The sequence below is a fragment of the Narcine bancroftii genome, chromosome 10 (assembly GCF_036971445.1).
Source record: "Narcine bancroftii isolate sNarBan1 chromosome 10, sNarBan1.hap1, whole genome shotgun sequence".
Lineage (NCBI taxonomy): Eukaryota > Metazoa > Chordata > Chondrichthyes > Torpediniformes > Narcinidae > Narcine > Narcine bancroftii.
In genome coordinates, this window is record NC_091478.1 from 63,337,799 (window position 1) to 63,409,887 (window position 72,089).

Consider the following 72,089-nt stretch of genomic DNA (forward strand, 5'->3'; position numbering starts at 1 on the left):
GATGTGACGCTTGCTTCAGTCTTTCCTAGCAGCTGGTCTTTTGATTTTAACCCTTCTTCTGTTGTGGGGGAGACTGTGGTGAATGCCTGCCAAGCTGCCTGTCTCCCCTCTGGTGAGCCTTGCTGTACTAACATTGGCTGTGCATTATCTCTACTGTTAAGGACACTCCCCATTATTGTACCATGAGTTTCTGCTAATAAAAGCCATGATTATTGTTTGACCACATTGTCTTTGTCTACTTCATCAACTGGCACTTCAGTCATTTAGTTTTCATGTCACCTGTCTGAAGAAAACAAGCTCCATGCTTCTATCTTACAATTCACTTTTATAATTGTTGTCTCCATAAGATCCCCCACCCCATCCTTCTGAACTCCATTGAGTTTTGTGCCAGGCTACTCAATCTCCCCTCATACGATAACCCTTTTAATTGCATAATCAGGCTGGTGAGCTCTTCTGCATTGTCTCGAAAGCCAGTCCATGCTTTCACCAGAAATGCACACAGTAATCCAGGTGCGGCTTCACCAGTAATCGGTATAGTTGCAGCAGTACCTCCCTGGTCTTAAATTCAATCTCTTCATTAGCAATGAAGGCCATATTACCATTTACCTTCTCGATGACCTTGACTACCAAACAGACCTTTCTGCAAATCGTTCACAATTACACCCAGGTCTCTCTGCACAACACCATGCTACAATTTTCACCATTTAAGCTGTGGTCCTATCAGCTTTTTTTTTCCAATTTGGACAACCACATTCACTGACATTGTATTCCATCTCAGATATTTACCTATTCATTTAACCTCTGTATTTCTCTCTGCAGACTTTTGTTATCCTCTACACAACTTGCTTTTCTATTCATTTTGTTGTTTCATAACTCTGGGCTACATTCCATCTAGACTAAGGGACACATCGACCTTTAGGAACACTAATCTGCCCAGTCCAACCTCTTTAGTGATAGCCATTGTACAGAGGTCCTCACCTCCCATTGCCTTTAGAACATCAAACTTTGTTGATTTCCCCATGTCTTCTGCTGTTAAGACTCACTCAAAAAAGTTGTTCAGACCATTGAACATTTCCACATCATCCACTATTAACCCTGCCTTCTTATCTTTTTTTTGGTTTTATAAGAAATAAAATAAAATGAAAAGTGAGGGAAAGTGAAAATACAATATCATATATATATATATATAAATATGATATTGTATTTTCACTTTCCCTCGCTTTTCATATATATATATAAAGCTAGAACTTTAAACAGTATAAATGGTCCCCGCTCCACTGCAATGAGTGAAAATATTAAAAATCCAAAGTTTTATATTAAAAAAAAGATAAAACTAACAAAAAACAGCTGAGCACTTTATGCTGAGGATTACATATATTTTGTAGCTTTTGGTTCCTCCTGTAAATCAAAAACCAAGGTAAGACTATATCTCATCTGGAAGAGTAAATGCATCTAATCACATAAGAAACATGTACATCATATGAAAATAAGACATAAAAGATCACCATATATCTTTAAATTTCACTGATGAATCAAATATATGATATCTAATTTATTCTAAGTTTAGACTAAGCATAACGAGGGAAAAGAATATTGAACCAGTTGAGGTAAAGAAAAATAGTGGGGAGGTCATGAAGCATATAAGGATAACCGAGGAGGTAGTGATGGCTATGTTGAAAGAGATAAAGGTGGATAAATCTCCGGGACCGGACAAAATATTCCAAAGGACACTCAGAGAGGCTAGTGGACAGGTAGTGGGGCCATTAACAGAGATATTTAGGATGTCACTGGCCAAGGGGGTAGTGCCAAAGGATTGGAGGGTGGTGCATGTGGTTCCACTGTTTAAGAAAGGGTCTAAATGTAAACCTGGGAATTATAGGCCTCTGAGTCTGACATCTGTGGTGGGCAAGTTGATGGAAAGTGTTCTGAGGGATGGTATTTACAAATATTTGAAGGTACAGGGATTGCTAGGGAGTAATCAGCATGGTTTTGTCAGGGGTAGATCATGCTTGACAAACCTGATTGAGTTTTTTGAGGAGGTTACAAAAAAGGTTGATGAAGGGAAAGCTGTGGATGTTGTCTATTTAGACTTTAGTAAAGCTTTTGACAAAGTTCCCCACAGGAGTTTAGGAAAAAAGGTGGAGGCATTAGGTATAAATGAGGAGGTAGTGAAATGGATTCAGCAATGGTTGGATGGGAGGTGTCAGAGAGTAGTGGTAGAAAATTGTTTGCCTAATTGGAGGCCGGTGACTAGTGGAGTTCCTCAGGGATCAGTCCTTGGTCCACTATTGTTTGTTATATATATTAATGATCTGGAAGTAGGGATGGAGAATTGGATAAGCAAGTTTGCGGATGATACAAAGATTGGTGGTGTTGTGGACAGTGAGGAAGATTACCGTAGATTAAAAGGTTATTTAGGAAGGCTGGAGGTGTGGGCTGAGAAATGGCTGATGGAATTTAATACAGATAAGTGTGAGGTGTTACATTTTGGAAAGGCAAATCTAAATAGGTCATATGCATTAAATGGTAGGCTATTGAGATGTGCAGAGCAACAAAGGGATTTAGGAGTTGTGGTAAATAGTACCTTCAAGGCTGATACTCAGGTAGATGGTGTGGTGAAGAAGGCATTTGGAATGTTGGCCTTCATAAATTGGAGTATTGAATTCAAGAGTAGTGAGGTTATGATGAAATTGTACAAGGCATTGGTGAGGCCAAATTTGGAGTACTGTGTACAGTTTTGGTCACCAAATTATAGGAAAGATATAAACAAAATAGAGAGAGTGCAGAGGAGGTTCACGAGAATGTTGACAGGATTTCATGGTTTGAGTTACAGGGAAAGGTTGTGCAGACTGGGGCTTTTTTCTCTGGAGCGTAGAAGATTGAGAGGGGACTTGATAGAGGTGTTTAAGATTTTAAAAGGGACAGACAGAGTAAACGTGGGGGAGATTCAAACTAGAGGGCATGGTTTAAGATTGAAGGGCGAAAATTATAAGGGGAACATGAGGGGAAATTTCTTTACGCAAAGGGTGGTAGGGATGCGGAATGAGTTTCCGACAGACGTGGTCGAGGCGGGATCATTGGTTACATTTAAGGAAAGACTGGATAGTTACATGGATAGGAGAGGACTGGAGGGGTATGGATCGGGTGCTGATCAGTGGGACTAGGAAGGTGGGGATTTGTTACAGCATGGACTAGTAGGGCCAAACTGGGCTGTTCTGTGCTGTAAGTGGTTATATGGTTATATATGGTCATAAATCTTCGTCCGCGAAGCCAAGCCAAAGATGGTTATAACATGAGAAAACCATTGAAACACTGTTGGAGGTCTCTTTACATTGAATAGGATGGATCTTCTAGCCAACAATGTGGAGAAGGCCACAATCTGTTGAACAGGTACACAAAAACTCCTTATGTCTGGGTCAATAACCCCAAAAAGAATAGTTATTGGATTAGGTCATAGCTCCACCTGGTGCATAGTTGAAAAGATATTAAAACTTTCTTTCCAATAGTTTTCTAAGGATGAACAAAACCAAAACATATATGTCAATGTAGCAATTTCAGATTTGCATCTGTCACAAATAGGATGAATATTAGAAAAAAAATACTAGCCAATTTATCTTTGGGCATGTGAACAGAATCAACCACTTTGAATGTTGGCCACATATTGAAGGTGTATCTACCAGTTTAAAAATCTTGTCCCATAGATCCTCAGAAAAAGGTCTTGCAAGTTCCAGATCCCAAGCCTTTTTAATCTTATGGTGAAGTACTGGATGTAATTTTAATAATCTTATATAATTCCAATTTACCCTTTCTGAGAAGGATTCAATTGAAAAATATTATCAACTAAATCTGATGGATATACAAATGGAAAATACAATAATATGCTATTTAAGAAATTTCTAATCTGTAAATATCTAAAAAAAATGAGTATTTGATGTCATATTTACTTCCAAGATGTTCAAAAGTTATTGAACAACCTTCATTAAATAAATTTTCAAAAGAAAAAATACCTTTGATTTTACATATAGATAGGATTGATCAATTGTTGATAGTTGAAAATAGTAATTATAAGAAATAGCATGAGATAAAACAATGTTTTTTAAATTTAAAAAAATTCCTAAATTGGAGCCAGATTCACAATATTTGTTTGATTATTGGATTAGATGTATTCCTATTAATCTCAGAAAAGCTAATGGAAGAGAGGCCCCAATAAAGAGGCCACTGAATGCTGATGTACAGATCCCAAGTCTAAATCTGTCCAAAATGGATGATCCAAATTATCAGAATTAAAAAATCCAACAACTTAGATAATGAATATTAACAGCCCAATAATAAAAGCTAAAAATAGGTAGGCTCATACCTGCATCTCTTTTTCAATTTTTGTAAATGAAATGTACTAATTCTATGGTTTTTGTTCTTCCAAATAAAGGAAGAAACTTTTAGTCAATATTATTTTTAAAAGATTTCAGGATGAAACCAGGAATCGCTTGAAATAAATATAAGAACTTAGGTAACATTCTCATTTTAATTGTATTAATATGATCTATTAAATATAAAGATAAAGGAGACCATCTGGGAAAAGACAATGTCATGTACTCGAATAGAGATGAAAATTTGAGTTATATAAATATTTAAATATTTTAGCAATTTTAACCTAAAATATGTGAAATTATCTCTAGCAATCTTTAATGGAACTTGCATGTAGATATGAACCTGCATATTAGTCAGGAAAATTTCATTTTTATGAATTTATATCCAGAGAAAGAGCAGAATTTTAGAAAACACAGATAACATAATTGGGATAGATCTTTTGGAATCTGAAATATAAACTATTAAGTTATCTGCAGACAAAGAAATCTTATGAGTTACTCCATCTCTGAGAATCCCTTGAATCTCATGAGAGTCTCTAGGGCTATGGCCAGAGGTTCTAAAGCTAGATCAAATAGCAAGGAACTGAGGGGACATCCCTGTCTCATTCCTCTAAACAACCTCAATGAGGAGGACTTGTTAATATTAATAACTACCATTCCTAAAGGGGTACTATAGATCAATTTAATCCATGATATAAAGTCCATACCAAAATTAAATATCCTTAATGTTTCAAATAAATAATTCCACTCCACTCTATCAAAAACCTTTTCAGCATCTAGAGAAACTACATATTCTGGAATTGTGTCCAAAGGAGGATCTATGGATGTTAAAATGTGAATAGTGACTTTTAATAAATCCAGTCTGATCTTTAGATATAACAGAGAGAAAAATATTTTCCAACCTGCCAGCTAGAATCTTAGAAAGAAATTTAGAATCTACATTCAACAAAGAAATTGGACTATAAGAAGTACATCAGTCAGAACTTTTTTAGAAATCAATGAAATTGACACTTCATAAAAAGTTTCTGGTGAGGTCCCAGAGAAAACTGAATGTTCAAATAATTCACATAGCAGAGGAGAAAGTAAATTAGTAAATAATTTTTAAAATCCCACCATAAAATCATCCCACCATAAAGTCACCTTGAAGGCTCTCATCTCCTCATCAGGGCCTTGCTTGGGAAACTTCCAACTCTGAAATTGGAGCTTCAAACAAGTTTTGATCTTCTGATGATATTTTAGAAATATTCAACCTTTGCAAAAATATATCCATTAAAAGAGAATTGAGATTAGGTTTAAGCAGTTGATTCTCGATGGGGTAAGGAAATAATAAGTCAAGCTGAGTTTAAAATTCTACTCTTTCTTTATAAAAGTCCATACGAGGTGTCATGGAATATAAGCTGTCAATCTCTTTCATTCAATTAGCAAGTAATGTCAGTTCACGTTTGGGACACTTACTAAGTCCAGCAGAAAAAGAAATTATTTATCCTCATAGTAATATTTTAAGTGCATCCCAAATGACCAGATTGGATATTCCTTCAGTGGTATTTGTCTGAATAAAGAAAGAAATCTTATCTTTAGTAAAGCCAATGAATTTCTCATCCTGAAGCAGATAACCAGAGATTTCAACAGAAAGCTTTAAAGGTGCATGATTAGAAACAGCGATTGCATCATATTCACATTTCCCTATCGACAGCACCAATCATGTATCAATTTAAAAAAAAATCTTTTCTAGAGTATTTATGGCATACATGAGAAAAGAAAGAAAATTCCTTTTCCTTCAGGTGTAAAAATCTCCATATATCGACTAAACTATAGTCTAACAGAAAAGAGTTAATGTAACTAGCTGATTTATTTGGAAGCATGCGAATGGTGGAGGACCATCAATCAAAGGATTTAAGCAACGATTAAAATCTCCACCCATAATCAGCACGTGTTCATTCAAATTAGGTAGGGAATTAAAAACCTTTTGAAAAAATTCAAGACAGTCAATATTAGGAGTGTAGTGGCAGCTATACCTGCTCCTGCAATAACACACACAGCCAGACAGGTTGAGCTCAGTGAGCACACTAGTTTATTGCAGACTGCTGGGCTGCACTTATACTCCCCTCCCGGAACTGGATGAGAACCTCGCTGGAGGGCGTTGATGTCACCCGGGCATCACGTTGTCCCCCAGTGCGGGCTTCTGAGCCCTGTGCTGGAGTGAAGGGAAAACCCCCGACAGCGCCAATTTGGCCGGCTGCCCCGCAGAGTGGCTTACAAATGGGGCTGATTCGCCTGCCTAGTGGTGAGCTGCCACACAGACCCTCCCCCACCAGAACTGGCACCAATGACCTTTTTCACTGGGCTGCCCCATTTCTTGGGCTGGGCAATGACCACGGGCTCGGTGGGATCAAGGTACACTGGCTTCAGCCTGTCCATGGTAAACAGTTCCCACCTGCCGCAAATGTCCAGCGTGAATTTAGAGCCAGAATGCTGTACAACCCTGTATGGCCCCTCGTACGGTCGCTGCAGAGTTTCTGTGGTCGGGCCCCGCTTAACGAAAATGTACTCCTCAGAAAGCAGTTTGCCGGGAACGTGGGAGGGGTGGGTGCCATGCCTGGGCAGTGGTGGGGTTTCGAACAAGTCCAAGTGTGCCCTGAGGTGAGGAAGTAGTTCATGTGGCAACTCCTGGGGATTGTGAGGTGCATTGAATAACTCACCAGATTGTGCCAGCGGTGCACTGTAGACCAGCTCAGCTGATGACGCCTGCAGACCTTCCTTTGGAGTGGATCGGATGCCCAGGAGCACCCAAGGCAGTTCATCTGTCCAGTCGGCACCAGTGAAGCCATGAGTACCGACTTAAGGTGGTGGTGCAGACATTCGACCAGTCCATTTGCCTGCGGGTGGTAGGCCGTGGTACGGTGTCACTGTATCCCCATCCTGTTGGCGAGCTGTGCCCAGAGCACAAATGTGAACTGGGCGCCCAAATTGTTGGTGAGGTGACCCGGGGTGCCGAACAAGTGACCCAACCATGCAACAGTGCTCGGAAGCAGGAGTTGGTGTAGGTGTCTGGCACCAGCGATTGGTGTGCCCCACCATCATAAACAGATAACGGTTGCCTTGGAAAATGGGTAAGGGCCTGACAATGTCCACTTGAATGTGGCTGAACCATTCCCGGACGTGTTCGAACTCCTGTAAGGGCATCCTGCTGTGCGTGTGCACCTTGAATGTTTGGCAATGGGTGCATGTTCTAGCCCAGCCCGCGATCTGCTTCCGCAGCCCATGCCATACGAACCATTCTGCCATCATCCGGACCATGGACCTGATGGATGGATGTGAAAGGTCATGGATGTGACAAAAAACTTGCCTGCACCACTGCTGGGGAACCACTGGTCGTGGAGTGCCCATGGAGATATTGCACAGGATGGTACCTTCGCCGCTCTGACTCAGGAGGTCTTGGAACTGCAGGCCGGTGTTGGTGGTCTTGAAGGCTCTCATCTCTGCATCAGACTTCTGGTCCCAGGTGAGCTGGTCGAAGTTGAGGCTGGGCGTCAGCGCACAGATAGCCTGGAGAGTGCATCAGCAACCATATTGTCCTTTCCCACCTTGTGCCTAATGTCAGTGGTAAACTCCGACATGAAGTAGAGGTGATGCTGCTGGTGGGCCGACCAGGGATCCTTTGCCATCACGAGTGCCTGAATGAGGGGTTTGTGGATGGTGAAAATGGTAAAGGTCCTCCCCTCCAAAAAATAGTGGAAATGCCGCACCTTGAGGTACATGCCCAGTAACTCGCGGATGAAGGCACCATACTTGCGTTCCGGCGGGCAGAGCAGGTGGCTGAAGAATGCCAGCGGCTTCCAATGTCCATTCACCTGCTGCTCCAGGATAGCACCGATGGCTGTGGCAGAGGCATCGACAGAGAGTGCCATATGCAGGTTGGTGTGCGGGTGGGTGAGCATGGTGGCCTTTGCGAGGGCATCCTTGATGGTCTCAAATGCGGTGCAGGATTCTGGGTTCCACGTGAGCGTTTTGTGATTGGTTGCGATGAGGGTGAATATCGGCTGCATGATGCATGCATCTCCCGGGATGAAGTGGTTGTAAAAGTTGACTATACCCACAAACTCCTGCAGCCCCTTTTGAGCCTGTCCAGGCGTGGGAACTCCCTGATAGCAGCGACCCTCGCAGTGGCAGGTATGGCTCCTTTGGCCATGATGGTATGGCCCAGAAACTGCATGGACTCTTTCTTAAACTGGCACTTGGCCGGGTTGATGGTAAGGCCGAAATCAGCCAGCCAGGAGAAAAGGGCGCATAGGTGGGCCTTGCTGGTGATGAGGATGTCGTCCAAATGAATAAAGACAAAAACCAAGTCCCTGCCCACAGAGTCCATGAGGCGCTGGAAGGTCTGAGTGGCATTCTTGAACGTGCACGGCATGCGCAGGAATTCGAACAAGCCAAAAGAGGTGATGATGGCTATCTTGGGTATGTCTCATGGGGGCACCAGGATCTGGTGATAATTGCGCACCAGGTCAACTTTGGAGAAAACCCTCGCATGTGCAGCTTGGCCATAAAGTCTTGGATGTGAGGGATGGGGTAACAGTCAAGAACTGTTGCCTCGTCAAGCCATTGATAGTCTCCGCAGGGACGCTAGCTGCTGGAGGATTTTGGGACCAGGTAGAGTGGTGAGGCCCATGGACTGTCAGACCACTGAATGAACCCCAGTTCTAACAGGTGCAAAAACTCCTCCTTCACCATCTGGAGCTTGTCAGGTGGGAGCCAGCGTGTCTTGGCTTGAACTGGTGGGCCTTGGGTGGGGATGTGGTGGAACAACCCATGGCGTGTCGGGAACTCATCCAGGATTCGCTGGAACTCGTCTCTGGGCATGCTGATCGTAGCCATCTGCGGTTGCTCCAAGTGGGAGGCATCGAGGAAAACAGCCTGGAAGCTACAGGCTTCCACCAGGTGCCTACCTCAAATGTCCACCAGAAGCCCGTGCGCGAGGAGGAAGTCTGCACCCAGGAAGGCAGTCGGGAGGGATGAGACGGTGAACCTCCATATGTAATTTCATTGGTTGATCTGGAAATGGACTGTCTTGTCTCCATACATCTGGATTACTGTTGCGTTGGCCGCACGGAGGGGAGGTCCATGAGGTCAGTTCCTGGACTCAATGGCCGTGGCTGGGATGACACTGATCTGGGTACCTGAGTCAATGAGGAACCGCCGGCTGCTGTCTGCGTCCTGCAGGTAGAGGAGACTGTGTCCTTGGCCAGCCACTGCAGCCATTAACAGCGGCTGGCCTGGTTTTTTTCCTGGAACGAGCAGGGCTGATGACACTTCTGAGCCATGGCTCCCCAGCACTGATGGTAGAAGCAGAGGCCTGGAGCGAATGCTGTGGCCTTGGTTATGCTCTTGAGGGCCCCTGCAGGGGTCAGATGTTCTACCGCAGCACAAGGGGCAAGCTTGGCATTGTCGTGCCCATGCCTTGTGACCTGCTGGACTGCTGAGAACTCTGGGAATCATGCGAACCATAGCTCTTGGGTCTTCTGGGTGGCCTTCCTCAGGTCAGTGAAGCTCTTCTGGAACAGCAGCGGCCGGATGTCCCCGGGCATATGGTTGAGGAAAATGTGCTCGAAAAATGGGCAGTTGGTGTGCTCACCCATGAGCATGAGCATCTTGTCCATCAGTTCCATCTGGGACCTGTTCCCCAGGGCGTTGAGGTGTAGCATCCGAGCGGCATGCTGGTATCTGGATAGTCATAGCAATCCGGTAAGCACTTGCTTGATGGTCTCATATTTGTCTTCAGCGGGTGGGTGCTGAATGAGGTGCAGCACAAGTCTGGTGGTGGCCTGGTCCAGGGCAGCGACCACATGGCAGAATTTGGGCATGTCGGACAAAATCTGGCAGAGGTGAAACTGAGACTCCTCATGGCTGAACCAGGTCTCCGGCTCCTGAACCCAGAATTCAGGCAGTTTCACGGCTATAGTGCTGATCCCAGGCTCTCTCATGATGAGTTCAAAGATGTTTGAATGAGTCGGGGTCACCAATTGTAGTGGCAGCTACACTGCTCCTGCAATATCACACACAACCAGATGGATTGAGCTCAGTGAGCAGACTAGTTTATTGCAGGCTAATGGGCTGCACTTATACTCTCAGCCCAGACCTGGCTGAGAACTGCACTGGAGGGCGCAGATGTCACGCAGACATCACATGGTCCACCAGCACGGGCTTCTGAGCCCCATGCTGGAAGGAAGGGAAACCTCCGATGGTGCCATTTTGTCTGGCTGTCCCGCTGCATGGCTCACAATCGGGGCCGGTTCACCTGCCTAGTGGTGAGCCCCCACAGGAGCATATATATTAACCACTACTACCTTCTTATTTCCCAATGAACCAGTAACTATTAAAAATCTTCCTGCTGCATCAGATGGTGTATTAAAATGTACAAATGGAACCTTAGAATCAATAAAAATTGAGACATTTGCAAATTTAGCTTGAGAAAGGTAGTGGAATTGTAAACCCTTCCAAAATGTTTTAAAATGATACTCATCCTTCTTACAGATGTACATCTCCTGCGCAAAGATAATATCAACTCGAAACCTTTCAATCATATTAAACACCTTTTTTCCATTTAATAGGATGTTTAAGGCCATTCACGTGCCAAGAAATAAAATTAAATGTATTTGTAGCCATTTTAAGATTAATAAAATTAAAAGGAAAGCTTATCGTGCATGTGCAAGCACATTCAAAACAGGACGATAGAACACAGCATGAACCATAACAAAGATAAATGTGACAAATTGCAAAACTACTCAAACCTACTCAGGATAAAAAAAATCTTTTACTAATTAACCCCACCCCATTCCCCAAAGCCCTAAAACTACCCAATAGGAGGGCTGGAAGCTAAAACTACTCATCCCTTAACCTTTATCTCCAGCTGGGAGCACTCCAAACAAGAATTACAAAGTTATGATCATTTCCACACATTATAGACAAAGCAAACAGAGTTCTGCACAACAAGCCATTACACAACAAGATTAACTGTCTAGAAATTACAAAGCTGAAAAAGAAATGATCCCCATTTAAAAAAAAAACAGTACAATATTGACCATTAATTAATTAATAAGAAAAATAACCAAAGGTAACAATCTGTAAAGTTAAACTACATGTATAAAAAAGGGAGAAATCCCTATTACTTTTTATTTAAGCAAAAACATATATAAAAAGAAAGAAAACAAAAAGAAAGGAGTGAATCCAAAAATATCTTCAGCCATGACATCTCATAACCAGGAAATAGTTCATGTAGATTGCTATGGACAGGATGCACCATCTTTCGAATACTTCCAAAGTTGATCTGTAGTAGTAAACCATTTAGTGGGACCGTTCTTAGGTAAAAATCTCAGACATGCAAGGAAACAAAGAGAATGGCAAAGTTGTTTTTGATAGAGTTCAGACATCTGTAAATGTCATTCTTTCTGCCAAGACTACAGGGCAGTAATCTTTCACAATACGAATAAAGATATCAGCAAATTTCAGCATTCTCATCTATGAGCCTCACTGATTATAGCTTCCTTTGTTTGAAAATATTGAAGGTAGAGTATAACAGGTTGAGGTTTAATTTTGGGTGAAGGTTTTGACCTCAGAGCATGATGAGCCTGATCCAAAATTGGAGGTTGGCTTAATACTCCTTTAAACAACTCAAACAGCATGCCTGTAAAAAATTTAATAGAGTCAGAAGCCTCAATGTCTTCAGGAAGTCCAAATATATGTAAATTCTGTCTCTGGTTTCTGCTATCTAAGTTGATAGCTTTGTGCTTATATTTTTACATTTCAGCTGCAGTCTCTCAAAAATGTTCTTTACAGGCATCAACTATTTTTATCCAAAGCGTCAATAGGCTCTGATTGATCTTGATAATCCGTTGAATGCTTGTTATATTGTTTTGCTAAATTTGTCAAAATATATTGAAACTTTGTAATTTTCTGAACCAGTGTCTCATTACACAATTTCAAATGATCAATTTTAGCTTCCAATCTTGTGTGAATTTCTTCAACAGATTGTGAAGCTTCTGTTTTAAAACATTTTCTTCTATTTTCCCCTTGTATTGTATCAAGAATGGTCCTTCTTATTTTGGTTAATATAGTTCATGGTGTGAAAAATTAAAAATTTATAAAAAAGAATGGTCCTTCCACTTCTTAACCCTGCCAATATGGACGAATATTTTTTAAACTCCCAGAAAGAGCTGCTTTTACAGATAGAAGAGCCACACCAAAAATGTATTAATCCATCTGCCAGCAGCTGGAGTCAGCGCCTTCTCATCTTTTTTTCTTTTGCAATTTTTTTATTGGATTTTGTAAGAAATATAGTAAAATGAATAAAAGAGAATGAAACTGAAAATACAATATATATATATATATTTATAGATATAGCTTTGGCTTGGCTTCGCGGACGAAGATTTATGGAGGGGTAATGTCCACGTCAGCTGCAGGCTCGTTTGTGGCTGACAAGTCCGATGCGGGACAGGCAGACACGGTTACAAGGGAAAATTGGTTGGTTGGGGTTGGGTGTTGGGTTTTTCCTCCTTTGTCTTTTGTCAGTGAGGTGGGCTCTGCGGTCTTCTTCAAAGGAGGTTGCTGCCTGCTGAACTGTGAGGCGCCAAGATGCACGATTTGAGGTGATATCAGCCCACTGGCGGTGGTCAATATGGCAGGCACCAAGAGATTTCTTTAGGCAGTCCTTGTACCTCTTCTTTGGTGCATCTCTGTCACGGTGGCCAGTGGAGAGCTCACCATATAACACGATCTTGGGAAGGCGATGGTCCTCCATTCTGGAGACGTGACTTACCCGAACTTATAGATATATATATATATCAAGATAAAACTACAAACAGTATAAACTCAGACACCCACCCCTTTCGACTGCACTAGATGAAGACAGAAGAGACATCAAAAATGTTTTATACATTTTTTTTAATACCCACATAACTTACTCTCATCAAAAAAAGAAAACTAACCATACAAAAATATCTGAGCAGCTTATGCTGAGGGTTACATATATTTTGTAGCTTTTGATTCATACTGTGAATCAAAATAAAATAACAGTAAATTTTAAAAACAGAGGTAAGTTCTCATCTTCTTAGGGACCGGTTTATTTACCGTACGCCATTCTTTTCCACCTCACACATTTATATTTACATTCCCCTTAGTCACATTTGAAACTTCAACACCTCAGAACATCAGGCTGCCTGTTCAGCCCATCCCTCAGCCAGGTGTCTGTGATTGCAGTAACAGTGTTTATTCCAAATCTAATAAATGCTCTTAATTAAACTGACATACAATTGAACCTGCCAACCCTCCCTTCTGTAACCTGCATCTGTTTCCACTGGATTTAATTGATTTATTCTCTTCAGATTTGTTCACCACCCTATACCTGCCCAGAACTACCCAACAGTTAGATTAAATTAACTAATAATGGGTCACACATCTTCATGCACATTTTGACCCCCCCTTCCACTCGGGGGGGGGGGGGGGGGGTGGGGGGGTGGAACATATCTTTCTTCCATAAGTCACACATGCCCAAGAAGAGGCAAAAATATTTAAGGGCATAAATCCCTCCATCCTGCATCAGCTCTTCAGTCATGCATTCATTTGTCCTTTTCTCCTATGGAGAGAGCTATCCTAAATAAAACAACCAGAAGGTTCCACTTTTTAAACTTTGACCTCACTCATACCTAATTATGGAACTTATGATGAAGAAACCATCACACAGACTTTGACAGTAAGTTGGGGGAGAAAGAGAGTAACCAAGGACATTCCAGACATGAATCAATTCTCACCTCTTCTACTGAGCCATATCCTGCCTGATCAGATCCAGAGGTCCAATAAGCCCTGAATGGCATTGTTTCTGCTTTGAAGTTTTGGTCACATTGTCAACTTCAAGAACCTAAGATCACTATGTATTTATTTACATGTGTAAAAATTGGAAACCACAAATCGGGCAGCCAGAGAATGTGTACTGTGAGCAACCCTTCCAGACTTCTGTTGAATGTTTATATCCCAGAAGGATGTTCTTATAACTGGTACATGGCCAACAACAAACCATTTCCCTCTCTTTAGAAAGAGGATATGCAAAATGTAAAACATAACCTGTAGTAATGCCTTCAAAGAAATGTTATCCAATCTGTATGCAGGAAAATGCCTTAAATATTGTACCCTGTGACTGTGTTCTTTGAATGAGACCAAACAGTGACCTTGTCTACCCAACCCAACAGACTGCTCATTCCCACTAGCGTTATTCGAATAAAGTCTGTTTGAATTATACTGTGTGGCTTGGTTGTACTTTTTGTATCTTGACAGGAGCTCAATTTTAACAAATCCTTCCATGTGACTTTATAGCACAATTTGGAGAATTGTGGAAGTGCAAATGAATAGTTTCTGTGCCTGTGAGAAACAGTAGTGTGAATGAATTTCAGTGGGTGTGTGTGTGTGTGTGGTGTGTGTGTGTGTGTGTGTGTGTGTGTGTGTGTGTGTGTGTCTGTGTGTGTGTGTGTGTCTGTGTGTGTGTGTATGAGGAGAGAGAGGGAGAATGTCTGTGTGTGTGTGTCTGTGTGTACGTCTGTGTGTATGCATGCTTATGTGTGTGTGTGTGTGTGAGAGAGAGTGTGTGTCCCTGTGTGTGTGTGTTTGTGTAAGTCTGTGGGATATGTGTATGTGTGTGTTTGTGAGAGAGAGGGGGTGTGTAACTGTGTGTGTGTGTGTGTGTGTGTGTGTATTTGTGTATGTGTGTGTGTGTTTGTGAGGGTGTGTGTGTATGAGAAGGAGAGAGAGGGAGAATGTCTGTGTGTGTGTGTGTCTGTGTGTACGTCTGTGTGTATGCATGCTTATGTGTGTGTGTGAGAGAGAGAGTCTGTGTCCCTGTGTGTGTGTGTGTTTGTGTACGTCTGTGGGATATGTGTATGTGTGTGTTTGTGAGAGAGAGGGGGGTGTGTGACTCTGTGTGTGTGTGTGTGTGTGTGTGTGTGTGTGTGTGTGTGTGTGTGTGTGTGAGAGAGAGAGAGAGAGAGAGAGAGAGAGCATGTACGGGAGTTGTTCTAGTCTTTGTTTTCCATTTATCCAATGCCTTTAGCAATGCCTTTGAATTTTGATCTGTTATATTGGAGAAGGTCACATCCTCTCGAAGGAGACAAACAAACCTTTTGTGTTATTTTCTTCATACTTCGCGATTAAGTTGCTTGAGTGCAAAAGTTTGCAATTGTCCTGCAAAGAAAAACACATGGTGGACTGATTTATTTTTAAGCTAATGTCTCACCACAATAAATTGATAGCTCGAGCTAATGGAACAATACACGAATGGAGAATAGAACTCCGCCCTGAGCCTGCTGGTGACATCATGGAAACACTATGGTTCAAGATCTGCCTGAGTGAAAGTAACATTTCATCGCTTCAGTGGAAGAATTTTAATTTTAGTGATTATTTGAAGTTCTGCTACTGACAACTCAATATTTAGAACATACAACATTATACGACGATGTAGGCGCTGCTGCACACGATATTGTGCTGACCTATGGAAACCTACTCCCATAGCCTTGCACTTTTCTAACATACATGTGGCTATCAAAGGTTCTTTTAAATGTCCCTATTGTACCAGAGTCTGCAGGATTTATGATTTGTGATTCCATGCAAACTTTACTACGACAAGGTCGTATGATGAATCATTTAAATTGTCAGCAGTTGTCATTATCAAATCAACATCTAGATATATATCTTTCTTTATTCTGTCCATCCAGAGTGATCCTACTGTCAAATGAGCGGGGCAATATTTTCAGCAGAGAAAGAGATCGGAAACTCTAACATTGGCCATGATGCTTAAAGGGAGAGGTGCCTAATGGAAGAAAATAACTTGTTTGAACAACCGCTTCTGCCCCGAGTGCTTTATGGACATTTAAGGGCCTCAAGCGTGTTGTCAATTCTGTGCTCAGAAGACACTTGGGTTCTCAATTTTGTGAAGCTGCATCCAAAAAAATCAAATGAATTGGTAAAAAAACCTAACCCACCTCATCCCAGACTAAGACATAATGAAAATTATATTTGAGAGCTATCACAAAGCCAAATGCTGGCTTTTGGCTCATACCTTGAAGGAGAGCTCAGGCCTGAAATATTGATTATGTGTCTTGATCTTTGCTACATAAAGAACACTGCGTGACTTCCTTAGTTTCTCCATCACCTTTGTATAAATCTAACCTTTTACTGAGAATTGAGAGGTGGCATACATTTAACTTGAATGGAACTTTTTCAGATGAAAATTGGTTCTCCACTCAGTTTGATTAATGATTCTTCATTTTCTGCAAGACATTGCTTATTACAATTTAAGATGGTGCACAGAATTCATATGTCTAAACATAAATTATCCAGTTTTATGCCCAAATTTAGAGAGGTTTTGGAAAGAGATTTTTCAAACTCTACCAACAATAGATTAACTTAGAACCCCGTCCGATAATTGCTCTGTTTGGTTTTTCTCGTGAGATAAAATCAGATATAATATTAAAGATAGAAAGTTTCAATTTATGAAATTATGGGACCCATTCTGAGAATTGTTTATAATTGCAAGTCAATAATTATTATACATTTCAGGAATTCTTTGTCTGTTCTCCAGGGGTCACCAGGGATTCCACATCATTGTTGATTTCCTTTTCTTGTTTAAAATGGTTAACCTTGATTAGAGGGGATTAGATTTGTTTTGTTTAGTCCTTTAGGTTTTTTCTTTTTTTTTTGTCCTTAATATTTTAATATATCACTGTAATAGTGGGTCTGACATGGTTGAATTCATTAATGTTTATTACTAGATGGAGTTATTACAAGTAATTATTAATGCACATTATCTTACTCATTTTTCCTCTCCCTTTGGTATGTTTTGCTTGTGTACAATTGATTCATTAGCAATCTATATTTATTATGTATGCTTTTTATGCTAAGCTCAATAAAAATATATTAAAAAATTTTAAATTAGAAAAGGAATAAAATACGTTGCCTGACTGATGCACCCAAACCCCTACCATGTTTAATTTGTTTGTGTTGGAATTGTTCTCAACACACAGAATGCAAAAGGATAAATTTAAATGCATTCACTTGCCCAGAGAAAATCATCCGCGATACAAAACATAAAAAGTGTTCAGATTATCCTCGTTCATCCCTTCCCCTTTTCATTCTGCATAGAAAAATATAGCATATGGGTGAATCCGAGTTGTTAAACAAGAACGTGGAGAGCAAGAGATCAGGATTGGTTTCTCCACCCTGGTCACACTTCTATAACTTGGATTTGAGGTTAATCATTCTCCAGCTATTTTTAAAACTAATATAAGCAGTAATCGCTGATTGATTTCCCAGTCTATGAAAGTGGAAAAGGTCCGCAAGTGCCGTTGATCCGAGTTGTAGAATGTGGACCCACCCCGCCACCTTCCCTTCGCCCTTCAGGTTCCAGGTTCGAGGGCACCAGGTTCAAGGGCAGTTACTTTCCCATCGTTAGTAGACTCCTGAGCGAACCGCGCTCGAGTAAAAAGATGGTGCCTTTTTCTGTGTTCTAATTGATTGTCGCTCTTTAACTATGCACTTCTACACTCTGTTTTACTTGCTCTGAATGGAGTGACTCGCTGGACTGTTGGCAAAACAAATTTTATCATTAAACCTGGATACATGTGACAACAAATTGGAACCCGTCAACGAGTTCCTATTGTACAGGATTTAATGGAGATCTGTCAAGTGGGGTATAATATTTCAATCTGCCCATCACATTTTAGGCAGGTTAAAGAGGGCGAAGAAAATATGACCAGAAAAGAAGTGAAGACTTTCCATTAATTAAAGGGATTAGAGAATCTGGTTTTATTCGTTTAGAGGGTGTCTGATGCCGAGATTCGGGAGGATAACCCAATATGTATTAGTAAAGAAGACATTGACTGAGTGGTCGGCAACATTTGATGTAAGCTGGTTGGTAAAGCCACCGGAGGTGACTATTATTCGGGACTGACGAGCAATCTCTCGCAGTCGTGCTTTGACGAAGTTATACAGGTCATCAGATGGCCGGCGAGAGCGGATTTTCAAGTTCTAATTCAGATAAACGAATCTGGCGTGGAGGGAGCGTACAGATGAATTGGTGTCACTTTTATTGACATCTAATTTACCTTGTAGTATAAAGTCCATCATTCTAGTTCGTTTTTGTCAATTGTGTTTCTTAAGAAATAAATCGATGAAGCTGAGTAAATGACTAACACGAAAACGTGCAGATATCGTTGTTTACCCTGAACTTAAACTAAATTTTCAACAGATCAGAGTAAAAGAGAAAGAAATGTGTGGGTGTATAAATCTTTATTGTTATTTCGGTGTCTTTAAAAATCCGCAGACGTGGAAGGTGAGAGAGAATAGACGGATGAGTGCAAAGGCCATGAGATGCTGGTCCAACTGTTCAGGGTGAATTATTTGAACGCAATGTCTAGGAGAATCTGGAAAGCTATTTGACTCAGATCGGAATTGTTAATTTGCGAGATGGGAAGGGAAATCGCTCCTACTTGGCATTTCCACAAAACATCTCAATGTAAACGCACCGAAAGGCTGGAGGAACTCGGCTGGTCTTTTCACTATCTGCAGGAGACGTTTCGGGCCTGAGCCCTTCTTCAAGAAGAAAAAAAAATCAGAAAAGGAATATATCAGAAAGTCTTAGAATTCAAACAATGGGGGAGGAATCTGATACACCCTGTTTCTGCCTTTTCTGAGTTTTCCTCAGGTCCGAAACGTCGCCAGGAAAGGCAACAAAGACACAAAAAGTACAAAACAATGTCGGCAATATAATCCTTGTTTCCGAGAGATGCTGAAAAGACCAGCCGAACTCCTCCAGCATTTCGGTGTGTTGACTCCAATCACAGTGTCTGCAACCTCTCGGAAACCTGTCCCACTGACATGGGGTGTCCGACGTCATGGTCACAAGCATCGAACACCTATTGGTAAAGAATTGTTTCTTACATCTGGGGACACCTCTCATTGGCAGCAGGTGGGAAGGAAACTCGGTTCCACAATATGTCACTTAAAGTGTCAATTCGGGACATAAATCTTCTGGCTACAGTTTGGCTGGGTACGTTCGTTAAATGTGCTGTGTCCAAACATCAAATCCTGTTTCAGATTATTTCACGTTAGTTACGCAGTGCTTCTCCAAGTGGCTTGATGCTGTTTCAACATTGTTTTGTACTTTTTGTGTCTTTGTTGCCTTTCCTTGGCTGTGCCACCATTTTAACGGTTCTTGCTTATTTTCTGACAGTCGCCGAAGTCACTTCGAGCAAAGTGGGCCAATTCCCTAAAGCGCAAAACGTCCTCAGAGGAGACAATGTTTCAATGTTCTGCACATTCCCCGTGTCACGCGTTACTGCCGAAGTATATTGGTGGAGATGGAGCGAGAAGGCATTTATAGAACCAGACAGCAGAAAGAGGTTTACTGGTAAAAAGAGCAGTGAATTATTTCAGCTCTTGAACGCGACGGTCGCAGATTCCGGTACCTACTTCTGTAAAGTGAAGCGTCAAGAAAAAACTGTCGGAGTTGGAAGTGGCTCCAGGCTCACTGTGTTCGGTAAGTTTTGAGTCAGTGAGAGAATTTAAGCTCCGTGCGGTATGGCCAAGGCTGGGTGATGGGGATAATTAACTGGACACACAGGAGACGGTAGGTGCTGGAGCCCGAAGGTAAACACAATCTGCTGGAGAAGCAGGGGGTCAAACTAAGTCACGGGTGAAAAAAAAACGATGCCTGTATCCACCATGTTTCAGTATTCCCACATGGGGACATTGTTTCGCCCTTCCCACCCTCTCCTTTTTTCGCTAGATTCTTTTCTACATTTCCCCGGTCTCAGTAAAGGCATTCAGCTCGAAACGTCGGCAATTCTTTTACATCCAATGGTGCTGTTTGACGCACAGAACTCCTTCAGCAGATTCTGTTTAGCGCAATGCTAACTAACTACTCTTTATGCTATCAAATCAAAGGACTCACAGATTGAATGTAACAATTCTGGAAAGCGTCAGCACATTATCCAGCGTCTGTGGAGCAAGAAAGTTTGTTCTGTTCTCAATTTTCTCCAAAGAACCTTTAAGTGAAGAATCACTTTGTTCTTTTTTTTGTGCTATTATCCAGCTTTCAGATTCGACCTTAATTTTTCACATGATGGTGTGACAGAGTATATAGAGGTGTTTGGGAGATAAATTGGGAAAGGTTTGTTAGAGCAGGTCACACACCAACACTTTTAAACACAGCATTTTTGCAGGAGCTTTTGCAAGAGTGCAGGCGGAGAGGAGAAAAAAAATAGGCTTTGCTCTCAGAGTTGGAGGGAGTGAGAGTGAGAGAGAGAGAGAGAGAGAGAAACACAGACATCATTTCTAGAGGGAAAAGCTTTGGAGGCACACCTGGTCAAAGGAGAGGGGTTGCTGTCTCGTGTTTCCCTTGGAATAGGTGAAACAGAAAGGAACTCTGTAATGTCCTGGGACAGGTTTCGTCAGCAAGACTGGAGTGGCTGATGAAAAAGGAATCAGTTGTGGATGTCCAGGAACAAGAACAACTCTCTCTCTGAAAGCCAACAAGAACCTTTCTGAGTGGTATCCATTTACCTGTTAAGCACCAACGCCTGGTGAACTTTATTAACGTTAACCTCTGTGTACAGCGGAAGAATTGCCTGCAACCAGTGAGATTGGACTGTGAACCAAAGAACTCACACATGCGCTTAGCATTAGAGGGGGGGGGGGGGGGGTTAAGTCTAAGTGAGTCAATAGATATAAGTTAAAGTTTGATTCTATTTTCATGTTCAAAGATAATTAAAAGCAACTTTTGTTTAAGTAACCCTTTGTCGTGATGCATATCTATTGCTGCTGGGTTTTTGGGTCCTCTGGACTAGTAACAATATGTTAGGGTGTTTTAAATCTAATGACTTGAATAGAAGTTTTGTTCGAATTCTTTTGCAGGGAAGTTGCTGAGAGGATTGGGTGTTTAAATCTTGGTTGTGACAGGAAGGGAAGCTGCCTCCTCTCCGAAATCACGAGAACAATTTTAGCTCCACGGTTCTTTTAGGCGCACATCCAGGCCAACCACAATCTCCGAAGAAAGGCCCTCCCGCAGCTGATATTAATTCACGCACCAGGAGTCTTTTATTTTTGGCGTCATCCCTTCAGGGCTATTATGCGAATTTTCCGAAAGGTATAAATCTATTCCGTCATTTGGCAACAGAAGGTGTTACGGTCCTCTCAGGATAGGGGGCTGTACACGTTTAGAGTTGGGGATTAGAAGCTATACGACAGCGGACAAAGGGAACTGAGTCACGACATCCATAAAAGAACAAAGGAACAGCCCCGGGGTTAAATATTCCTGTTTCGCGGTCTGAAACCGGATTCAGACCACCGTGATAATTTAACAAAGGAATATCATTTACTATTCAAAGGCGTGGTGTATTCTTACCCTTGATGTATCCGAGTTTTGGAACCGAATATCTCTGTCCCACCGCCAGCCTCAGTCCAAAATGACATGATTGCAGCCGCTCCATATCTGTAAAACCGTTACATGATTCTGTAGCAAAACCAAAGTTTGAAAAGGACAAATGGAACCGGGCTTTGCAGTCACAATGCAAATTTGATACGGTGATGTAAAGATATATTGGGGAACGCCTGGAATCTTATCCTTGATGATCTTATCATCATTTCCCTTGACAGGACGCAAACCCTGGCCTCTTTCCAAATATTAATTCTCCACTAAATACATGTGTTCGTGGCGTGGGGGAATTCTACGTTTTAGTTGGCAATTCATTAGGAGTATAACGACTGAAATCTCTTCCGAAGCTAACAACACGCCTGTAGTACAAAAACGAAAAACAGATTCAGAACATTGATGTTAAACAGATTGCTTGTAATTAACCCTTCAACGAGCGAAACTATACATAGTATTCCAGGTAAGTAATGACTGTAGACCTAACGGAGGCAAATCAGCGTTCGCAAGCGAAAACTATAGCGCTGGTGTAAGTAGAATCTTATTCAGAAAATTAACTTAACAAAGCGGGTGCGTCTATTTCGAAACGGCAAACGAATAGAAGACGTGTATTGATGTTCCATTTCCACATCGGTAACTAATATTAAATATCATTCGACCGTGCCATACAAAATGCTCAGCGCTCCAACACATCATGTTCTGGAGAATGCTCTCGTTGTGAGAGTTCCATCATGTGAACTCTCCCATCTAGACACCGAAACAATTGCGAGGACCAAGCTCTAATCGATATTTGTAGCTTCGCCCTGGCCCTAGATATTGGTGATATCAGGATGTCTACTGCGCTGTGTTCGTTAACAATGCTTAAAGCTTCTCCGGTCCAGGCTCGGTTCTGATTTAGTCTGTGCGCAGATGCACAGTCTCCTTGGAATTTCTTCAAGGGCTCCAGTTACTTCCGCCTGCCAAAGATGGGCTGGTGTCTAGGGAAACAAGTAACAGTAAATTGTCCCCGGTAGATGAGCAATGATGAAGAAGGAATGAGGTTAGTTATTAGGGATGTTGAAAGAGAACGGGATTTGTGGGCTTATGCACTTAATGGTCGGCGCGAGCGCGGGAGGCGGTGGGGGTTGTTTTCGTGCCGTGAATCACGATGACATGCAATGATACACATCTGAATCGCTACAATACCTAACATTAGAAGCAGGAAGATTTGAAGTGGTTGCTACCAACTTCTACCGCGCGCTAAATCTGTCATTTCCATTCCAAACAGTGGTGCAAACGTGCATTTTACCTCCATCAAGTTCCACATTCCTTGTGCACTGCTTAAAACCATTTATTTTACAAAATAATTGATAACCCCAACAGTTTAAAAGCGATCGAGTTGATACCTAATATGTTGGCAGCATTGTAATATAGCCAGGGGAATGAAGCAAACGTTCATTAACATGCAAAGCACACATTCAAAACAACTCTTTTCTTCTGTTAAAGTTCCGCCAACACCCCTGAAAATTGTTCCTGTTGAAGGGATTTCGCCACCTTCTCGAAAACTCGTGTGTAAAACGGTTCCTTTTTATCCTGAGACGACATTGGAATTCTCCTGGTTAAAAAATAGTGCAACAATTCCGACTGCAAAAGGAGACGTGGAAAATAGCAGCGTGGAGGGACTGTTTGAGGCTTCCAGTTGTCTGAATATTACGCCGCCTTTCTGGGGCAAAGATGTTTACATCTGCCTGGTGTCTCACGTCTCCCTCTCTGGGCCCGCCAGCGCCAATTACACCGTCCAGCAAGGTAAGACGCTGGACATTTAAGGTAAGACGCTGGCATTTAAACCGTGAACAGAGGGTGAATTCTGGAGAAACAGAAGCACTGCAAATGCTGCAATCTGGAGCAAACAATGAAAAGATGAAGGGATAAATGGTCAGGCTAAGTTTCGGGTTGGGACCTTTATCGAGAATAAAATAGGATGATAACTCTCACCCGGTATAGAAATGCAACTGGACATTAGTCCGAACACGAGGACGAGGGGTAACTATTAACGATCTTTATTCGGAATGGAAGATCGGTGTACATATATGGAATTAGATCCGCATAGGAGAAATTGGCAACTGATATTTGAAAAGCAATTAAAAAGCTTAAGTCTGAGACGGTCTGCCACAAAACATAATAAAACGTTGGCTTTTTACATGTGGAATGAGGAGCAATTAGTGGGATGGAGATGTTAATCTTAATAATTGGAAATCTAGAAACATTTCAATGCTTCATCATTGAGCATTTTCTGCATAGATTGTTTTTGGAAAATAAAATCGCCATGAAAGGGGTCCAGTGAATGTTTACCAGACAGATTCCTAGAACGGTAAGACGTATGACTGGATAAATTAGAATTATACTTGCGTGATTTAGAATATTGAGAGATCTAAATTTCTGACAGGAACAGACAGTTTGGATTCAGAAAGAATATTCCCGATGTTGTGCAAGTCTGGAACAAAGATAAGGGGCATGACTGTCTATAAGAGGTAAACCATTAGGACCGAGATGAGGAGAAACTTACATATTCAGAGAGTTGTGAACTTGTGGAACTTCCGACAACCAAACATTGTTGAGGCCAATTTATTTATTTTTTTAAAGTTGAATGTGGCCCTATTGGCTAAAGGGACCAAGGGGCATGGAGAGAAAGCACGAATAGGCTCCTGAAGTTGCATTAGTCATGATGGTGTTGAATGCTGATGGTGGTGCGGGCTGACAATCCTTCTCCAGCATCTATTTTCTTTGTTTCTAAAATCTGTTGGTAAATATGCCAGTGAAGTTCCTTGGAATATTTAAATAGTTAAAGGCATTCTTGTCACATTTCAAAATCTGTAGAAGCTAAAATTAGGTGCCATTCTGGGGTATGTGAATCATTTTGAATCTGCAATTCTTCATGTTATATGCTAAGAGAAAAAAAAAACATTTATTTTTACCCTTCATAAGTAACTCTGGGCCCTTTCAAACTGCTGTGTAAAATGGGGTTAACTGGGCACTATTCCCTTTATGTTATATTGTACACCTGGGATTGAATGACAGGTTTGAAATGCTCTGCCTTTATGACTCCCAATCCTCAAGGATTTTGTGTGTGTGTGTGTGTGTGTGTGTGTGTGTACATTTTATAGTTTCTAATGAATCTGTTTCTCTGGTAGAATCTGATTATGCACTGATTCTTGGATGTGCAGCAGGTGGAATGGCATTTTTAATTCTGGTTACAATTCTGGCATTAGTCCGATTAAAGGCATCACGTGGTAAGTTTGTGTGGTACTTCACCAAACGCTTAAATGTCCCAATAGTATTTTTAGAAAAGAGGAAGAGTGAGTTAATGGTAATCAATGGCAGAAGAATAAAGATAATGTACTCCATTAATATGATGAATCTGCATAACAAATGTATTATGTGGTAAAAAAAAAATATCTATGGAAGCACGAAGTGGGTCTGGAAATATTTTTTTCCCATTCGAATTCCTTTCTCACCTTATACACTCCTATATTTTGGCCATTTTCAATTGTTCATGCATGGCATTTAAACATATATCTTTAATTGCAAGCAACTCTTTTCTTTGTTTTGGGGCAACCTGATCTAAATCTCTGAGCTGTTAATGTCCATTATAAAGTTGAGTTCTGAAACAGCCATTGACACCAACCATTATTTTACAATATAATTCAAAGTAAACTTCCATAACATTTGGTATGCATTATTAACGAGTATGAGAAGCTAATGCGCAAACATAAAATTGTAACAACTTTCATTGTGAAATGGTTTGAAATACATCCACAGCATCAGGAATCCTTATTCTCGGCAATACATTTGATTAGCTTCAGAGTGGTGATGTTTGTTTTATGGTCACAAATTTTGTTAATCAAATTGTTTTCTTTTTAGATGTGAATAGAAATTTAATGGAAGAAAGAGAAAATGCAGAATTGGTAGGATGACAGAGACTTTTTTATTTTAATAATAATTTCATTGAGTTAAATACGAATATTGTGCCACGGAGGAAACTATTCTGTCTATGTCAACTCTTTATTTTCTCTATTAAAATCTTTATTTATTAAAATCCCCAAAATGGATTCCAGGTCAAAAAGTTTAAGAGGCAGATAGATTTAAATACAAGCTACTATTTATTGTCATGTAGTAAAACAGAAAAGTAACATCTTATTAAATCTTGGTTGTGACAGGAAGGGAAGCTGCCTCCTATCTGCACATCCAGGCCAATCACAATCTCCGAAGAAAGGTCCTCCCGCAGCTGATATTAATTCACACACCAGGTGTCTTTTATTTTTGGCATCATCCCTTCAGGGCTGTTATGCGAATTTTCCGAAAGGTAGAAATCTATTCCATCATTTGGCAACAGAAGGTGTTACAGTCCTCTAAGGATAGGGAGTGTACACATTTAGAGCTGGGGATTAGAAGCTATGCTACAGTGGACAAAGGGAACTGACTTCAACATCTGCCTTTATATTTGTTCCACCATATCCCCACCCATGGCCCACCGGTTCACTCCAAGGCACGCCGGCTCCCACCTGTCAAGCTCCAGGTAGCAAAGGAGGGGTTTTCGCACCTGTTTGAGCTGAGGATCATTCAGCAGTACAACAGCCCATGGGCCTCGCTACTCCACCTTGTCCCGAAAGCCTCTGGTGGCTGGAATACCTGTGGAGACTATCGATGGCTTGACGAAGCAGCCATTCCTGACCATTACCCCATCCCTCACATCCAGGACTTTACAGCCAACCTACATGGCACGAGGGTCCTCTCCAAGGTTGAACTGGTGCACGGATATCACCAGATCCCGGTGCACCCCGATGACATACCCAAGACGGCCATCATCACCCACTTTGGCTTGTTTGAATTCCTGAGCATGCCGTTCAGGCTCAAGAACGCCGCTCAGAGCTTCCAGCACCTCATGGACTCTGTGGGCAGGGACTTGGATTTCATCTTTATTTATTTAGATGATATCCTTATCGCCAGCAAGGACCAGGTGCAACACAAGGCCCACCTACGTGCCCTTTCCTCCTGGCTGACCGACTTCAGCCTCACCATCAACCTGGCTAAGTGCCAATTCGGGAAAGAGTCCATGCAGTTCCTGGGCCACAACATCATGGCTGAAGGAGCCACACCCGCTGCTGCGAAGGTTGTCACCATCAGGGAGTTTCCACACCCAAACAGCCTCAAGGGGCTGCAGGAGTTCACACGTATGGTCAACCTTTACAACTGCTTCATCCTGGGAGCTGCACGCATCATGCAGTTGCTGTAAGCTCTCATTGCAGCCAAGCACAAGATGCTCGCTTGGAGCCCAGAAGCCTGCACTGCATTCGAGGCCAAGAAGGATGCCCTCACGAAGGCCACCATACCCGCACACTGACCTGCATTTCAACCTCTGTCGATGTCTCTGCCACAGCTGTCGGTGCCATCCTGGAGCAGCAGGTGAATGGGCATTGGAAGCCCCTGGCATTCTTCAGCTGCTTGCTCCGCCCACCGAAACGCAAGTATAGTGCCTTCGACCGCATGTTACTGGGCATGTACCTTGCGGTGCAGCATTTCCAATATTTTTTGGAGGGGAGGACTTTTACCATCTTCACCAACCACAAAACCCTGACTCAGGTGCTCGCGATGGCAAAGGATCCCTGATCAGCCCGCCAGCAGCGTAACCTCTCCTTTGTGTCGGAGTTTACCATCGACATTTGGCACAAGGCAGGGAAGGACAATATGATTGCCGATGCACTCTCGCGACTGGTCATCTGCTCGTTGACGCCCGGTCTCAACTTCAACCAGCTCACCCGGGACCAGGAAGCTGATGAGGAGACAAGGGCCTTCAAGACTGTCATCACTGGCCTGCAGTTCCAAGACCTCCTGACTCCAAGTGGCGAAGGCACCATCCTGTGCAATATCTCCTTGGGCACCCTGCAGCCAGTGGTTCCGCAGCAGTGGTACAGGCAGGTCTTCTGTCATATCCACGACCTTTCATATCCGTCCATCAGGCCCACAGTCTGGATGGTGGCAGAACGGTTCATATGGCATGGGCTGCGGAAGCAGATCACGGGCTGGGCCAGAACATGCACCCATTGCTAGGTGACCAAGGTGCACATGCACACCACAGTGCCTGTACAGGAGTTCAAGCACATCCGGGAACGGTGCAGCCACATTCACATGGACATCGTCAGTCCCTTACCCATTTCCCAAGGCAAGTGTTACCTGTTTACAATGGTGGACCACAACACTCACTAGCCCAAGGCCCTCCACCGACTCCTGCTCCCGAGCACTGTTGCATGGTTGGGTCACCCAGTTCGGCATCCTGGTTCACCTCACCAGTGATCGGAGTGCCTAGTTCACTTCTGCGCTCTGGGCACAGCTTGCCAATAGGTTGGGGATACAGCTACACCGCACCACAGCCTACCACCTACAGGCCAATGGACTGGTCAAACGTCTGCACCATCACCTAAGTCGGCGTTCATGGCCCACCTCACTGGTCCTGACTGGATGGATGAACTGCCTTGGGTGCTCCTGGGCATTCGCTCCACTCCCAAGGAAGATCTGCAGGTGTCATCAGCTGAGCTTGTCTACGGTGCACTGCTGGCACTACCTGGTGAGTTCATCAACGCACCTCACAATCCCCAGCGGTCGCCGCATGAACTACTTCCTCACCTCAGGGCACGCTTGGACTCCTTCGAACCCCCACTGCCACCCAGGCATGGCACCCGCCCAACTCACAGTCCTGGCAAACAGCTTTCTGTGGAGTTCATTTTCGTTCGGCGGGACCCGACCGTGGCACCTCTGCAGCGACCATACAAGGGGCCATACAGGGTTATACAGCGTTCTGGCTCAACGTTCACGCTGGATTTGGGCAGCAGCCATGAGCTGTTTACCATGGACAGGCTGAAGCCAGTGCACCTTGATCCCACCAAGCCTGTGGGCATTGCCCAGCCCAAGAAGCGAGGCTGCCTGGCAAAAAAGGATATTGGTGCTGGTTCTGTGGGAGGGGGTCTGTGTGGTGGCTCACCACAAGGCAGACGAACCGGCCAAAATGGTGTCATTGGGGGTTTCCCTTCCTTCCAGCTCAGGGCTCAGAAACCCGCACATGGGGACCACGTGATGCCCGGGTGACGTCAGTGCCCTCCAGTGTGGTTCTCAGCCAGGTCCGGGCTGGAAGTATAAGTGCAGCCCAGCAGCCTGCAATAAACTTGTCTGCTCACTGAGCTCAACCCGTCTGGTTGCCTGTGTTTTTGCAGGAGCAGTGCAGCCGCCACTACAGGACCATCAATTCATTTCACAGGCCATTTAAAGCCTCTACAGAGCTGCTGGCAATAGGACTAGGTGGCAGGACCCTTCAGGAAACCGCTCCATGCTCTTGGATGAGTTACCATTACACACACTCTGGCCAGCAGGAAATTTTTAAAAATAATAATTTATGTCCTTAATGGTGTGAAAATAACATAATTAATAGCAGATGGATCCTTGTACATGAGTTGGGAAATGTACCAACCAATTAACAAGGTACATAATATGTTGCAATATATTTCAAGGTAGATACAAAAATAAGTCTTGCTGAGGTTGTGTGAGCTAAGGTGAAATTTCATGTGAAATCTCATTCTCCATATTTCATGGATAGCTTTACAGAAGAGCCTTGGGTCTGATTACCATTGGAGCAAATTCTCACTCTGTCAAAATCATTTGCTAGCTAGCTGATGTGTAACAGCCATCTCCATGAAAAAGAAACCACACAAAGTCATCTTCCACTGCATGGAACTGGACTGGCAGCAACATATCCTCGGACCTGAGGAACTATCTGAGAAAAATAAAATCATTTTCACATCTTTCTTCAAATTAGTTTGGCAATTATCTTCAACTGTATCATTTCTATACCTTCTCACTTACCAGTGGAAGCCATTCTTCCAGGGGCAGGCAGTGATGAGGAAACAGAGAGGCTGCAGAGAGACTTAGATAGATTAGAATGAGCAAAGTAGTGGCAAATGAAATATAATGTTGGAAAGTGAATGGTCATGCACTTTGGTAGAAGGAATAAAAGAGCAGATTATTATTTGGATGATGAGAACATTCAAAATTCAGAAGTGGAAAAGGTCTTGGGAGCCCTGTTCACCTCCAGGTCGAGTCGGTGGTGAAGAAGGCAGATGCAATATTTGGATTCATATCTATGGAATAGGATATGAGAGCAGAGATTTCAAGTTGAGGCTTCATATGTCACATAGTATAGAATACAGTTTTGGGCTCCTTATTCAGGAAAGGATGTGGTGGCATTGGAGAGGGTCAGAGAAGAATAACAAGAATGATTTCTGGAATGAAGGGACCAGCATATGACGAACATTTAACTGCTCATGGTCTGTAGTCCTTGAAATTCAGAAGAACTGTGGGGGTGGGGTAGGGGAAGAGATTACAGAAGAACTACAAATGTTGAAAGGCTTGGACAGAGTAGATATGGGGGTGGGGGGGGGGGGTGGCGGTGTCAAAGACAAAGGACACAGTTTCAGAATTCAAGATCATCCTTTTAAAAGCGATGCGTTGCAATTTCTTTAGCCATAGTGTGGCGAACCTTTGGAATTTGCTAGTACTAGCAGCTGTGGATACTAAATCGTTGGGTGTATTTAAGGCATAGATTGATAGGTATATGAATAGTCAGGTTACCGAGGATTATAAGAAGGCAGGGGAGTGAGGCTGAGTGGGACAATGATGGAATGGCAGAGTAGACTCGATGGGTCAAATAGCCTAATAATCTTAAACAATTACATCGTTAATCCTAGTAGAATGACAACACGTGCTTTCAGTTTCCTTAGAACAATTTACTTCATCACCATTGGCATTATATTTCTTTTCCAACCTTGCCCAGAGTTCTAATATGTTGTTGTTGCTGCAACTTGTCCGTCAAATCCCTTTTCCCGTTTTAATCATAAATTATTCTCCAGATACTAACACCTTCAATTGCAACATTGGCAATGCAACAGTAGACGAAAACAGCTGGAAGAGAGCCCTTATGCCTGCAGCCTTTGCTCTTTCAGGCTGGAACGGAGCTTCAGGTTTCCCGTGTCTCGAGGTTGGAAAATGGGAAAGGGAGAATGGGAGCAGTCATAACTCTGAATGCTACATAGATTTGAGAGTACCGGGAAATAGGTGAGACAAATGACAGTGTCTGGCTACGCTCTTGGGAACTTTTGAGGAAGAAGACGAGGGAAGCGATTCTTGTGCTTTAAAGAAGTGCGGGAATTGCGAGATGCGTGTCATTCATGAGCTCAATTTTAAGTAGTTACTTGAAATACATTCTGTATTAAAGGCCAACGTCTTTATAATTATAAAATTGTGCTCTCTCGTTGGTGAGATTGAAGCATTTTATCGTGTCCGATTTTTAAAATCTCTGTTCAAAAATTAAGATTCTGTTCTACTTTAAGTCGTTATTAAATATTTTATTTGAACAGGCCAGACATTCAGCAACTTACGCTCAACTAAACTGGCGAGCGGTCAAACGGTTTCCCAAAACTCGGTGCAAGGAGGAAAACGTCGTCTATGCCCAGGTATACATCGGGTTATACAGCATAGAAATATGCCCTTCATTTCAATCAGTCATTGCGACCTAGATGCCGATCTATACATTTATCTTTTGCGTGCGTTTGACCCCTATCCATGTACCTGTCTACATAGTTTTTTTAAATGCGAGTTCGTAACAAGAGCCACTGCGTGAAAAACGTGCCCCTTTAAATCTTTCCCCTCATCTTAAAAACTGCTCTTTTGGGGTAAGTTGTGAATATCGACACCAATATAATTTCACGCCGCAGCCTTCACATCGGTAGCTTTTCAAACTCAGCCCATTCCAGTCCATGTAACAATTCATGTGAAATTACGAGGCTAAGATTTAATATTAGGCAAGATAATTTTACGAATTATCCAGAGCCGCGAGTTTAAGCATGACCTTGTGCGAGTGTATGACCTACATTCTTGCGATTAACCCCATTTGAACAATCAATCGCCGACTCTTTCACCTACTTGACACGACCCACTGCCGAAACCACCTTCTCCCCCACCCATCCTGTATCCTTCCCTTTACCCCACCCCTACCATTTTTCTTATGAAGCGTGAACCTGCCTATTGTTTTTCACGGACGCTGCATGACCTGCTGAGTTCCTCCATCAAGTTTATGAACTGCTTTTATTGTTCTCCCTGCGATCAGCCCCAAGGACTGAGGGTGTTGGTTGAAGTCAAGTAAAACCAGATGTCAGATACCTCAAATAGGCGCTTTTCCTACACACTGTTGCTTTAGCGCTGTTCTAATTCGTCAAGCAATCTAGATCCCGGTGTCTGAAAACTCACAGACGTGTACGCCCCTCTCCCGAAAGAAGGGCTCGGGCTGCGCGCTGCTGTGCAGGGAAACTGACTAAACTTCGATCTGAGCGCTACACACCTGGGCGTGGAGCAAGGAGAGGCTGTCATGGAAACTGCTCCATCCCTTATTTGGCCACATTACTCTCACTTTCCCCGACCCTGAGATTTCCGCATTGTAACCTCAGGGTGATTCCCCGTGGTCGGAGAGAAATGCCTGGGCTGAAGGGAAATCAGCGACTCCCGTCAGGTCCAGCAGAAGGCGATGGGGGGGAAGAATTGAGAATCCGGGCACTCTGTTTGTGCGTGGCCATGGGCTGCGGCATGCCTGTGTGTTGGACCTTCATCACAGAGGCTTGGCTCATTCCACGACAGGCCAGGGGGCCTCTCAATCGCCGACTTGCATTTACGAAAAGATTCGTCCTTAAACGGTGCTGTCCCTCCAGAACTGAAGGTCGAGCGCTCTCGTTTCCAGGAAGCGCACCCCTAACCCTGAGCAATTTCTCAACGATGTAGGATTACAAAATTATAGTTTTATAAATGCTACTTTATTTTGCATTTACCAGTTTCCTTAAATACACTATTAACAACCATTTAATATGATCATTAAACATATATACTTTATTTATGGATCTTATCAGACTACAATAAAATCTTAAACTGGCGACCATTTGACATTCATTACCGGTCACTTGCTTCCTGTATTCACTAACAACTCATCCATATTGAATTACTTTGACAGACGAAAGGAGGTGACGTTGACAAGGTGACTTACGACTCGGTGCAATTTCCCAAGTCCAACGAAACACCAGCAGGAAAACAACGCCGAGTGCACAGAGTAGCAGATGTGAATATTTCGAAAATTGCAAGGAAATAAACGGGACTACGAAGGAATTCAAGGCGCCAACAACAGCACTGGCTTGACATTCGAAACCTGCCCTTGCCCATTTACCTTGGCCTTAAAGAGTGTTAAATTTAGTACAATGTCATTAAAAGTTCGCAATGTCAGCTTGCAAAAACCAACGTTTTGTAAGAAAATATTCATGAATTCAACTTTATAAAAATAATTTTATTTTCATTTAACTAAAATGTCTTTTCAAATCCCCCCCCCACCCCCACGGTTTGACATCAGTTCCTGTGACTGGCATCAAAAACCATACAAAAGAGAAGGGATTGCCAACTAGCGACCCAGCACCATTCCCTAACGTTCACAGACAGATGAGCCTCACTGAATGCTCCTCCCCTCCCAGGTTTAAATGTATGACCCAAGATACTTGGAAAGGCAGAGAGATTTGAAGGCATATTAAAATTGCAATGCTAATGACCAAGAATATTTGGGTTTGGTGAGTGGGCTCTCAATAAAGTAACTGCTCCAGTTAAGAACTGTTGTTAAATCTGACCAGCACTTACAAACTGCTGGGAGAAAGAAGCTCAGTATTGTCTGCTTGTAGTACTTGCTTATGACCAAGCCACATCCATGCCAGCCCTCAGCACTCCCATTTCCCCTCATTTGCAACCTTAACCAATCTACATTAATTTTTATATCATTTAGAGATGCAGCATGGTAACAAGCTCTTCCAGCCACAAGGCTGCACCTCCCAAATACACCCAATTAATTTACCAACCCTTTAGGACTTTGAAATGTAGGGAAAACACAGGTAGATACTGGGGAGAACATACAAACTCCTTACAGGCAGATTAGAACCCTGGCTGCTGACCTAGTGTTGAGCTAATGGGTATGTAACTGTCCCACCTACACGAACCTCATCGACTGTTAACACCAACATTGGGGGAAAGTTATAGTAGCCAACCATGTTTTTAAAATGCAGGGGGAAAAAACTGAAGCATCCATAATCAACACTCAGGCCCAGTAAGAATGCTCAAACTCCATGCACGAGATGAGGGTCAAACAGCGGGTCAGAAACTTGAGATACCCACATTTAAGGAAGCAGAGCCTTTTTTTTGTAGTGGTATCAGCTATTAAAAAAGACAAACAGGCAGAAGTTTGTAACATCTCCCAAACAGAGGTCTTGTGGAATGAAGGGGCTTTCCCCATATCTCACTCAGCAATACTTTCACCTCAACATTACTTCCACCCTTTTGCTTAATTTGACAGATCAGATTAAGCAAAACAAAATAATGAGTGAACATTAAGCAGGTTGTACAGGCAAATGTAATAAATCTGCAGCAAAAAAATCATCTCTGTTTCCAGCATGTCACAAAACCGATACACTAATGATAGAATGAAGAACACTCCCATAAATACATGGCAAGGTCTCCATTAAGTTTTAACTCTGAACATTTCCTGTCAAAGGCACATTTCTTGCCACAGTCAGGATATGCCTTCTCAAAATTACTACCTTTCAATTCTTGGAAGAGCTGAAAAGAAACTCAAAGCATTTGGAATGAACAGATATAGAAAGGAATTAAGAAAATGTTCCAAACTACAGTAGTAAGTCAGCAGAACTAAACCATTTCCTGATGGATCTTCCAAAGTAGGGCTGAAGTTAAATTTTGTCTAAACCAAACAATTCATCTTGGGGGAAAATATCCTAGGTCCTAGTCACAAAACTTGAGAGCAAGTCAAACTTGCAAGCAAAATTTGAGACCCTCACAGAATAATTTTCATCCAATTCAGGGTTTTTTGCTCTTGTGATTGCAAATATAGCCAGACAATCTGTAATTAGAATGCATGACAAAACGACACGATTCACATATTACAGGAATCACCAATTTGCAGATTGATCAATCATATCCTAAGTTGCTCAAGTTATGCTCACTTTATTTTTGTAGAAAAACAATCACTCATATGTTATACACCTCAAATTGTGCCATGCAAATGGCTTAATATGTGTAAAATAGGTTTTAACCAATATTCCAAATGTGTCAGATTATGAAACAATTCCCAAGAGTGAAATTGGTCAAATTGCTTCTACTATAGAAACCAAAAGCAGAATAAATCAGGTCAGTTTACTTTAATTAAGTTTCTGTCATTCCTAATTACAAAATAAAGTAAATGGTGAAACAAAAGGCACAAACTATGGCTAACTAAAATCCTCAAAAATAAACATTTGTCCTTTTAATAAAGTAGAAAATGCAAATTACAGAAACAGAAAACAGATCTTTAAAAAAAAAAATCAGTTAAAGCACCTTGGCTTCAACATTGGTGTAGAGTTGAACAAAATCCCATTTGAGCATCAGCTGAGGCAAGTCAGGTGTTGCATATGCCCTTGGATTTGGTTTGAAAAACTGATGCAAGCCTCTGGCTAAAAAGCCGTACTAACTGGCTTGGAAAAGGTTCACAAAAAAAATATCTTGAGTTACACAGCTGTCAGGATCTTCAGCAAGATGCCCACATAATTCAGTTATAAATAAAATTAAACCTAAAATTTGAAAGAACAAACATTAGCTACATCTAAAAGCAGAAGCTTAGATATGAACAGAGACAGAACACTACAAATAAAGTTGCACTGGATAAATTAGGCCGCAGAGCTTGAAGCTGAACAACCCAGTGATTTCAGTCTCACATTTATGTAATATTTAGAACTATCCCCAGTTATTACTAAGCAATTGATGATGACAGCAGTGCCTTTTGAGAGATTTCTACAACATTTAGTATCCATAATCAATACAAGTTATGCAAAAACAAAAATTCTTTATTCAACGGGATAATTAACTTTAGAGTCGAAATGTTACAAGAGGATTACATAAACTAGGACCCTCCCTGGAATTTTGGAGGGATTTTTTTTTAAATAAAAAAACTATTGGGTTAAAATGGTAGACTGAGAAATTATTTTCCTGATTAAAATCTCAGGCACCTGATAATGGCAATAAAGGGGCAAGCCAAATGGTGAAAATTAGTGTGCATTCCAAAAATCAAAACTAGGCACTTCAGCAATAAAAGAAAATGAATGTTACAGGCTGTCAGGTGACAAGAGTTGTATCAAATTATATAATCAGCACAAGTGTTTTGAGGAATAAAACACTTTTCCTTTTGTTTTATTGATGTTCTGTTTGGTGCTTTAATAATTAGCCCTGCCTTGTAATTATTGAGATAATTAGTAGCATTGCATTTTTCACACAAAATGCATATTAAACAAGCTGTTCTCCTAAAAAACAAACATATAAACATTCACATTCTAATTCTCATTGTACTTCCCTGATTAAAATCTTAAAGTGCATGATCTGATGTACCCACCAATTTACTTCATCCTTTTAATCCTTCAACCTCATTAAAGGTGAGCTTTGTTTGATATTCAAGCTCTTTGAGGAGCTAGGAACCAAATAAAAAAGCAGAACAAAAAAAATGGTAATTTGGATACCTGAGCCACATGCAAATTGGCAAAGGATCGAAAAAATTAGAGAGTTAAATGCATGGCTCAGGGAATCATGGCGAATCACATAACAAGGACAGTGGACAGAACTTTAAACTAAATAATGGAAGGTGGGGAGAGGTTCAAAAGATTTGAGAGGAATGGGTAAAATAAAAAAATGTGGATAAAGTAAAAGTTAAAAAAACAGCAAAATAAGAGTAGAGGGTATAAAATTCTAATGCAAAAGAGGCAAAGATTACCAGATTTTAAAAGCACAAGGAGTATGAGCACTTTATCTGAACGCCCATAGTATTCAAAACAAGGTTAGTGAACTTGTGGCACAAATCAGTACAAAGAGGCATGATTTAATGGTCATCACAGAAACATGGTTGCAGCGTGGAGAGGATTGTGAATTAAATTTCCAAGGATATCAGGTAAAACAGAAGGATAGGCAGGGAGGTAAGGGAGGTGGGGTAGCACTCAGTTACAGATGAGATCAGCACAATGGGGAGAGATGATGCAAGATCAAAGGAGCAAAATGTTGAATCCATAAATTAGGAACACAGTATCATGGGGGACGTTAATATGTACATAGAATCAGGTTGGTTGAGGCAACCTTAAGGAGGACTTCATAGAATGCATGGATTATGGCTTTCTTGAACAACACATTACTGAACCTGCAAAAGTACATGCTATCTTGGATCTGGTCCTGTGTGATGAGACATGCAAAATTGTCATTCAGGATCCCCTTGAAAAGAGTGATCACAGTATGACTGAGTTTCTCCTACAAATGGAGTGTACAATAGTTTGGATGAAAACCAATGATTTAGGCCTAAGCAAGGTATCTACAAGGGGTTGAGGGAAGAGTTGGCCAGGATAGACTGGGAACGCAGGCTTTATGGAGGAAAGGTTGAAGAACAGTGGAAGACTTTCAAAGAGAGTTTTCACAGTGCTCAACAGAAGTACTGTATATTCCACTTCAAAGCAAGGACAGCAAGGGTGGGGACAGCCACCCTTGGATAACTAAGGAAATAAAGGAAGACATCAAACTAAAAGCTTGTACGTACAAAGTCGCCAAGAGCAGTGGTAAACTAGAAGACTGGGAAAACTTTAAAAAGCAACAAAGAGTCACCAAGTGAGAAATAAAGAGAGAGAGGGAAAGCAGATTCTGAAAAAAAAATTAGCCTAAATGATAAAAATGACAGTAAAAGTTTTTATAATTATATGAAGCAGAAATGGATGACGAAACTGAAGGTTGATCCCTTGGAAGATGAGAAGGAGGAATTTACCTTGGATAATGAGGAAATAGCTGAGGCTTTAAATGACTATTTTGTGTTAGGCTTCACGGTGGAGAACATGTCTATCATGCCAAAGACGGATGTTATTGATGTGATGGGAGGTGAGGACCTGGATCCAAAAGCTATCACTAAAGAGGTAGCACTGAGCATACTTGCAAGTCTAAAGATAGCAAGCCCACTGGTCCTAATGGAATGCATCCCAGGGTACCAAAAGAAATGGCAGAGATTACAGTAGAGGCTTTGCTGATTATTTACCAAAATTCTTTGGACCCTTTGTAGGTCCCGGCAGATTGGATAATGGCAAATATCCCACCAGTATTTAAAAAAAGAATATAATCAAAATGAGGGAACTATCAGCCAGTTAAACATTTGTGGTTGGGAAAATGTTTGAAGTATTCACTGAAGAATAAATAGCGAGGCATCTGGAGCAAAATGGATCCATCCAGCAGACACAGCCTGGATTTAACAAAAGCAGGCCCCATTTGACTGAATTTACTGGAGTTCTTCCAGGATATAATGAGCACGGTAGATACAGGGGAGCACTTGGATGTTGTTGACTTTGATTTCCAGATGCGTTTGGAAAGGAGCTGCATAAAAAATTTCTACACAAGATAAGGATGCATAGAGTTGAGGGTGACATTTTAGCATGGATAGAGAATTGGTTAACCAATAGAAAGCAGAGAGTTGAGATACAGGGGTATTTTTCTGGTTGGTAATCAGTGGTGAACATGGTGCCACAGGGGTCAGTGCTGGGCCTGAAACTATTCACGATATACATTAATGATCTGGAAGAGGGGACAGATTGCAGTGTATCCAAGTTTGCTGATTACAAAATTGAGTGGAAAAGCAAACTGGGCAGAGGATGCAAAGAGATAAAGTGAGTGGGCAAGGGTCTGGTAGATGGAGTACAATGTTAGTAAATATGAGGTTAGCCACTTTGGAAGGAAAAAAAATGGAAGATCAGATTATTATTTAAACAGCAAGCAATTGCAGCATGTTCCCATGCCGAAGAACTTGGGACTGCTTGTGCATGAACCACAAAGAGTTGGTTTGCAGGCCATCAAGAAGGCAAATGAATGTTGGCCTTCAATGCTGGAGGGATTGAATTTAGAAGCAGGGAGGTTATGCTGCAACTGTACAGAGTACTGGTTGGCTATATCTAGAGTACAGCGTACAGTTCTGGTCTCCTTACTTTAGGAGGGATGTACTGGCTTTGGAGGCGGTCCAGAGGAGGTTAATGGAGGTTTATTCCAGAGTTGAGGGGGGTTAGCCTATGAGGAAAGATAGTCATCTGGGCTGTACTTGCTTGAATTTAGAAGAATGAGAAGGTATCATAGATATTTATAAAATTATGAAAGACATTGATAATATAGAAGTAGGTAGATTGTTCCCATTGGTGGGGGAGACTAGAACTATAGGCATAGGCCCAAATACCAGGGTAGTAGATTTAGGACAGAGATGAGGAGAAACTGCTTTTTCTCTCGGGTGGCAAATTTATAGAATTTGCTGCCCATTGGAGGCTATTTCAGTGAATATATCTAACATAAGGTTGGATAGATTTATACCAAGATGGGGAATTAAGGGATGTGGGGGAAAAGGGAAGTAGGTGGAGATGAGCCCATCATCAGATCAGTTATGATCTCATTGAATGGCAGAGCAGATTCAACGGGCCGGATGGCCTACACTTGCTCCCATTTCTTGTGTTTTTCATGTTTGTGGTTTTATCAGTTTGGGAAAAAAAAGCAAAGTGTGTCTGAAGGGTTCAGAGAAAGCACCAGTAATCAAGCATGCAACTAGATGTACCATGCACCATCTACATGTGGTGTCTGGAGGATCCATGGAGAAAGGAAAGGTTGCTACAAAAAAATGGACCTTCAATTTGTACTGAATTTGAGCTCATTGATAATTAAGTGCCCAAGATGTAAATGGAAAATAGGCATCATCATGTAATTTAAAAAAGGCAAATACTTTATCTGGATTATTTGGTTGACCATAAAATATTAGTAACTGCACTTAATTTCTTTTGTATAAAAGGAGGATAAAACATTGCAATAATAACTCCAAGATACAATATAGATGCATTGCTTGAACAATAAAAAACTAAAAAAGATGTGATTGGATATCTCAAATACCTGCTCAAAAGCTGAGGAAGGCTGGAGATGATAGGTCCATAACCAGGAGCATTGTCATAAAGCTCAAATAATGGTGCAGCAACCAGCTTGTAATTCTTCGGAACTGCAAAAAGGGCTGCGACCAAACAAAGATGATTAGAGATCACCAGAAACTTTGCCAAGCTCAGGAAATTAAAACTAATTCCAAAAAAACCCCAGCAAACTTTATTTCCCTGTCTTTTCCCCACTGTCCTGCAAGCTTTCCAGTTGCCTTCTGCACAATCATGCCTATGCCATTTCCCACACTGTGCTTCAGATCAAAACCCCTGGCTGTTTTAAATTTTTGCTCCTCACTTTTGCACCTATGAGTTCTTTAGAGCCATTCTTTAAAATACCTCAGTCTGATCCTCATTCAACCTCCTGTTTGAAGAACAATCCCAGCCTCTCCAGTGTATTCACCATTAAAAATCTTCATTTAGTAAATCTCTTCCACATCCTTTGAAGATCATACATCTTTACCCAAGTCTGAAGCCCAAAACTAAACACATCAGTTTTGACCAAATTAAGATCTCGAACTTCGGCTGCCACTTGAAACAAACTGTGTACATAATACCCATTCCTCAAAAATAACTACTCCTGGACCCTTTTAGAATCATGGATTCCAGTTTAAATGTTCTTACCTGAACAAAACACTAATCTAGATTTCATTTGCTCTTACTAGCAGTATTCCTATACATCCTTGAAAAACCATCCTCTTCACAGTTCACTTGCCAATGGTTTTTACAACAGTACATCAAAACGACAACTGCCATCCAGGACAAGGTCATGTGTATGGAAATGCTATGAATGCAATTCCTGGGTTGAAGTCAAGTCAACTTCTGGGAACTCCACCTAATCATCTGTGCCACTTGCAATTGAACAAAGCAGCTCTAATAATGTTACAGTATATGTCCGATAATGTGTTGAACTTGACAGCAAAACTAAATTCTATTATTAAACAAGTTCAAACTGGAAATAACAAAAGGACCAACATCTTATTTGTGCTGTAAGGGAAGAGGGAGAGAAGGAGTGCTGCAGCAGCAATAGAATAGATAGTCAACTTTGTAGACTTTGATTACACCATAAACAACAGCCATCACTTTGTGCCACATCTCCCTCAGTTGAATATTGATGAAATCCAAGTCCTTTAAGTAATGAGGTAGTATGACAGGAATTTCCTGTCATAAGACGCTAATGACCCAAGCTTTTGCTAAATAAATGCAAAAGATCCAATGTTACTATTCTGAAGGATAGAAGAAATATGCCAACCAATGTAATCCTCAAGCAACAGCAAAACATATGAAGCACATATCCAGCCCATTTTGAATCTTGCAGGAGGGAAATTGGATACTGTGCTAGCTTTTTCAATCATGTATCAAAGTGCTCGAAACATGAAGCAGAAACAAGCGGCAGTTTCAATTTGGTTAATATCATGGAATTTGGTCTTTATAGCTCAATGTTTATCTGAGCACCACAAATGTTAAATGCAGTCATAGTTACACAACTGTCCTCTGCACCATACCTTTTTCTTGAAGTTGTACCAAAAATAGCTTCTTATGCTCTTTGGGCTTAGTGATGTGAGCTGGAATGTAGGGATACTGGATGAGGGAAAACAACACATTATCAATAAAAGGGATACAACAGATCAGATGTATTAGTCACCAGCTGCATGAAAGGACATTTGAAATATGGAAGAAAATATAACAAATGTCAAAATACCCAGGTACAGTCACATTTTAATTCAGACCTTTGAAATACAGATTTTTTTTTATATAAACTTGGGAGTGGTATTTGAAACTATTTTGTTGGAGATGGCAGAAATACTCAAATACTCTGGAAATTCTTTGGCTCTTCATCAAATGACCAACCATAACATGGAATATATCAAACAGCAAGACTAAAAACCTTAGCCATAAAATTACTGATTCAACAATGATTGCCAGGAGTTGGGGAGCAGAATTGGAACAAATATAATCTTCTAATAAGAGTGACAAACATTAGGCCTTTTTATGGTGAAACCTCGTATTAAAGCTGGCTCAAGAAAAAGGTGATTTTACCTTTTACGGAGATGACCTACAAGGCAGATCCCGCGTTCCCTTTATGCACAGCTGAGGTGGGAGTCGGCTTCCGAGGTGGGCGAGTCGTGCAGTAGAGATGTCCGCTACTGTGAGTTGAAACATACGTGCCAAGAAGGAAAAGCGGCCTATGGCAAGCACTGAAATTGCGGCCCCCATACCTGTTAAAAACTTATTTACTTCCAGGGCTGCAATGTTGCCAGAGCTCACAGGAGTGCCACTCAGGCACCTTACCAGGTTGCTTCGGGGCTGCTCCAGTACCTCATGGGGGCTCAATGTGAGAGCAATGTCTGTCTTTGTTACTTATAATCCCCCAAGCAGTTGGAGCCACTCTGTCAGTGCCAGGGAAACGCAGAGCGATTCCAGCTGCGTGGGGGATTATGGGTAACGAAGAGGGCCATTGATCCCACATTAAAACAAAAAGAGGTTCTTGTTATAAATCCTGAGGCTATTTCTTCCAGCTCTTCTGCCCGGCGCTACCCCTGTGGCATGCCAAGCCCAGCTCTTTCTTCCATCAGATTCTTCAGCTCTGCTCCTCCGTGTCCACTCCTCAGCAGCCCGAGGCTCACCCCGCTGGGGTACACCGCACCCTTATCTGCCTCCTTCTGGCACAGCTCAGCTGCCATTGGGCTGCTTCCCATCATTTGGTCCCTCTGCAACGGCTCGGCTGATGGTGGCTTCCCATCACCTGCTCCTCACTCCGACCTGGTTCTTGCTGCTGATCAGGCTCAGCCGTTCCATGGCATCCCCTCAGCTTCTCTCTCTTTGGCATCACCTCCTTGGTGCCAGCTTCTCTCCTCCTTCCTTCTGGGCCGTGGAACTCAGCACCCAGGTCTCTTCATCCTCTGGCCTGGCGGCTTGGCAGGCTCTAACTCTCCTTGTCCCTGCTGGGCCTCAACGCTCCTTGGGCCAGACTCCTGCCACTCTCCCTACCTAGCACTTCCATTCCTGCACTCTCTGGCTTCTTGCTGCCTTCCTGCTCCTCAGTCTCGACGGCATTGGTGAAGGAGGGGCGGGGGGGGGGGGGGGGGGGAAACAGGAAAAGGACATTTCCAGGTGGCAGGAGGCATAATCCTGGGGGAAAAGAACAACTGGAAACTCCTCAGGACAGAATCACACCAAAATGGTGCTGGGAGCTTTAAATTCTGACAAATTCTTCAGAAACAAGCGATTCAGAATAGGAGAAAAATAGATCAACTCTCTAGTGTGGCATTTATTCTTGAATAACAGCATTTTTTTAATGATCACCATTAGCACATTTTTAAAAAATTTTTTACTTGAAATTAGTATTGATTTCACTTTTGTAATCGATCTGATTTTCTGCTGGTTGTTCGTCAGTATTTTAATAAAACGCGACCAACACTGGAACTAAGGCCGAGCTCCTTGGTGGGACACATGCGATGGCCCTTGGCCTCCCCCATAATCAGCAGCACACTGGGCGGCTGCACTCTTAACTATCCCCTGGGTGGCGGCTCCTGGGTCATGGGCTGACATCATCAGCCCTCCCCTTTGTAACCACGTTCAGCTGCATTCATTTTATGAAGAGGTGGAGCTACACTCCACCTTTAAGTGAACCTCCCCCAAGGTGGATGGAAGCTGGAGCATATTCGAGCAGTCAATCTGCCTTCAGACCTTTTAAGGAGGCAAATGCAGCAATGTCTGTCTTTACATATGCCTTTTTTTCCTCTATAAAAGGGCCTATTGATAAGAGGGCTATGAATCACATGATTAAACAGACCTAAAAATGAAATTCAAATTTTAATGATCCAGCTGATAATTTGCCAGGTATTTATTCTCCTCTGCAGTCTCAAGTCCCTTAGTTGCTAAGAAGCTGTAAACTTCCTTATTTTTTAAAAAATGTCTAGCCAAGCAAAGCAATTTTTCCTTTTTGGCTTCCAGTACCAATAGCACTCAAAGAACTACGTGGTGGAAATTAAAATCTTGGATTCACTACGTAATGCATTGACTCAAGGAATGAACTACTAAAAATGCTTTAAAAAGTTTAACGATGATATTATCCAAGTTCAATTGGTAACTAATGAATTAAGCAGCTAGCACATTTTAAGATCACAAACAATTATCACAATGGCTACAAACTATACTATTCACCATACATTAAAATAGAATAAATAACATTTAGCACAACTCACTTGAGGGGGTTCAAAATTTGGCCTCCACCAGTTTCCAATGCAGTCATCAATTACCCAGTCTTGCTGCACACCATCTTGACGACCCAAAATCTGTTTCAAAAGTGAATTCACACATGAATCCAAGTTTCCCCTCCACACTGAACAAGGAAACAATGCAGCAGCTCTTAAGGCTACACTGAAAGATGCTGTCTTTAATCAGGTTATTACTCCCACTTGGAGGATTCAATGCCCTCCCTCCAATCCAAAACAATTTATTGATGATGACATTGAAATTTTGTACAAATTCATCCCCTAATTCAAGTAGTTATACAAATGAAATACTTCTTTTAAACAGAAAAGAGTAATGGATGTCTTACTTGGCAAACGTTTGCAGCTCATTCAAAAGATAGCAAAATCAAAGTGAACAATATGGACCACTGAGCACAAACAATGAATAATTTTGAAATAGAACAGACTAATAAGCCAAAATTTTGGGAAATGCTGAGAAGTAAGATTGATCTTTGGAGCAATACTATTGAATTTCTTTTGCAAAATGGCCACATTTTCTCCTCTTTTATGATTTCATCAGTTTTCACGTCGCCATCACTGGTATCTAGTCTTCATCAAATTAAATAATTTAAAAACATCAAAACTCCTACAAGTCATGCACAGCAATTAATGACAAAATGTTTGAAAATGAAATCCACTCAGAATCCAACCAACTGATCTTTTAGCAAGATTGAACTGTTTCCATATGAACAGGTTACGTACCTCAGTCATAAGACGCTTTAAACCTTCCACTTCATCTTCTCCAGGATTTAGCTCTCCACCAGGCCTGCATTAAAGAATCAAAACAGTTACAATACTAAAGGAACACAAATAAGGAAACTAAATGTGCCCCAGTTCACTCAAACCCTTTTGTAGATATTATATAGTTTCCTTCACATATTGTTAACACTCATTTCATAGTTCACAAGTCGCAAATCTAACCATACCCATCATGCACTCAGCTCTTGGATTTGATAAAATTAGCCCCACTATCCTTTGGGTATGGGCAAAAATGAAACTCTCAAATCATAAATTAACTCCTGATTTGGGCATTGCAAAGACTAAGTTTTGAATTCTGTGACAATCCTGTGTTCTGAAATAGCCTTGTTTTTCAACAATTACTTTAATGTATCAATGAACTGGAAATCAATAGCCCAGGGTACAGGAAGGTGCAAGAAACCAGTTCCTTAGCATAGAAGCATTCATTACCATACTGAAATAACCCAATGACATGAGGTCCATTCATTCCTCTCAATCCAATACTCTACAGTACATTTTTACTACACAGTATCTCATTCTCTCACAAAGCATCCTCAGTTAATATGGAGAGTAATTTATTGTGAATTAAAAACAGGCAAATATTAAACTTTGGAAAAGACCCTTGCAAATCACATGCTCTTCCCATGGAAGACACCAAAATTAATTTTCTACATTCTCAAAAAGTTCCATTTAAATAAAAATACAGCTGTGATGGATCTTTAAATATAATAGTTTGATGTTTATGTTACATCCCCATGTGATGGAACTGTTGTGGACAGATGTAAAGCAGACCTCTCCCTATTGAGAAATTGACTTCACAGTAGCATATTTTTATATTTTATTTGAAAAACAATCACCTTTACCCCTCCATCTCCAGTCCACCACATGGAAAAATGTGCAAAACTTTTAACTTTAGACCTTATCTCAAGTGTGACACTTGGTAAGATGGCTGGAAAACTAAAACAAAACATTCCAACTGCATGACCACTCCACAGTGGAACACACTGTACAAACATTTTTACCAAGTGCACACCTGAAATTTTCCTTAAGAGCTTGATGATTCTTTACTTTTTTTAAGATCCTATTACACCTCAAGCCAATACACTTACAGTTTAAAGAAGGTTGTCCCCAATTGGAGCAATAATACATGAGGCAGCCTGTGCTCATGCACAATCAGGACACCCTCCACTGTGCGCCTCATGCCTATCTTCTCAAATTCTTCTCGCATACGCTGAAACCGAGCAGCAACAGAGCAATCTTTTTCATACAAAGGTTCCTTGGTACCAAATGTGTAGTTGGTCAATGGATACCTGAAAAATTTCAACAAAAGATTAATCTTAGCAAATATTTTCTGGACAGAAAGTGTCAGATCAAGAACTCATTGGTCGAGGTTAAGATCACATAAAATGAAAGAAAATTATTGTTGGAGCCAGAATGCTGTCGTCAATTAAGAAGAAGCCATTGAGAAACCCAAATTTAGTTACAAAAACCAAAATTATACAACCTGAAAAGAAGAAAATTCTAAAAGTTAGACACAAAAGAAACAATCAAGAAAGCGCACCAACAGGTCTACTTTCTTAAAAGATTCAGGAAGTTCAGTACATCCCATCGCTCAACCTCTACAGGTGCACCATCAAAAGCATACTGACTGGATGCATCAAGACTGAAAGAAACCTCAGAAGATGGTGAATGCAGTTCAGAACATAACTAGAGCTTTCCTCCCTAAACTTCATCAACATCCCCTGCTACCTAAAAAAGACAACCAATATACTGAAAGACTCAGCACATCCTAGACAATTCTCTCCAATGAGAGGTCAGGGAAGGGAGTACAAATGTGAAAACACGCACTGACAGGTTTAAAGACAGTTTCTTCCCTGCGGCCATTGGGCTCATGAATGAACCCCAAACAATGCTTTCATACTGCCCTTGCTTGATCTTCCTCCAAATTGTAATCCTACATTCTGTAAGATGTGCTTTGCATTGCTCTATGCCATTCAAGAGATAGCCTCTTGTTCTGTTTGCAGAAGAATCCTTCTAACTGTACTCTGTATTTGTGACACCTTAAAATTCTCAAAAGACAATATTCAATTTGGCATCCAAGGAAAATAGGACAGTATCCACAATATTTAACTTGTGTATTCCCTTGATACTTTTGAACCTGCTAAGCCTCAAACATTTCTAGGATGTTATTTCTTTTCCAGGGTGGCCCGGTAGAAGTTAGCGCATCATCCTTTCAGCACCAGCAATTGGGACCGGACCAGAGTTCAAATCTCGTGCTGTCTGTAAGGAATTTGTATGTTCTCCCTGTGTCTTCATGGGTGTTCCCAGTGGGCTCCGGTTTCACGCCACCAGTACATGTTGAAGGGTGGGAGAAGGTAATGGGGTGTAAATTAGGCGGCACGGAGACAAGGAAAAAATGGGAGGGTAAAGCAACCATTTTTGACAAGAGAAGTGGTACAGTTAGACAAGAGGAAGGAAACATTCACAGGATTTAGGAAACAAAGTTCAGGATGGGCTCAGGAAAATTATATGGTAGCCAGGAAGGAACTTACAAAAGGACTTAGAAGAACTAGAAGGGGGTACAAGAATGTAGAAATGCTGAAAACCACAAGATACTTTACACGTAAATGATGTAAAGACGAATGACAAGAGTGAAGGTAAGGCAGTTTAGGGATAAAGGGAAAATAAGTGCCTGGAAGCAGAGGAGGGAGGGGAGGTTCTAAATGAATATTCTGCTTCATTATTCAGCAGGGAGAGGGACTGGTAAATGAGAAGTAAAAGTAGTACAGGACAATGTTGAAGTTAATAGAGGAACTAGACATTATAGATCTCAGGTTACTATGGGAAGCAAGAGGATTTCTGGGGTGTTGGCAATCACCTTTGCATCTTCCCTAGATGTTCCAGAGATTTGGATAATAGTCATCTTGCTTAAGAAAGGTAAAAAGAATTCTGGGAATTATAGACCAGAGAGTCTTGTCTCTGTGGCTTGTCTAGTAATGGAGAGGATTCTTAAGGACAATTTACAACTATTCAGAGAACCATTTTTCTCATGGCTGGGCATTAGGCTTTGTGAAAGGGAGGTTGTACCTCACCCCATTTTACTGACACCATCCAACATCCAGTGCACTTTAAAGATTATAAATGCAGGGGCAGTCACATGATGGAGCAGTGGCCGGTCGGGGAACTCCTGCCCTCTCTGGAAAAGTAAAAAAAAAGACAGTGAAAAAACAAAGGCACAAACACAAAAAGCAAAATAAAGTGTAAGTAAAGGTGTGGAGAAAATGGCAGCGAAGAAAGAAAAGCCAAAAGCAACGGAAAGAAGAGAAGAAAAGACATCGGAAGAAGAAGATGAAGGCCTTATCTGTACGAGGAGGCCCGCCGTGGAGAGAGAAGCCCGCTCCCCAAGGTCAGTCGAAGCCCCAAACTCGGGACTACAAAAATGGCTCACTGAGCCAAACAAAAGAGCGCGACCGCGCCTGCATGAGGAGTCACGCATGCGCAACGCGCAAGACAAAAATAACACTGACGGGAGGGGGGACCAGCTGAGGAGTCGATCTCCAAAGCTGAAACTGACAACCACAACAAAGCAGCAAGAGGAAAACATAGAAAATAACAAGAACAAGAAAGAAGAGTAAAAAGAAATCAAAGAAACAACAGATGACGAACCCAGAGGAAGAAGATCAGCATCAAGACACTTCTAGTAAAAATAAGAAGACCAAAAATACCCAACAAAATAAAACAAACAACCCAACAAGAAAACCAGAAGAGACAGAGGTAAAGGACACAGATCCTGGAGTGGACTCAGAAGAAGAGGAAGAACACAGAGAAATGGAAGATGAAGGGAAGGGCAAGTACTTGGATATATTTTTTTTTAAAGAATATATGGAATCAGTAAAAGAATGGCAATTACAAGAATTCGGTGAAATAAAAAGAAGAATTAAAAGTACAGAAGAAAAAGTGAATCGATTAGAGATGATCATGTCAGATATAGGAAAAAGAGTAGATAAGGTGGAAGAATGAGAAACAGCCATAGAAATGGAAGTAGATGACTTAAAAAAGAAATTAGAAGAATCTGATAAAAAAGTTAAAGAGACACAAGAGCTGTTAGCTCAGAAGATAAATATAATGGAAAATTATAATAGAAGAAACAATATAAAGATAGTGGGCCTTAAGGAAGATGAAGAAAGCAAGAATATGAGAGAATTTATAAAAGAATGGATCCCCAGGGTCCTAGGAAGACCAGAACTACAGGAAGAAATGGAAATAGAAAGGGCACACAGAACATTAGCCCCTAAACCACAACCACAACAAAAACGAAGATCCATTCTAGTAAAATTCCTAAGATATACAACAAGAGAAAACATATTGGAGAAAGCAATGAGGAAAATAAGAGAAGACAAAAAAACCACTGGAATACAAAGGTCAAAAATTTTTTTTTATATCCAGATATAAGTTTTGAACTCCTGAAGAAGAGGAAGGAGTTTAATACAGCAAAAACAATCCTATGGAAAAAAGGATATAAATTTATGCTAAAGTACCCAGCGGTACTTAAAATAGTTATTCCACGGCAGCAAAACAGATTATTCTTGGATCCGAAGGAAGCACGAAAACTTGCAGAACTACAAAACCGACAGAGAGATGAAGACATGTAACGAAAACAAAAATGACCACAAACTATATGTATGTGTGTACACACACACACACACACACACACACACACACACACACACACACACACACACACACACACACACACACACACACCTACCTTTCTTTGGCTTGGCTTCGCGGACGAAGATTTATGGAGGGGGAAAAAGTCCACGTCAGCTGCAGGCTCGTTTGTGGCTGACAAGTCCGATGCGGGACAGGCAGACACGGTTGCAGCGGCTGCAGGGGAAAATTGGTTGGTTGGGGTTGGGTGTTGGGTTTTTCCTCCTTTGCCTTTTGTCAGTGAGGTGGGCTCTGCGGTCTTCTTCAAAGAAGGTTGCTGCCCGCCAAACTGTGAGGCGCCAAGATGTACGGTTTGAGGCGTTATCAGCCCACTGGCGGTGGTCAATGTGGCAGGCACCAAGAGATTTCTTTAGGCAGTCCTTGTACCTTTTCTTTGGTGCACCTCTGTCACGGTGGCCAGTGGAGAGCTCGCCATATAACACGATCTTGGGAAGGCGATGGTCCTCCATTCTGGAGACGTGACCCATCCAGCGCAGCTGGATCTTCAGCAGCGTGGACTCGATGCTGTCGACCTCTGCCATCTCGAGTACTTCGACGTTAGGGAAGAAAGCGCTCCAATGGATGTTGAGGATGGAGCGGAGACAACGCTGGTGGAAGCGTTCTAGGAGCCGTAGGTGATGCCGGTAGAGGACCCATGATTCGGAGCCAAACAGGAGTGTGGGTATGACAACGTCTCTGTATACGCTTATCTTTGTGAGGTTTTTCAGTTGGTTGTTTTTCCAGACTCTTTTGTGTAGTCTTCCAAAGGCGCTATATATATATATATATATATATATATATATACACACACATATATATATATAAAAAGAGTATAGGTAAAAACTAAGGGAAAGAAAGGGAAGAAAGGAATTATGGGGGGGAATTAAGAGAGTGATCTTTGTTATATGTGAAGATTAAAATCTTTTCTGGGTGGGGAAGAATTACGGTCACTGCGAAATCATTTGACGCTTGCGAGTGAATTCGCAAATCCAAATGGAGGGGGGAGATGTGGTTGCCCGACAAGGCACAAAGGGCAACTTAGGAAGGGGAGAGGATAGTGGGGTTAAAGGAATTTTAGATAGGAGAATAATGGAAATATTTTATGTTTTAGAAATGTTGTCTTATAATGTGTTCAAAAAAAGAAAGCAGAAATGGATAAGAAGGGAAGGTGGTGATGAGGAAACGGAAAGGAAAGATAAACAAAGTATGAAATGGGTATGTTGAACTATATGACTTTAAATATTAATGGAATACATAACCAAATCAAAAGGAAGAAACTGTTAAATTTACTGAAAAAAGAAAAAATTGATATAGCATTCGTACAAGAAACACACTTAACTGAAGTGGAACACAAGAAATTAAAGAGACATTGGATAGGACATGTAACAGCAGCATCATATAATTCAAAAGTTAGAGGAGCAGCTATATTAATCAGTAAAAAAGTACCAATCAAAATAGAAGAGGAAATAATAGATCCAGCAGGGAGATTTTAATGATAAAATGTCAGATATATTCAGAATTTTGGAATTTACTCAATGTATATTCACCTAATGAAGAAGATGAAAAATTTATGCAAGATATCTTTTTGAAGATAGCAGACACGCAAGGGAACATACTAATAGGAGGGGATTTCAACCTTAATTTGGATTCAAACATGGATAAAACTGGAAAAAAAATTAACAGAAAGAACAAAGTAACCAAATTTATAATTAAATCAATGCAAGAAATGCAACTTTTGGATATATGGAGGAAACAACACCCAAAGGAAAAGGAATAATCATATTATTCGGGTAGACATAAAACATACTCAAGAATAGACCTATTCCTGTTATCAGCTCGTATGCAAGAGAGAGTAAGGAAAATGGAATATCTCTTTCTCTTTGGCTTGGCTTCGCGGACGAAGATTTATGGAGGGGGTAAATGTCCACATCAGCTGCAGGCTCGTTTGTGGCTGACAAGTCCGATGTGGGATAGGCAGACACGGTTGCAGCGGTTGCAGGGGAAAATTGGTTGGTTGGGGTTGGGTTTTTCCTCCTTTGCCTTTTGTCAGTGAGGTGGGCTCTGCGGTCTTCTTCAAAGGAGGTTGCTGCCCGCCAAACTGTGAGGCGCCAAGATGCACGGTTTGAGGCGATATCAGCCCACTGGCGGTGGTCAATGTGGCAGGCACCAAGAGATTTCTTTAGGCAGTCCATGTACCTTTTCTTTGGTGCACCTCTGTCATGGTGGCCAGTGGAGAGTTCGCCATATAACACGATCTTGGGAAGGCGATGGTCCTCCATTCTGGAGACGTGACCCACCCAGCGCAGCTGGATCTTCAGCAGCGTGGACTTGATGCTGTCGACCTCTGCCATCTCGAGTACTTCGACGTTAGGGATGAAAGCGCTCCAATGAATGTTGAGGATGGAGCGGAGACAACGCTGGTGGAAGCGTTCTAGGAGAGTTAGAGGACATCCCTCCAAGAATGTATAGATGGAGATTAAACTCCATGCTACTTAAAAGGCAGGATTTTAGAGAATTCATTGAAAGACAAATTAAAATGTACTTTGAAATAAATACGGAATCAGTGAAAGATAAGTTTATACTATGGGACGCAATGAAAGCGTTCATCAGAGGGCAAATAGTAAATTATGTAACCAAGATGAAGGACTACAATCAGGAAACAGAGCAGTTGGAAAGGGAAATAGCAGATATAGAAAAAGAATTAGCAATGAAGGAAGACACAGCTAAAAGAAGAGAATTGGCAGATTAAAAAAATAAAATATGAAACTCTACAAACATATAAGGTGGAGAACAACATAATGAAGACAAAACATAAATATTATGAACTAGGAGAAAAAACGCACAAAATTCTAGCGTGGCAGCTTAAGACAGAATAAACTATGAGAATGGTATTGGCATTAAGGAAAAAAGACAAGAAAATCACATATAATCCAACGGAGATTAATGAAAACTTCAGAGAATTCTACGAACAACTATATCAAACTGAAAATGAAGGGAAAGAAGACAAAATAGATGAATTTTTAACTAAAATTGAAATACCGAAATTACAAACAGAGGAACAAAATAAATTAACAAAACCATTTGAAATAGAAGAAATACAGGATATAATAAAAAAAACTACCGAACAATAAAACACCAGGAGAGGATGGATTCCCAATAGAATTCTATAAAACATTTAAAGATTTATTAATTCCTCCACTCCTGGAAGTAATCAACACGATTGATAAAACACAAAGCTTACCAGATTCATGCAAAACAGCAATAATTACAGTAATACCAAAGACAGGGAAAGATCCACTCGCACCAGCGTCATATAGACCAATATCTTTACTTAACACAGATTATAAGATAATGGCTAAACTATTAGCAAACAGATTAGCCGACTATGTACCAAAAATAGTAAATCTAGACCAAACTGGATTTATTAAAAAAAAGATGAACAACAGACAATAATTGTAAATTTATTAACTTAATTCATGCAGTAGAAGGAAATAAAACTCCAACAGTAGCGGTTGCTTGAGACGCAGAGAAGGCCTTTGACAGAGTAGAATGGATTTATTTATTCAAAGTACTACAAAAATTCATCTTACCGGAGAAATATATTAATTGGATTAAAGCGTTATATAAGGGGCCATTGGCGAAAGTGACAGTAAATGGATATATATCAAAACAATTTAACTTAAGCAGATCAACAAGGCAGGGATGCCCACTATCTCCCTTATTGTTCACATTAGCCATAGAACCACTAGCAGAACTGATAAGAGCAGAAAATAAAATAAAAGGGATAAAAATAAAAGAGAAGGAATATAAAATCAGTCTATTTTCAGGTGACGTTATAATATACTTAACAGAACGAGAAATATCAATAAAAGAATTACATAGGAAATTGAAGGAATATGGAGAAGTGTCAGGGTACAAGATTAACGCAAATAAAAGTGAAGCAATGCCAATGAATAATGCGGATTTCTCCAAATTTAAGAAGGAATCACCATTCAGATGGCAAACGCAAGCAATGCGATACCTAGGCATACAAATAAATAAAAACCTCGGCCATCTATATAAATTCAATTATTATCAACTAATGAAAAAGTTACAAGACGACTTAGGGCATTGGAAAGACTTACCACTAACACTGATAGGAAGGATAAACTGTATTAAAATGAACATTTTCCCAAGGTTACAATACCTATTTCAGTCATTATCAATATGCTTAACAGAGAAATTCTTCAAGGAGTTAAATAAAATAAAAAGGAAATTTTTAAGGAAAGGGGGGAAACCGAGGATAGCACTCGATAAATTAACAGAATGGTATAAACAAGGAGGCTTACAACTACCAAACTTTAAAAATTATTATAGAGCCGAACAATTAAGATAACTATCAGATTTTTATCAAACAAGGGAAAAGCCAGATTGGACTAGATTAGAACTAGATAAAATAGGGGAGAAGATACCTGAACATATATTATATAAATGGGATGAAAAATTGGTACAATGTAGGAATTCCCCAGTATTGCATCATCTGCTCAACATTTGGAAGAAGATTCATGTAGAAAGGAATAAAACAAATTACCAACTACCAAAACTAATAATGACGCAAAATCAGCTAATCCCTTTTACAATAGATAACCTTTCCTTTAGAGAATGGGAGAAAAAAAAGGGATCAAAAGAATAGAAAATTGTTTTTCGGGAAATAAATTATTATCCTTTGAACAAATGAAGGATAAATATAATATAACTCACAATACAATGTTGGCATACTACCAACTGAAATCCTACTTGAAGGACAAATTGGGTAACAGTTTGAGGTTACCGGAAGGAAGTAATTTTGAATATGTGATTACATACACAATGATCATCAAAAATTTGTAACAAACATGTATATTAAACTACAAGAAAAGGAGAACGAGGAAATAAATGGTAAAACTAAGCAAAAATGGGAACAAGATCTAAACATAAAGATAAAGAATGAAACATGGGAGAAGTTATGCTCCGGAACTATGAGAAATACAATAATCACGAGGTTACGTATGATACAATATAACTGGATACACAGGCTATACATCACACCTCAAAAGTTAAATAAATGGGACACAACAGTATCTGACAGATGTTTTCGCTGTAAAAAGGAAATGGGAACAACAATTCATGCAATCTGGACATGTGAGAAAGTGAAAAAATTTTGGGAAGATCTAAACCAGATATTAAATAAAATCACAAAAAGCAATATACCAAAAAAACCAGAGATCTTCCTCCTAAGTAATATAAATAACAAAGAATTTGGATTCAATTTGGATGGAGCACAAAAAAGATTTGTTAGGATAGCCCTAGCTGTAGCAAAAAAATGTATTATGTCAACCTGGAAATTAGAAGATAACTTGAAAATACAACAATGGTATATAGAAATGAATAAATGTATTCCATTAGAAAAAATAACATATAATTTAAGAAATATTACAATATTTGAACAAATATGGGAGCCATACATGAAACACAATAGAGAATACCTACCGGGTAGGTCATCTACCACCTAAAATGACAGAAGGAGAAGATAATGAAAAGAACTGACTCAGTGGAATTTCTTGTTTATTTTTATTGAGTGACAACATTGTTTGACGGGTTTAATGTATCTTATATTCTGAATTTTAAATAAATGGGAGGGGAGGGAAGGAGGGAGAAAACGACACTGTATATATTTAAGAAGGAAAATGTATGTATCTTGATCAATATGATTTATAGTGTGAAAAATAAAAAATTTTTTAAAAATTATAAATGCACCCAAGAGTTCAAGAATATATTTTTTCTTTATTGTTTAAAAGGCAAAGTGAACAGATCTCACAACAAGGAAGGTGAAAACCAGTATGGCTTGCACCAAAAGTCAATAAAGACCACTGGTTTGGAGGTGTTGGTCATTATTGCTTCATGAAAGGTTACATTAAAAGTCCTAGAAAAAACTTGCAATTCCCAGAGTAGAGTGACCAGACACTGAATCTGCACGAGTGTAGGTTAGATTAGAAGAGAAAAACCTAGATTATATTTTATAGAAGCTTGAATTTACTACCTTAAATACGAAAAATTAGTCTTACTACTTGCACTTTCATTTATAATTTTTTTTAAAATAGAAAAGCAAAACAAAAAATGCACAGATGTTGCATGCTGGCAGATCTGCATTTAATATTCAGTTTTAACTGTTTTTCAACTCACCAGCTTACAAGGTCAATAAGAAAAATCACAATGTTGTCAGGGTATGAAGCCCATTTGTAGTCCAAACCAAAAAGCAAATTTAGTTTACCAAGAGTAGACTTATTTACATATAATTGATCCTAATTAGTTCAGTTAATGAACAATATCCAATTAGTTCAATTTGAACTCATGCCTGGATAATTAGTTCAAGCTGCTTTGATATTAATTATACAAAAATTGTTCCTGGAATTAGAATTTTTAAATGACAAATCTGTAACACGACATATCTTCTATTGTACAAGCACTTGAAACACCTCCAAAGTGACTGTACAGATTTATATTCAAGCCTTTGTACGTAAAGTATTCAGAAATAGGGACCACATCGACAGGTATCAAAGCTCAAAATGCATAATGTGAGGGGCGGTGAAAAGAATAATCTGATCATCACCCAAACTACACCACAAATGGTACTCGAGAAATCAGTCTTCAGTTCCATACAAGCTAGTCAGCCCTGGGTATTGTTACTCAGTCAGATACGAGTCCAGTCACACAGAAGGTCGGCAAGGATTTAGCCTTCCTCTGCTGGATACAGACCGCCTATCAGCGTCAAGTATAAAGCACGCCACTACTCACAGGTTGATGGTCCTCTCCAGAGTCAGCGGCTTGGCCTGCAAGTACTTATTGCCGTACTGAGAGACACCACGAGGCCAACCGGCCTGTGAGCGGCTCGGTGGGACCACAGACATTGCAGCAGATATCCAGGTACAAGATCGGACACCGGGACAAGGGGGGGGAAAAAAGCCCCCCAAAAATCAAACGTCTACAACCAAACCGAGAGCGTAAATGGCAAATGAACCGGTCTTGGCGCTTTACGCCGTGAGATTCACTTCCGGAAGAGAGTACCGCTTCCGGGTGAGATGGATGGCAAGAGGGGACGCAGTTGATTGGCCAGTCAGTGAGGTTGACAGTTCCTTGAATCATGCAAGAGATGAGCAGAGGATGTCAGTTTTTATTCCGGATGCACAACCCAAAATAAAGTTGAAAAGCACCACCCTGGAGAGAGAATTAATAGTAGAAATGCTGGAAATACTTGGCAGGATAGGAAACATCTGTAAGAGAGAAATAGTTAACGCTGCTGTGTGTTTTTTTCCCCTCTCCAAATCTCTGCAGATGCTGCCTTAACCATGCAGCGTTATCTTTTTATTTCAGATTTCCAATATATTCAGCATTTGGAATCTTACCAAGTATGAGCTTTGCAATTCATTATTTTAAACTCTAGGTCTACTCTCTATCTTTCGTTATTTGGAGGACTGTTGCAAACCACAGATATTTAGAGAGCTTCCATCTTCTCAATTCCAACCAGGATATTTTGTGTTCACCTACCTCATATAGAATCTAGTTTTTTTCCATTCGATAGCACATAGAATGAATCAGAATGAGTGAAAACTGGCTTTTGTGATGGTGGGGCCCTCGGAAGGAACCTGAAATGGACATCAATTTTGGGCAGGATTGCAACCAGATTGCAAGAGAAATCTTGAGCTCCAGAACTGCATTCACATCTAAGCAAGATGTTTCTGCCCAGATAGAAACACTGCACAAAAAAAAGACAGCAACATAATCTTCATACAAACAGGCAGAATTATAGTTTGGCGTGGACTAAAGGGTCTAATGGCCTGTTTCTGTGCTATTGTTCTCTGAATTAGGTACAGCAGTATGCCATGCGACTTGTGGAACTCACACCATTTAATAAGATCATTGGCTATTTGGCTGTAATTTTAAATCTGCATTCCCATGTACACACTCAGTCTTCACCCACCCCCCACTCTTGTTTAACAAGATTCTATCTTCCTTTGCCTTGAAAATTCAATGATTGTGCTTCCACCTTTCAGATTTCCAGTGACTTATGATCCAAGTGAAAAAAAATCACCTCAACTCCATTTTAATTGGATATCTCATTTATTAAGTATGATCACTGGCATTGGACTCTTTTTGTGAGAGGAAGTATTCTTTTCACATCTACTGTTATGGAACACACTATCTTGTATTCCAATCAAGCCACTTTTATTCTTGTTAAAAAGCCGAAACCTTTTCTCATAAGTTAATCCACCTGTTCTGGGTCCAGTAAGCCTGTGAACCATTTGCAGATGGTTGCAAACTCCATCCCTATCTCCCACTGCATTCTTCTGCTCACTCCTCTTACAACTCCTCATCCCATCCCCTGCCCCTCCCTCTCCCTTGGTTCCAGACCATCCAAGAATCCAGACTTCTAGAAAACTCTGTTGAAATCCAGACCACCCAGGAATCTGAACTTCTCCAAAACTCTCAGATTTTGCATGCATGCATGCATAAGCATCACAAATACAGAGCGTCAACAAGCAATCACATGGAAGTTGCAGAAATGTAATAAAAATAATTATTTCCTTTTTCTGTACTTTATACTTGATATGAAAAAAATGTTTCATAATAAACTACCAAAATGTACCCATTTATTCTCCTTAAATTTAAATTTTACACATTCTGCCCAAGATTCAGAAAATTTGATAATCCGGACCGACCCAATCCGCGAGCAGTCCAGATTTTAGGTCTTTTACACTATTCTCTGCTTATCACATTCTAACATTGACAACCTTTGTCTTTTGATCACCCACTCCACTTTGTATGACTCATTTCCTTCCACCTGGCCCATCTGTTTTCTTGATCCCTCTTCCATTGCCTCTGTTTATCATATGTCTCCTTTGCCTGGTTGGCTAATCCCATGTGGGATCCCTGCCTCATCCCTCCCACCCTGTCCTCTTTACACTGTTCCTGTACCAATTTTCCTCAGATCATACTTTTTCTCCAACTAATGCTGCTTGACCCATTGAGTTCGTCCAGCACATTGTGTTTGGTTTCATTTTCCAGCATCTGTGTTTCCCTTGTGTCGCCTGTTTCCAATTTTCATCCTTCCCTTAAAGATTTTAATAAAATGTTTGCACTATCTTCTGAGTTTGTTTTCACAACTGTCCCACATTACTGTAGCATAACCTCTCTACATCTGCATTCACTTTACCCAGAAACAAACACTTTGATACTTTTGCTAATTAATGCACAAAATTGATTTAGGGAGAATGAATGTGACATATAAGGCTGGCAACAGCAAATTCAAATAGCTCTGTCACTTTATGATACAGTATAGTGTAGTTGAAATAACTGAAACCTGCCTCAAAAAAACAACAGACCATTGCATTGGGAAAGATAGGGAAATAATGAAAGGTAACAATATGAATTACAAGTAACACAGTGATGCTGGTGAGCAAATCCATTTGGTTGGAATTGAGAAGCAAGATCGGAACTATCTAAATATTGGTGATTGCTACGATTCACAAAGATGACTCAGACCTGGAGGGTCTGCAAAAGTATGCAGACTCCATGGTTGAAGTAAAAACACAATGCTGGAGCAAAGATAAAGATACATAACCAATGTTTTGGGCTTGAACCCTTCATCCAGGTAATTACTGAAATGTACAAAAGTTGTAAAGTTTGATATTGGGTGATTTTAATCATTCCAGTTTGATTGGAACAGTGTTAGAGTAAAGGGCTAGTAAAGATTTTCAAAAACTTCCATAATGTGCATGATTCCTGCCCATCAAGGAAGGAAAATAATTGTGGATCATCTTCTGGGATTGAGACAGGCAGAGTAGATTGATTGTTACAGGGAAAACATTTGTGGAGCAGTGATAAAATAATCATCAAGTTTGAGACAATAGTGGACAAGGAAAACTTTAGAAAAAATAAATTCTGAATTGGAGAAGGGCTCACTTCATTGGGGTGAGAGGGATTTGATTAGCATGAAGTGCAACCAAATATTGGAAGGTAAATCTATAATAGAACAATGGGTGGAATTTGAAGAGTAAAGTGGTGGCTGAGAACATTCCAACAGTAATTCAATTTTATTGAACTCAGGGCAGAGGTACATACTTGATGATGGAGAGCTGATGAAGTGAAAATTATATTTTCATATGTCTGTTAGCGACTAAGCTTAAGTTTATTCAGCTGAGAAGAGAAGGGAAAAGCAAAGTAAAATAAGCAGAGAAATATGGTGGTCCACCAGCGGCCTACTGTAGGGGGAAACCTCTGTACCTGCAGAAGTGTAAGGGGACAGGATGACACCTGGCCCGCTGCCAATCAGTCGGCCTGAAGGGATCAAGCGCCACCCAGTCAGGTGTCAATCACCCTCTGGGATAAAAGCCTGGGCCGGCCTCCCGAGGCCTCACTCAGAGATGCTGCAGCCACAGCTAGCCTGGCTTTGCGGATTAAAGCCTGTTGTACAGTCTTTACCTTGTGTGTGTCTGATTCTGTCTAGCAGCGCACCACAAGAAGATATGACAAGAGAATGGCAGTTAACATAAAAAGCAATCTGAAAGTTTTCTATTGGCATGAAAATAGCAGCTGGAGAGAAAACGTTTCAGTAGAGTCAATCAGGGTGATGTTTGCATAAAGACAGGAAACCCAATTGGAACACTGAATGAGTCTTTATAAAATATGAGGGTGTGGCCAAAATTGTGGTTGCAGTGGTGTAGAAATATGAATGTGTGTGAATTGATAAAGAAAATTGACTGGCTCAGATGGGGTTTCCAAGAACATGTCCTGAGAGGCAGTGCAGACCAACTGGCAGATGTATTCACAGATAAATTTAATCTCCCCCCCACTTGCCACCATCATAATGAAGGAAAGTACAGTAACGTCCTGAATGACTACCGACTGGTAGCTTTGACATTCACCATCAAGAGGTATTTTGAGAGGCTAGTCATGATTCAAATCAACTCTATCCTTCCAGTCAGCCTTGACCCAGTTCAATTTGCCTATCATCCAAACAGATCCATGGCAGATACTATCTCCCTTGTTCTCCACTTAGTCTTGGATCATTTGGACACCAAGGACACCTATATTAGACTACTGTTTGTAGACTCAGCTCTGTCTTCAATACCAAAGTACCAAACAAATCCATCCCAAACCTTGGGACCCCTCTGCATTTTGACTTCCAATCTAAAGGACTACATTTTGTGGAGATAGGTAATGACATCTCTTCCATAATCCTACTCAACACCATCAGTCCTCAAGGATGTGTACCATGTCCTCTATGATACTTGCTCTACACCCATGACTGCATAGCTAAATACCATTCCAATTCCATCTTCAAATTTTCCTATGACACCACAGTATCAGGCCAGCTGTGAAATATCAATGAAATGGAATACTGGAAAAAGGTTGAAAGTTTAAAGGTAACAAGATAACAACCTCCCTCTCAATATCAATAAGACAAAGGAGATGATCATTAACTTTAGGAGAGGAGTCAGAGTCCACATATTGATGGCACTGAAGTGGAAAGAATCGTTAAGTTGATTTTTTTCAGAATAAACATCTCCAATAAATTGAACTGGGACAAACATGTGAATGCTCTGATCAAGAAACCACACCAATGTCTCTACTTTCTTAGAAGATGAAGGAAATTTGGCTTGTCCCTCTTGTTCCTCAATAACTTCTATAGGTGCGCCATTGAAAGGATACTTGCTTAATGGTCCGTTCAAGATAGAAATAAGTTACAGAAGTAGTGAATGCAATGCAGATCATAATGCAAACTTCCCTCCCTCCATTGACTCCATCTACATCTTTTGCTGTTTAGGAAAGGCAACCAAAATGTTGAAGGGCCCATCACACCTTGGTCACACTCTCTTCTCCCTCCTTCCATTGGGGAGAAGGGTTAAGAGTGTGAAAGCATGCACCAACAGTCTTAAAGAGATTTTCTTCCCTGCAGCCATCAGGATCCTAAATGAACCCTACAACAATTCCTGCTGCAAAACTGTCCTTGCTTGGTGCACATTTATTTCTTTTCATTGCAATACTATACTTTGTAAATTGTGCTCTTAACATAGCTGGATGAATGTTAGAGATAACCTGTTGCTTGTTGGCAAAAGAACTGTGCTAGAGATTTTTTTTAACAAAAAAAAAGGAACAAGTTTTTGGATACTGTTCCTAAATCCTTGTCATTGCTCTATTTTCTTCCAATGATTCAAGGCCACTATCCACATAAAGAAAACCTCTCACAATTACTTAAATACTGACTTAGTATTAAGTTTGGTTCAATTTTTTTCTTTCAAACACAGTATGACCCCATTATATCCACCCATGTTCATTTGACAACCCACTTCAAAAATTGGGGATGATTTCAGTTTCTCTTTTAGTCAAATGAGATGAGTTCTTTTTGCCCTTCATGCATTTTGGCACTGCATTTATACCATAATTTAATGCATTATATCCCAATTTCAACATGTGAAGTGTGCCAATGAATAAGGGGGCCATTACTTACCAATGTTTTTCTTATCTTCATCATGTGAATTTTGTTGTTCCTTGTTCCACTTTTATCTTGCATGCATTTTCAAGCAGTGATGCAATTGATGGGAACACATTTTCAGGTTTGTAAGGAATAGCACAAAACACTGCATCGTGATATGAGCTGGACAGTCTTTTCAGGCTTTGGAACATTAGTGACCTCTAAATTTTCCTTCATTAGTTGCATGTCATTGAATTCTACTTTAAAATCAAAGTATTTTACTTCTCCGTACAAGAGTATGCTTTGTATGATTTCACATCTAATGTGGCATTGCAAACTACTATTTCTAGAAACACAATTTTATAGATCAGGCTTTGTATGTGTGACAACTTTGAAGTGGTTTATCAGAATTCAGAATGGACATACTTTATAATATCCAGAATAGTTCTTCCAAATTTGAAGATTTTTTTTCAGTGCTTGTGGAAAACAACAGATGAGTTTGATCACATCAAGCAACAAGTCACTCCTTGCTTGATTTTATCAGCTTGATTACACACACAGTGTATAATTTCTTACCAGATTTTATCTATTATCTCTTAGGAAAATTGGGTAAACATTTTATTCCATTTTGAAATGGACCATGGAATATTATTCATTATTTGCTTTGTGATTTTTTGTAGTTTGTAGTTCTCCATTCAATTGCACTAGTTTGCCTAAGGCACTATTTTAGTTGGTATGCACTTTCCACTCTGATAGGTTTTCACAAGTATGCCATTAAAAAAAATTATTTAAGAATTTTACAAGATATTTAAAAAAAATACAAGATACAAATACAAATTTAGAAAAAAGAAAAGTATAAAAAATAACAATGGTGATAATATCCCCCCCCCCACTAACTACATCATCTTGACTCCCCCCCCCCCACCGCTTGGTGCCTTTAAAAATTATACATTTTAAATTAATTAATCAACCTGCCAACTCTTCACATAACCCTTACTTAAAATCACTAATCATACAATCCAAATATAAACTCCACATTTAATAAAAAAAATATTTATTTTCAAATTGTAAGTTATTTTTTCCAAACATAAACAAGATTGCAATTTATTATGCCATCTTTGTATATTCAGTTCCACATAATTTTTCCAAGTTATCGCTATACATTTTCTTGCAACAACAATGCCAATTGTGGCTTATCAACCAATCCCAAAGTAACAGCATTTATATATCCCAATAAACACATCATTGAATCCATTTGCAAATCAATCGTAAATAAATCTCTCAAAAATTTAATAACTTTTTCCCAAAAAAGTTTAACTTTCTTACATGTCCATACACAATGCACAAAAGTATCTGGTTTTTCTCCACATCTAAAACACAAATCTATTGGACTAAACCCATATTTCTTCAACTTTTCAGAAGTCAAATATAATTGATGAATAAAATTATAATTAACCATATTATATCTCACATTAATTAATTTTGTTATACTATCCATACACATATTTGACCATTCTTCCCAAGACAATTCAATATATAAATCTTTCTCCCACTTCTCTTTTATCCTATCGGGGGGACCTGCTCCACGTCGAGCTGAAGAAGTCGCCCCGATGTTGGATAGGGTTCAAACGTGCAGCATGGCAACTAGAGAGGATAATTTAGTATCTGAGATGAGGAAGAAGAACAAATTGGATATTTGGACGAAGAAGATCAAGAGTTGTTATTGATGGCAGCTGAAGCAATGGAAGGTAGCCCCAGAACTACAAAAATAGCTTCTCCTTTTAAGTCTGTTACTTCACCTACTTCTAATCCTTCACCTGGACCTGATGTGGTTACAATGCTTGAGGAGTTTACAAAACAGAATGAAAATATATGACTTACATAACCCCTGGTTTTCATAATGTTGATGAACAACTTGTGGATGTAAAAAGTAAAATGTTAGATGTGCGTGGAGAAAGTGCAGCTATGAAAGAAGATCTTAATAAATGCTTGATTGCAGTGGATGAAGTACAGGAAAGACGCAAGAATGTGGAAGATAGAATGGATCAAGTGGAAGAATCAGTATCTGGGTGGGATATGCAAAATAATTTGTTTATGCAAAAAATTGATTCTTTGTAAAATCAAAGTCGAAGGAATAATATAAAGATAGTTGGACTTCCGGAGGACTTTGAAGGTCAAGACCCTATGAAATTTTTTTGTAAATGGATTCCAGAAATATTAGGGGTGGAAGCATTTCCTGATGGATTGGAATTGGACAGGGCTCATCGAGCGTTAAGAAGAGAAAACCTTTTCCTGGACAACCTCCAAGAGCAGTTTTAATTAGATGTTTAAGATATCAAGATTGGGAGATGATTTTGCGTCTTGTGGTGCAGAAAGCCCGAATTGATCAGAATCTAATAATGGTTCAAGGTAGTAGAGTTTTCTTTTCCATGGATTTAAGTCAGGAGGTTATACAGCGACGTAAGGAGTTTAATCAAGCCAAGTCGGTGTTGTGGAAGAAGGGTTACAGGTTGACATTTAGATATCCTGCTGTTCTGAAAGTGTTTTATAGGCCATCTCAATTTCAATTTTTTGAGAAAGCTCAAGATGCTTTAACTTTTGTTAATTCTTTACCAGATAATAAGTTGAGTTTTGATCTTTTGAAGCCAGCAGTTAACGTTCCTAAAGTCAAGAATGAAATGAGAGTGAATTGCAGAAGATGAAGATGTTACAGATGATTGATGATTGATAAAGCAGATTGGACAATAAGTTTATGATTTTTTTAAAATGTTTTTATAAGTTCCGCCAGGGATAGGCAGATGACCTGCTGAATTCGAAGTCATCTGCCACTAGTGGTATTGACCACATCTGGTCAACGAGGGGGGTTCTGCTTAGCAGTTTGGGGGGGAGGGGAATTTTTGTGATTGTATTTGGTTGTTAAGTTAGTAAGTAAGGGGGAGTTTTTGTTTTTTTCCCCTTTTTAGGGGGGATTTTTACAAGTTTAGATGGGGAGCCAGTTTAATTGTAAGAGTAAATTTTGTTAAGCGCTACTCTATAGGTGTTAATGAATAATTTGACTTTTGTGACGTTTAATGTTAGGGAGTTAAATCATCCGATAAAATGGAAATGTGTATTGGATTACATTAAAAAGTTGAGGGTGCATATAGCATTTTTGCAAGAAACTCACTTAACTGAGAAGGAACATTTGAAATTGAAAAGAGATTGGGTAGAAAATGTGATTGCTTCATCCTTTAATTCTAAGACCAGAGGAGTAGCCATTTTGGTAAATAAGAAAGTACCGTTTATTTTGGATTCCTTTTTTGTTAATGCTGAAAGGATTTTGGTGGTGAACTGTAAAATGTTTTCTGAAGCCTGGACTTTTTAAAAAATTTTTTATTTTTCACACTATAAACCACATTGATCAAGATACATACATTTTCCTTTTCAAATATATACAGTGTTGTTTTCTCCCCCTCCTCCCTCTTCCCATCCCACCCTCCCTACCTCCCCTCCCATTCGTTTAAAGTTCAGAATCTAAGATACATTAAACCCGTCAAACAATGTTGTCACTCAATAAAAACAAACAAGAATTTCCACTGAGTCAATTCTTTTCATTCCCTTCTCCTTCTGTCATTTTAGGTGGTAGATGTCCCCGGTAGGTTTTCTCTATTGTGTTTCATGTATGGCTCCCATATTTGTTCAAATATTATAATATTATTTCTAAAATTATATGTTATTTTTTCTAATGGAATACATATATTCATTTCTATATACCATTGTTGTATTCTCAAGTTATCTTCTAATTTCCAGGCTGACATAATACATTTTTTTGCTACAGCTAGGGCTATCCTAACAAATCTTTTTTGTGCACCATCCAAATCAAGTCCAAATTCTTTGTTTTTTATGTTACTTAGGAGGAAGATCTCTGGGTTTTTTGGTATATTGCTTTTTGTGATTTTATTTAATATCTGGTTTAGATCTTCCCAAAATATTTTCACTTTCTCACATGTCCAGATTGCATGAATTGTTCCCATTTCCTTTTTACAGCGAAAACATCTGTCAGATACTGTTGGGTCCCATTTATTTAACTTTTGAGGTGTGATGTATAGCCTGTGTATCCAGTTATATTGTATCATACGTAACCTCGTATTTATTGTATTTCTCATAGTTCCTGAGCATAACTTCTCCCATGTTTCATTCTTTAACTTTATGTTTAGATCTTGTTCCCATTTTTGTTTAGTTTTACCATTTGTTTCCTCATTCTCCTTTTCTTGTAGTTTAATATACACGTTTGTTACAAATTTTTTGATTATCATTGTGTCTGTAATCACATATTCAAAATTACTTCCCTCTGATAACCTCAGACTGCTTCCCAATTTGTCCTTCAAGTAGGATTTCAGTTGGTAGTGTGCCAACACTGTATCGTGAGTTATATTATATTTATCCTTCATTTGTTCAAAGGATAATCATTTATTTCCTGAAAAGCAATTTTCTATTCTTTTGATCCCTTTTTTCTCAAGGAAAGGTTATCTATTGTAAAAGGGATTAGTTGATTTTGCGTCAGTATTAGTTTTGGTAGTTGGTAATTTGTTTTATTCCTTTCTACATGAATCTTCTTCCAAATATTGAGCAGATGATGTAATACTGGAGAATTCCTACATTGTACCAATTTTTCATTCCATAATTTATCTAGTTCTAATCTAGTCCAATCTGGCTTTTCCCTTGTTTGATAAAAATCTGATAGGTATCTTAATTGTGCGGCTCTATAATAATTTTTAAAGATTGGCAGTTGTAAGCCTCCTTGTTTATACCATTCTGTTAATTTATCTAGTGCTATCCTCGGTTTCCCCCCTTTCCATAAAAATTTCCTTCTTATTTTCTTTAACTCCTTGAAGAATTTCTCTGTCAAGTGTATTGGCAATGCCTGAAATAGGTATTGTATCCTTGGGAAAATGTTAATTTTAATACAGTTTATCCTTCCTATCAGTGTTAGTGGTAAGTCTTTCCAATGCTCTAAGTCGTCCTGTAACTTTTTTCATTAGTGGATAATAATTGAGTTTATATAGATGGCCGAGGTTTTTATTTATTTGTATACCTAGGTATCGCATTGCTTGCGTTTGCCATATGAATGGTGATTCTTTCTTAAATTTTGAGAAATCCGCATTATTCATTGGCATTGCTTCACTTTTATTTGTGTTAATCTTGTACCCTGACACTTCTCCATATTCCTTCAATTTCTTATGTAATTCTTTTATTGATATTTCTGGTTCTGTTAAGTATACTATAATGTCATCTGCAAATAAACTGATTTTATATTCCTTGTCTTTTATTTTTATCCCTTTTATTTTATTTTCTGTTCTTATCAGTTCTGCTAGTGGTTCTATGGCTAACACGAACAATAAGGGCGATAGTGGGCATCCCTGCCTTGTTGATCTGCTTAATTTAAATTGTTTCGATATATATCCATTTACTGTCACTTTCGCCAATGGCCCCTTATATAATGCTTTAATCCAATTAATATATTTCTCTGGTAAACTGAATTTTTGTAGTACTTTGAATAAATAATTCCATTCTACTCTGTCAAAGGCCTTCTCTGCGTCTAAAGCAACCGCTACTGTTAGAGCTTTATCTCCGTCTACTGCATGAATTAAGTTAATAAATTAACAAATATTGTCTGTTGTTCGTCTTTTTTTAATAAATCCAGTTTGGTCTAGATTTACTATTTTTGGTACATAGTCGGCTAATCTGTTTACTAATAGTTTAGCTATTATCTTATAATCTGTGTTATGTAAAGATATTGGTTTATATGATGCTTTCTTTGGTATTAATGTAATTATTGCTGTTTTGCATGAATCTGGTAAGCTTTGTGTTTTATCAATCTGGTTGATTACTTCCAGGAGGGGAGGAATTAATAAATCTTTAAATGTTTTATAGAATTCTATTGGGAATCCATCCTCTCCTGGTGTTTTATTATTCGGTAGTTTTTTTTATTATCTCTTGTATTTCTACTATTTCAAATGGTTTTGTTAATTTATTTTGTTCCTCTATTTGTAATTTTGGTAGTTCAATTTTAGTTAAAAATTCATCTATTTTGTCTTCTTTCCCTTCGTTTTCAGTTTGGTATAATTGTTCGTAGAATTCTCTGAAGTTTTCATTAATCTCCATTGGGTTATATGTGATGTGTTTGTCTTTTTTCCTTGATGCCAATACCATTCTCTTAGTTTGTTCTGTCTTAAGCTGCCATGCTAGAATTTTGTGCGTTTTTTCTCCTAGTTCATAATATTTCTGTTTTGTCTTCATTATGTTCTTCTCCACCTTATATGTTTGTAATGTTTCATATTTTATTTTTTTATCTGCCAATTCTCTTCTTTTAGGTGTGTCTTCCTTCATTGCTAATTCTTTTTCTATATTTGCTATTTCCCTTTCCAACTGCTCTGTTTCCTGATTGTAGTCCTACATCTTGGTTACATAACTTTTTATTTGCCCTCTGATGAACGCTTTCATTGCGTCCCATAGTATAAACTTATCTTTCACTGATTCCGTATTTATTTCAAAGTACATTTTAATTTCTCTTTCAATGAATTCTCTAAAATCCTGCCTTTTAAGTAGCATGGAGTTTAATCTCCATCTATACATTCTTGGAGGGATGTCCTCTAACTCTATTGTCAATATCAGGGGTGAGTGGTCCAATAATATTCTAGCTTTATATTCTGCTTTCCTAACTCTGTCTTGCATGCGAGCTGATAACAGGAATAGGTCTATTCTTGAGTATGTTTTATGTCTACCCGAATAATATGAATATTCCTTTTCCTTTGGGTGTTGTTTCCTCCATATATCCAAAAGTTGCATTTCTTGCATCGATTTAATTATAAATTTGGTTACTTTGTTCTTTCTGTTAATTTTTTCCCCAGTTTTATCCATGTTTGAATCCAAATTAAGGTTGAAATCCCCTCCTATTAGTATGTTCCCTTGCGTGTCTGCTATCTTCAAAAAAATATCTTGCATAAATTTTTGATCTTCTTCATTAGGTGAATATACATTGAGTAAATTCCAAAACTCTGAATATATCTGACATTTTATCATTACATATCTCCCTGCTGGATCTATTATTTCCTCTTCTATTTTAGTTGGTAAATTTTTACTGATTAATATAGCTACTCCTCTAGCTTTTGAATTATATGACGCTGCTGTTACATGTCCTATCCAATCTCTCTTTAATTTCTTGTGCTCCATTTCAGTTAAGTGTGTTTCTTGCACGAATGCTATATCAATTTTTTATTTTTTCAGTAAATTTAGCAGTTTCTTCCTTTTGATTTGGTTATGTATTCCATTAATATTTAAAGTCATATAGTTCAACATAGCCATTTCATACTTTGTTTATCTTTCCTTTCCGTTTCCTCATCATCACCTTTCATTCTTATCCATTTCTGATTTCTTGTTTTGAACACTTTATAAGTCAACATTTCTAAAACATCAAACATTTCCCTTATTCTCCTATCTAAAATTTCTTTAACCCCACTATCCCCTCCCCTTCCTGAGTTGCCCTTTATCCCTTGTAGGGCAACCACATCTCCCCTCTCCATTTGAATTTGCGAATTTACTCACAAGCGTCAACTGATTTCGCAGTGACCATAACTCCTCCCCACCCAGGCCCCCCCAGAAAAGATTCTAATTTTCATATACAACAAAGGTCACTCTCTTAATTCCCTCCTTACTTCCTCTCTTCCCCTTATTAATTCTTATCTAAACTCTATATATTTTCCTTTAAATACGCATACATTCATGTACACACACACACACACACACACACACATATATATATATGTATATACCCATATACACACATACAAATAGTTCGTGGTCATTTTTGCCCTCGTTACATGTCTTCATCTCTCTGTCTGTTTTGTAGTTGTTCTGCAAATTTTCGTGCTTCCTCCGGATCCAAGAATAGTCTGTTTTGCTGCCCGCCCTGGAATAACTATTTTAAGTACCGCTGGGTACTTTATCATAAATTTATATCCTTTTTTCCATAGGATCGCTTTTGCTGTATTAAACTCCTTTCTCTTCTTCAGGAGTTCAAAACTTATGTCTGGATAGAAAAAAAATTTTTGACCTTTGTATTCCAGTGGCTTTTTGTCTTCTCTTATTTTCTTCATTGCTTTCTCCAATATATTTTCTCTTGTTGTATATCTTAGGAATTTTACTAAAATGGATCTTGGTTTTTGTTGTGGCTGTGGTTTAGGGGCTAATGTTCTATGTGCCCTTTCTATTTCCATTTCTTCCTGTAATTCTGGTCTTCCTAGGACCTTGGGGATCCAATCTTTTATAAATTCTCTCATATTCTTGCCTTCTTCATCTTCTTTAAGGCCCACTATCTTTATATTATTTCTTCTATTATAATTTTCCATTATATCTATCTTCTGAGCTAACAGCTCTTGTGTCTCTTTAACTTTTTTATTAGATTCTTCTAATTTCTCTTTTAAGTCCTCTACTTCCATTTCTACGGCTGTTTCTCGATCTTCCTCCTTGTCCACTCTTTTTCCTATATCTGACATGACCATCTCTAATCTATTCATTTTTTCTTCTGTACTTTTAATTCTTCTTTTTATTTCACTAAATTCTTGTGATTGCCTTTCTTTTACTGATTCCATATATTCTTTAAAAAAAAATATCCATTATCTTGCCTTTCCCTTCTTCTTCCATTTCTCTGTGTTCTTCTTCTTCTTCTTCCTCAGGGTTGGTCATCTGTTGTTTCCTTGATTTCTTTTTACTCTCTTCTTTCTTGTTCTCGTTGTTTTCTATGCTGTGCTGTGGCTGTCATTCTCAGCTGTGGAGATCGACTCCTCAGCTGGTCCCCCCTCCCGTCAGTGTTTTTTTTATGTCTTGTGCATCGTGCATGCGTGAGGAGTCGCGCATGTGCAGTTGCACACTTTTGCTTGGCTCTGCGAGCCAATTTTGTAGTCCCGAGCTTGGGACTTCGACTGACCTGAGGGAGCAGGCTTCTCTCTCCACAGCGGGCCTCCTCGGACAGGTAAGGCCTTCACCTTCTTCTTCCGATGTTTTTTCTTCTTCTCTTCTTCCCGTTGCTTTCGACTTTTCTTTCTTCGCTGCCATTTTCTTCCCATCTTTACTTTCACTTTATTTTAATTTTTGTGTTTGTGCCTTTGTGTTTTCTGTTTTTTTTAAACTTTTCCAGAGAGGTCTGGAGTTCCCTGACTGGCCTCTACTCCATCACGTGACTCCTCAAGCCTGGACTTTGATGAATGTTTATGCAGCAAATGAAGTATTTATTACAGATACTTTTTTAAGTTTGAACTAATCAACTGGAAATATTTTAGTGGGAGGGGACTTTAATTGTTGTCTAGATCCTTTGTTGGATAAATCTCCAAAGACTTTGAAGAGAACTAAAATGCCAAAAAGAATTATTCAGGTAATGAAGGATTTAAATTTGGTGGAAATATGGAGAAAATTGAACCCTACTGAAAAAGATTATTCCTTTCATTCTACACGCCATAATTCTTTTTCTAGAATTGATTTATTTTTAGTTTCAGCTCAATTGCAAGGTAGAGTATAAAAGTAGAATTTTGTCTGATCACTCATTGTTGTTGGTTTCTTGTTTGGGCACCAAGAAGGTAGGAAATACTTATCGTTGGAGATTTAATGAGATGTTATAAAAAAGACCTGAGTTTATTAAATATATTAGGGAACAAATTATTTTTTATTTACAAATGAATCAGGATTCAGTACAAAGTAAATTTGTTTTATGGGATGCCTCAAAACATATTTAAGAGGTCAGATCATTAGTTATACAGCTAGAATTAAAAGACAATACTTGATTTAAAGTCAAAATTTGGAAAAAGAAATTGAAAAGTTACAAAAAGAATTTCAGAAGAATTCTACTGAAGATAATAGGATCCATTTATCTAAATTAAAATTATGATATAATATATCCCAATCATATAAATATGG

The 72,089-nt window shown here is 39.9% G+C and overlaps 2 protein-coding genes across 2 annotated transcripts; one reads left to right on the forward strand and one right to left on the reverse strand.

Moving 5' to 3' along the window:
• The first annotated feature begins 8,275 nt into the window (after window positions 1-8,275).
• Window positions 8,276-33,314, forward strand: LOC138743834 (uncharacterized). Its single transcript, XM_069899435.1, has 7 exons — window positions 8,276-8,537; window positions 19,636-19,941; window positions 23,317-23,616; window positions 25,002-25,100; window positions 25,732-25,775; window positions 31,272-31,367; window positions 32,912-33,314. Exons 1-7 carry the CDS (start codon window positions 8,276-8,278, stop codon window positions 33,044-33,046), a joined length of 1,242 nt encoding a protein of 413 aa, XP_069755536.1. The 3' UTR covers window positions 33,047-33,314.
• nudt21 (nudix hydrolase 21) lies at window positions 32,696-56,731 on the reverse strand. Its single transcript, XM_069901052.1, has 7 exons — window positions 56,465-56,731; window positions 46,051-46,251; window positions 44,906-44,969; window positions 44,156-44,245; window positions 41,453-41,528; window positions 39,913-40,027; window positions 32,696-35,552 (listed from the first exon to the last, which is right to left on the reverse strand). Exons 1-7 carry the CDS (start codon window positions 56,575-56,577, stop codon window positions 35,531-35,533), a joined length of 681 nt encoding a protein of 226 aa, XP_069757153.1. The 5' UTR covers window positions 56,578-56,731; the 3' UTR covers window positions 32,696-35,530.
• Between the last annotated feature and the right edge of the window lie 15,358 nt (window positions 56,732-72,089).

Bases quoted from the DNA above. Each gene is read 5' to 3' on its own strand.
- LOC138743834 (XM_069899435.1), top strand. From the start codon at position 8,276: ATGCAGGTTGGTGTGCGGGTGGGTGAGCATGGTGGCCTTTGCGAGGGC. The intron at 8,538-19,635 runs GTATGGCTCCTT...ATTTTCTGACAG, and splicing joins AGCGACCCTCGCAGTGGCAG to TCGCCGAAGTCACTTCGAGC. The intron at 25,776-31,271 runs GTAGGATGACAG...TTATTTGAACAG, and splicing joins AAAGAGAAAATGCAGAATTG to GCCAGACATTCAGCAACTTA.
- nudt21 (XM_069901052.1), bottom strand. From the start codon at position 56,577: ATGTCTGTGGTCCCACCGAGCCGCTCACAGGCCGGTTGGCCTCGTGGT. The intron at 44,970-46,050 runs GTAAGTGTATTG...TCTTTAATGCAG, and splicing joins GGGACAACCTTCTTTAAACT to GCCTGGTGGAGAGCTAAATC. The intron at 44,246-44,905 runs GTACGTAACCTG...CTTTTGAAACAG, and splicing joins TAAAGCGTCTTATGACTGAG to ATTTTGGGTCGTCAAGATGG.